Here is a 72089-nt window from a genome sequence, read left to right as displayed (position 1 = left end):
AGTCGAGTCAAAGACCACCCGACCGACCCCTGAAGTCGAGTCAAAGACAAGTTGCTTCCGAGCAGCTGAGAGACAATAAGCCTACACCCAGTAAAAAAAAGAGAGAAAGACGTCGACTGCCCGATCAGACAGAGCGAAGAAACTCAGCTACGACTCAATTTAAAGACTACAGCCGACTGCCAGCAGCCGACCGTAGTCTCGGGGACTACACCCAGTGGGTGCACTTAGCGTGCCCCCACTCGTTCAAAAAAAAACACCCAGTGGGTGTACAAACTCAAAGATCTTCGGAAAAGAGATTCTTTAAAGAACATACCAAAATAGACCAAGTGTTGAAGTCGACTGACCTGGACATTGCTCTGTAGAGCCGAGCTTGCATCGTAAGCCGCCTGGCAAGCCTCCCGAGCCACTTTTACCTGATCCATCATGACTCCAGCCTAGCGTACAGCCTCCTTCGCAGCAGCCGCTTGGTCCTCAGGGACGGGGTACGCAGCAAAAAGCGAAGACGGATCTGCAGTCGACGCTGAAGGCTGCGCACTCGTCAAAGGAACAGCGAAAGTCACGGAAGCCCGAGTGGGTTCGCCATCATCCCGAACTGCAGCCTCAGGCGTGGGAGTGGATTGCGGAGCCTTGCCAGCCAACACCTTCTTCTTCCTCTTCACCCTCAGTGGTGTGTTGTCGTCGTCGTCCGGGAGGTCGATAACATGAGGAGGAGCTGCAAGGAAAACATTCAATCGACCAACACTTCAGTCGACTCGTAAGCAGGACGGCAGTGATCGTACCAGGGTTGGAGGTGGCAGCGTCCTCCATCTCTTGGTCGTCATTCCTGGCGGAGACCTCAGAAGTTGCACCACTGCAAATCTCGAAAGTTAGTCAGTTGACCCAGTGAATCGACCAAGGATCCGTCCACAGTCGACAAAGGAAAGCAAGTGTTGTTGTTACCCCGAAATGGTGGGAACAACTATCTTCATTTTGGGCAAGGCCTTGGGCGGCTTAGATGGCGCCGTTCGTGGGTGCTTGGGAGCCTTCCCGGTCGGCGGAGGAGAAGAAGTCCGAGGGCGTTTCGACGACTGCCCAACAGGAGCGGCCGCCTTGCCACGTTCCTGCGCTAGATCGTGGGCGAGCTTGGACCGTCCCTCCGGGCGGGAGGGTTCAGCCTCCTCCTCCTCCTCACTGGAGAAGATGTCGTCGCCCTCCTCTCCCTCACCGTCGGACTCCCACTCGACCTGGTCGTCCCCGCTCTCGCCTCCGCTCCCCTCACCTTCCTCGGTCGGCCCTTGTGCCCCGTTGGGCGTCGAGTACATCTCAGTGGTAGCCTGGAGGACAACAGACAGGACGAAAGTCAGTCGACTTACGCAAAGAAGACTAATACAGAAGGCCAGATATCCGACACAAAGACATACCTGATCCACTTCATACGATTTGTCGAGTGGAATCACCCTTCTGGCTCCTCGGGGGTTGTCTTTGTTCCCCGTGATGCTTGACAGCCACCCCTCCAGCATCTCATCGGTGACCTCCTCCTGGTGGATCCGAGTGGTGTCGTCAAGGCCAGAATACAGCCACATCGGATGGTCTCGCGCCTGGAGCGGTTGGATGCGCCTCTGGAGAAAGACCTCTAACAGGTCCATCCCAGTCACCCCCTCACGGACAAGTTCAACCACTCGACCCGCCAACACCTTGACTTGGGCACTTTCCTCCGGCGTGACCTTCAGAGAGATAGGCTTCTCGGCTCGGTCGAGTGAAAAAGGAGGAAGACCGGTCGACTGCCCGGGGGTCGCCTGGTCCTGGCAGTAGAACCAGGTCGACTGCCAGCCGCGGACCGACTCCGGGAAGGTGATAGAGGGGAAACAGCTCTTCCCCCTCGTCTGGATCGCCAGACCCCCGCATAACTGGATGACTTGCGTCATCTCATCACTTGACTTGGCCTTCTTCACCGATTGGGAGCGGCAAGTAAAGATATGCTTGAAAAGCCCCCAATGCGGGCGGCAACCCAGGAAGGCCTCGCACATGGAAATGAACGCGGCAAGGTAGACTATGGAATTGGGGGTAAAGTGGTGGAGCTGCGCTCCGAAGAAATTCAAAAAGCTCCGGAAGAATGGATGGGGGGGGGGCAGAGAAAACCCTCGGTCGATGTGGGTGGCGAGGAGCACGCACTCACCGTCGCGGGGTTGCGGCTCAATCTCCCTCCCCGGGAGACGCGTGGCCTCGTGGGGAATGGCTCCTCCCTCGACCATGTCATCGAGATCTTCCTGCCGGAGCACCGATGGCATCCAATCGCCCTGAATCCAACCCTTGGGCAGGGTGGTCCGGGAGGAAGATCCGCCTCGCGAAGACTTCTTCCCTTTCCCCGCCGCCGCCGCCTTCTTCGCGCGCTCCAAAGCAGTGGTCTTGCCCTTCACCATTGTCGCCGGCGGGGTCTCGCACGGGCTAACGGCGCTAGGGTACGGCTGAGGGTCGCAGGAGAGCTGGCGAGGGAGAAAGAAAGAAGGAAGCAAAAGAGAGCGCATGGCTTGGAAACCCCGAGCCGGCAACTTATAAGGGGCCGCTCCCGAGTGGCTGACCGGTAGGCCCAGGCCATCCAGTCAAATCCCGCAACAGGCGCGCGCGCAGTACGTGGCGAAAAAGGCAACGCGAGGATCGAGGAGTTTCCGCTTTTCCACTTCCGATTACTGCGGCTGCTCCTGTCCCGCGCGCTTCCCAAAATCCAAATCCCGCGACATCCGCGGACCGCAGAACAACTTGCTAAAAAACAGAAGACCCCGATCGCGCCGGCACTCGGTATGACGCAAACAAAGAAATTCACTCGACGGGAGGCCTGGAATGGATCAAGGCGACTGAAAAAGGTTGGCAACGTCATCCGTGACGATTGTCCCGAAACGAGGCGCTCACATAGCCCGAAGAACCAGTCGGAAAGATCTCCAACTCTTTCCCCACTCTAGCCTCGATCCATTCGGGGGCTAATGATGAAGACATGTACCTAGGGTAGGGACACGGACCTGACCGAAGAGTCCTACTCTAGGACACCCCTGGGAGAAATCACCTTTCAATCGACTTGAAGGCATCCCACTCGACAGGTTCAAGACACTCGACCAAGAAGCTACCACTCAACCATGAAGCTATTCACTCGACTGCCAGGAGATCTACAGTCACTCCCTAGGCAAACGGTCAGCTATTAAGTAGTCTTCATGGTCATTACAGCACTTTATTAGAGGCGTTACCAGTAACGCCCCATCTTAAATGTACTTTAAAACCCTGCATTACTGAGGGCAGGAGGGGGTTGGCGAACTCTATATAAGCCGCCCCCCTCCTCAGTAGGAAGGGTTCGCACCCCTGTAATCTATACACGCATAATCCAGTCGACCGCCTCTGGGCTCCGAGACGTAGGGCTATTACTTCCTCCGAGAAGGGCCTGAACTCGTAAACCTCGCGTGTAACAACTTCCCAATAGCTAGGATCTCGCCTCTCCACACTCACCCCCCTACATCACTGTCAGAGTTAGAACCACGATAGATGGACCGCGCCACGGAGGCCTTACCCTCATCGGCGATCAAGCCGAACATCGACCTTACTCTGCACAAGAGCCATGTTGACAAACTACTGGATCTCTCTCCGGCCACGGACTCCGAACCACCTGCGCCCTTCCCAGCGAATCCGATTGGGCGCCGATCATGGAGTTTACCTCCGTGGATATTTTTCAGCACGCGCCCCTTGGCGACATACTGAACTCATTAAGGTCTCTCTCCTTGTCAGGAGAATCCTGGCCGAACTATGTCCGGCAGGATTGGGATGCGGATGGCGTCAAAATTCACCGCCCACCCACCACACACTTAGTAGCCACTGTCGATGACCTAACCGACATGCTCGACTTCGACTCCGAGGACATCGACGGTATGGACAACGATGCAAGAGACGAACAAGAACCACTGCCCACAGGGCACTGGACGCCCACTTCATCACATGAGTATACATGGTGGACACACCAAAAGAAAATGACCACGAGGAACAGAAGGACGCAATGAAGGGTTGTCCCCTCGAGAAGCAGTCAAAGCAGCGGCGTAAGCACCGCTCCAAATCCCGCCTCGGCAGAAACAACGATCATACAGACCCAGTGTTAGAGCAGGGTGAACCATCACCGGACCACGGCAACACGGAGAATCAAACCGAACAACCCGATTCTGTCAGAGATAACAGTCCGGATGACATCACACCGGACAGACACCCAGAGCAACAGAATGCCCGTCAAAGGCTCGTTGCCACCGCGAGGAGTATAAAAAAGCAGAAGCAAAGGCTCAAGGCTGCGCAGGACACACTTAAAATCAGATGGAGTAAAGTACTCAATACAGCAGCGAAGTACGGCGGTAATTGCCCCACCAAGAGCTACCCGAAGCGGAAGTTCCTACCTGAATTCGATGAGGAGGCCTTAGATCCCCTGAAGCCAAAAATTAAAATGGCCACCTGGCCGGATAGACGACCTCACGGCCAACATAGAGCGGCAGACAACGCCGCACATAAGCCAATACGCGATCCACGCAAGGGCTCGCATCAAAATGATGGCGCAACCAGATCCATCTATGGACCACTCAAGCGCGCTCCAGCATACGATGCAACACAACAAACATCCGAACAACACGGTAAACCCAGATACAGGGGTGCCACACACCCCCTATGTTTCACCGATGAGGTGCTGGACCATGAATTTCCAGAGGGATTCAAACCCGTAAACATAGAGGCATACGACGGAACAATAGTCCCTGGGGTCTGGATTGAGGACTATATCCTCCATATCCATATGGCTCGAGGAGATGATCTCCACGCCATCAAGTACTTACCCCTCAAGCTCAAAGGGCTAGCTCAGCACTGGCTTAAAAGCCTCCCCGAAAACTCTATTGGAAGCTGGGAAGAGCTCGAAGATGCTTTTCGGGCAAATTTTCAAGGGACTTATGTCCGACCTCCGGATGCGGATGATTTGAGTCATATAACTCAACAGCTCGGAGAGTCAGCCCGAAAGCTTTGGAACAGGTTTCTTACTAAAAAGAACCAAATAGTCGACTGTCCGGACGCAGAAGCCTTGGCAGCTTTTAAGCATAGCGTCCGCGACGAATGGCTTGCCAGACACCTCGGCCAAGAAAAGCCGAGAACAATGGAAGCATTAACAAGCCTCATGACCCGCTTTTGCGCGGGTGAGGACAACTGGCTAGCCAGATGCAGCACCAACGACCCAAGTACATCCGAAGTTAGAGATGAAAACGGGAAATCACGACGCAGCAAAAATAATAAGCGCCGGAATAAAGAAGACAGCCCGAAGAGCATGGCAGTAAATGCCGGATTCAGAAGCTCTCGGCCAGGTCAGCAAAAGCCGCTCCCTAAAGGCGCCAGAGATGAACTGTCCAGCCTGAACAAAATTCTAGACCAAATATGTCAGATCCATAGCACCCCTAGTAAACCCGCTAATCATACCCACAGAGAATGTTGGGTCTTTAAGTAGTCCGGCAAGCTGAACACCGTACACAAGGGGGAGGATACACCAAGCGAAGACGAGGATGAGCCTCTCAAGCAAGACACTGGGGAACAAAAGAAATTTCCACAAAAAGTCAAAACAGTAAACGTGTTACACGTGATCAAGGGGAGAAATAAAGCGGCACTCCCAGAGAAATATGCCCAAGGGCCTATCACCGCGGAGTCCTGCCACTGGTCGGCTCAACTGATAACTTTCGACCATCAGGATTACTCAGCAAATATCCGGCATGCAGGATGGTCTGCCTTGGTATTAGACCCAATAATTGATGGATACCATTTCACACGAGTCCTGATGGACAGCGGCAGCAGTCTAAACCTGATATATCAGGACACAATCCGCAAAATGGGGATAGACCCAACAAAAATTTGCCACAACAATGCTACCTTTAAAGGAGTAACGCCAGGCCCAGGGGCTCACTGCACGGGCTCCCTGCTACTAGAAGTCATATTCGGCTTCCCCGATAACTTCCATAGCGAAAATTTATCCTTCCACATTGCTCCATTCCAAAGTGGCTATCAAGCACTACTTGGACGTGAAGCTTTCGCTCGCTTTAACGCAATACCGCACGACGCTTCCCTCACGCTCAAGATGCCCGGTCCACGTGGCATCATTACAGTAAATGGAAATATGGAGCGATCCCTGCGCACCGAAGAGAATGCGGCTGCCTGGGCAGCTGCACACTAAAATGGCCTCACCAACTAAAGTATTCGATAGGCCGTCAAGACCACAGACACAGTTAGACGAGTCCGGCGCAGCTGTATGTAATTCGTACAGGTTTGATGGCCACACCCCTATCACAAATACAAGGGGCTCAACGCACGCAGACAAGTGGCAATTTTTACTCATCTTGAATTATACATGGTTTTTTCAAAAACCTACCTTTTTTGCACGACAACTTTTCACCTAAGTTCCTCTCTTTTACAGATGACCACCGTGCTACACCCGTCCAGGATACGGCACAACGGAGACACAGGTGCAGACGTGCAGCAGGGACCCATTCCAAGGATTCTTTTTAGATTAAGACCCTGCGCCAACCTTTTTTACTGTCTCTTGTTGATACACATCCCTCGGATTCTCAGTACAATTGAGAAGGATGCTGGCGTCTTGGCATGTGGCCACGTCAGAATAATGCACGTACCTGAACACCAGGGGCTTCTTACAAAGGGCACTGATTAGGCCCGGTTCATACCATAAAGACCGAATACCTTAGGGAGTGTTCGGCGTCGCGAGTTTGGCCCTATATGCATCAGCTCCAAATCATGTCTTTGGTAAAATGTTGGGTTTGCCCAGCTCCTATGTTTTGGTACCTTACGTTCCGCTCTATCGTCTAAGGTAGCACTAGGAGAACTACTGCGATTGTGCCCCGGGTCATCCGGACGAGCACCTCAGTAGAGAAAGCCAAAAACTGACTGTCATGATATAGCATGAGACTGGTCAACCACTCGATGACCTACCGGAATGTTAGAATTCCTCTGCCTTAACGAAGGGCCGTATCCCGGCCAGGCATGTATGCACCCCGAATTCGGGAGAGTGCGGAGCCACCAGCGGCTATATAGTAGCCCCACCGTCAAACTCCTATGGCTAAGTGAAAGTGTTAAAGCATTATAGTCCGGTTGCCTCGTTCGCTGCGCTATCACCTCCTTAGTAGGACCAAGACGTTGGGTTAAATGTGAACACGCGTCTTCTACGAACACCTCCGCATTATATGCGTGGGGGCTGAAGCCGACGACTGCAATCTTTCAGGTTATACACATGTATACATAAACGGCTGCACAGGAGGCATCATACTACTTTCAGGCAAAAGTATAAACACAACCTTAATAAATTTCATAAAAACATTGTGTTTACAATGGGAATACATGTCACTCAAACATAATATTCTTCGAGCACTGGGCCTCTATCAAACGAGCACCCTCGAGAACCTCTTCGAAATAGTGCTCGGCAGCCACTCGGCCTATGGCCGAACCCTGCGCCGCAACAGTGGTAGCATCCATCTCCGCCCAGTATGCTTTAACACGGGCAAGGGCCATCTGTGAGCCTTCTATGCACGCCGACCTCTTCATCGCATTGATGCGCGGCACCGCACCAAGGAACTGCTGCACTAAGCTGAAATAGCTATTCGGCTTCGGCTTTTCCGGCCACAGCTGATCCACGACAGACCTCATGGCGAGTCCGGACAACCTATTGAGTTCAGCCCATTTGGCTAGCTGATCAGTCAATGGAAGCAGACGCTCTGGAACGTTAAATTGCGACCAGAACAGCTTGTCCACTTCACGATCTGTTTGATCTCGGAAGTATTTGGCTGCATCGACAGCGCTCGCTGCCAAGTCCATATATGCATCTGCCGAACTCCACAGCTGATCCAGAGGGGCATACCGCGGATCTCTGAACTTCCTCCGCAGCATAAAGGGCTTCCCAACCGCAATATCCCCGGATTCACGCAGCTCCTCGTTCTTCGCTCTCATAGCAGAACGGGTGTCTTTGTTCGCCATCGTGGCCTTTTCAAGGTCCGTTGCCTTCGCTCGGTTTTCTTTTTCAAGGAACTGGCAACGGTCGGCAGTGCCTTTTAACTTTATGGCCATCTGGGCCATCTTCTCTTTGCTCTCGCAATGCGTGGCCTTCTCGGCTTTCAACTCTTCGGCCGCCTTCAAAGCAGCCGCATTACTAATCCTTGCTTGTTCTTTGGCTCGGGCAAGTTCCGCCCACAGGGTTTCCACGGTGGCAGCTCCATCTGCAGTCACAATATATTAAAGATACTGGCATTATGCTGCTCTTACAATGTGGCATTCACCGAAAAATACCACTTACCCTGTGCCTCGTCAAGCCTCTTGTTAACAAGCTCGATGTCGGCATCTGCCGCATCCAGTTGCCACTTCAGTTCGGCAAACTCATGAGTCCGGCTAGCCACCAGAGCTCCCACTACCTGCACATTAAAGCGGTATGGGTATTGCCTGGGACAATGATCCTTTATTTGCCGCCGTTCTCAGCGACAACCAGAGTCTCAGGGGCTACTATCTACACAGGGCACACCTAAAAATGTGCGGTACCATCACAAATGTACATCATTTTACGTACCTCAAAGCCCGTCAGTAGACTGATAAAGGCATCATGCAACCCGCTTTCGGCGGATGAAATCCTTTCCATCACCGTACCCATCAATGTACGGTGTTCTTCTGAGATGGCCGCTCGCTCCAACAGCTCTCTCAGTACGTCCGACCGCATACCAGACGGTGCCGGACTCTTCTGTTTGCTCTCTTCGAGAGCCGGACGCTAGGGACTTCGGGTGACTATAGGATTATCTTCTGGCCTCACCGGATCTGGAGAGGCCCTCCGTAACGACACTTCAAGGTCGCCCGCTTCTTGCCTGGAGGAGTCTGGGGGAGGCGTTTCGCTCTCCATCATCTCCGGAAGAAGATCCCCCGAAGACGAGCTCTGCTGAGAAGGGCTAAGATCCGAACTGCAAGATAAATACTTCGGTTATTTTCCTTAGAGGTAAGGTAATATATCTTCACTATTAAAATACTTTTTAATTACTTACAGCTCGTTAGAGGGCTGATCCCCGCGCGGACTTTGTGCGGCAAGAGCACCCTCCAAGGCAGGACCCTTTGGTGGAGATTTCTTCTCCCGCTTGGAAACCTTGGTTTCCGGATCTTCAGAGGCAGTCCTCTTCCTTCCCCGGGGTGAGAGAATGTCAGACTCCTCCCCTCGGTTATCCTCCCTCATGGAGGCGCTCGTTCCCTTGGTCGGAATAGGTAGCGGTGGAGGCCCGCTTTCGCCCTCATTATTCCCCCCCTTTGTCTTCCTTTGAGGGCTCCGGGCAAGGTGCTAGCTCGAGCATCTTCTCCAGTACTGGATTTTCCAAACCCTCAGGAAGGGGGGCCGAACGCCGAATCATCTTCGCCTTTGTTATCCAGTCCTGGTCAAAAAGCAATTTCTCAGAATAACGTCATGATAAATGAAAGACCGTGTGTTCGGCTAGAGGATAACTTACTTGGTCGGCGGTGCGGTTGCTGCTCAGGCCCACGTCCTCGGTAGTATCCGGACACTCTATCTAGGGTCCGAAGAATGATCTATACATCTCCTCATGCGTCAGGCCGAGGAAATTCTGAATAGCGCGCGGTCCTTCTGGGTTGAACTCCCACATGCGAAGAGGCCGGCGTTTGCATGGCTGGATTCGTCGAACCAGCATGACTTGCATTACCATAATCAAACTGAAATCTCCTTCGAAGAGATTTTGAATGCGGCCTTGCAATACAGGCACGTCCTTGGCGGGACCCCAGCTCAGCCCTCTGCTAATCCATGACATCAGTTGTGGTGGAGGGCCTGAGCGGAAAGCAGGGGCAGCCGCCCACTTGGCACTTCTGGGAGATGTGATGTAAAACCACTCCCGTTGCCATAATCCGGACAACTCTGGAATAGAACCCTTTGGCCATGGAGCTCTGGCGATCCTGCTTATTAATGCGCCTCCTCGGGTTCAGGAGTAGGGTCGACCTGCCCTCGGGCAGGCAGCCGATGCGAAACCTCGGCGGTCAGGTATCTGCCCTCCCTCAACTTCTTGATATCTTCTTCTGTAACGTAGGAGGGCATCCACCGGCCTTGAAGGCTAGATCCGGACATGATTGAAGGTCCGGAGCACCTGACCTGGGCTTTGGGAGTTAGAACTCGAGGCGGGGGAAGGATTCGATTGAGCACGGGAGGGAAAGAGTAAAAGCCTTGTCCCTTTATAAAGAGGGTGAATATCAAGCATCCTCTCCGTAGCCGTTTGGGACTTGCCTATAATCTAGGAGTCCTAGATACGGTTGGGTTACCCATGACCATATTAATGAGAATCCCGTAATTAGGGGAACACGATCTCTGCTTTGACAAGACGTCTTGAAAACTTCTTCGCGTTATGTGTGGAGCTGGTTGAAGAAAAACGGTTCGAATAATTACCGGGCCATGGCATAATGTCATGTTGCCAAAACGTGTTAGCAGATTAGATTTGTGGAAATGTTATTCTATCTACGGTGGTATGTGGAAACTTATTTTGCAGGGTTGGACACTATCCTTGTATTCAAATTCTTCTGTGATGTATTTGGAGGAAGAACCCGCCTTGCAATGCCGAAGACAATACTGCGCGCCGGACTCATCGTCATTGAAGCCTAGTTCAAGGGCTAGTGAGGGAGTCCTGGATTAGGGGGTCTCTAGACAACCGGACTATATCCTTTGGCCGGACTGTTGGACTATGAAGATACAAGATTCAGGACTTCGTCTCGTGTCCGGATGGGACTCTACTTGGCGTGGAAGGCAACCTAGGCAGTACGGATATGGATATCTCCTCCTTTGTAACCGACCTTGTGTAACCCTAACCCTCTCTGGTGTCTATATAAACCGGAGGGTTTTAGTCCGTAGGACATAACAAAAAACATACAATCATACCATAGGCTAGCTTCTAGGGTTTAGCCTCTCTAATCTCGTGGTAGATCTACTCTTGTACTACCCATATCATCAATATTAATCAAGCAGGACATAGGGTTTTACCTCCATCAAGAGGGCCCGAACCTGGGTAAAACTTCGTGTCCCCTGCCTCTTCTTACCATCCGCCTAGACGCACAGTTCGGGACTCCCTACCCGAGATCTGCCGGTTTTGACACCGACAGGCATCTTCATATCACAAGAGAAATACCTCAAAGATTGTCTGAAGAAGTTTGGAATGCAAGTCTGCAAAGGGTACACGACGCCAATGCCAACCAAAGGCAAATTGGGCCCCGACGACAATGGTAAAGAGTTCGATCAAAAGGTATACCGCTCCATGATTGGTTCTTTACTCTACTTATGTGCATCTAGGCCTGATATAATGCTTAGCGTTTGCATGTGCGCCCGATTCCAAGCGGCACCAAAGGAATCACATCACTTAGCTGTGAAGCCAATTCTTCGATATCTGGCTTACACCCCAACACTAGGATTATGGTATCCAAAGGGCTCGGAGTTTGATCTAGTTGGATTCTCATATGCTGATTATGCTGGTGACAAGGTCAATCTCTAGTACATATCAGGCACATGTCACTTTCTTGGATGATCTCTTATTTGTTGGTCCTCAAAGAAGTAGAATTGTGTATCACTCTCCACTGCTGAATCCGAATAGATTGCTGCTGGATGTTGCTGCGCTCAGCTTTTATGGATGAAGCAAACTCTCAAGGACTATGGCATCCACCTGAAGCATGTGCCACTCTACTGCGACAATGAAAGCATCATCAAGATTGCCAACAATCTAGTTGAGCACTCGAAGACAAAGCACACTCAAATCCGTCATCACTTTCTCAGAGATCATGTCATGAAGGAAGACATTGATATCATTCACGTCAACACTGAAGAGCAATTGGCAGATATCTTCACAAAGCCCTTGGATGAGAAAAGGTTTTGCAAGCTGCGGTGTGAGCTAAATATCTTAGAATCCTCGAATGCCCTGTGAAAGGACACACATCCTAGCACTTATGCATGTTGATGACTTAGATGTGCAACACACGAAGTAACATGTATCTTCAATTAATGAAGACTTACCTTCTAAGTGTGAATACATTAACATGGAATTTGACTTCATGCGCCATGATAATTGTGCGTCGTGTCTGGGTCTAATACTTCCTATACGCTGGGTAACGCCACCACCAAACTTTCTCAAAGATTTTCATTTGGCGTCATGATTGCATTATCTTCATATTTGGTTTGTCTTCAACATTGATTTGTCCTCAAGGTTTATCTTCGCAATGTTGATTTGGTCTTTTCTGAAATATATATATGTATACATACATACATGTGTGTGTGTGTTCTGTCCTCTACAATATTCACTTATACTATGTCTTCAAACTTGCCGTTTTCTAAACTAAGTGAATGTGATCGGACCCTAACCCCTTCTATGCTTCTTCCTCAAATTCTGTCTATCTAAGTCATATGCATTCTGTTGACACGTGTCGAATGTCTTCACTGCATCCTTGTTAGCTGAAGATACAGAGACACACATTTAAAACTGCTTTCAGTGCTATATCCTTTTTGCCTGAATACCGGAGATGCCGGAACAACCACGCGACAAACCTGGCGTGTGTGGGAACATGGAACAACTCTCAACGAGTTGCATGCATGCCACGTGTCCATAAGATGTGAACCGCCAGGGGCACGTGCGTAATTGCGTTGAGCAGCCCTTCACCTTATAAATACACACCCACGTGGTCATTATCTCCTCTTCCAACTCGCCATCTCGCTCAAATCCTAGCGCCACTGCTAGCTCGCGTCGACACCGGAGACGAAGCGCTTAGCTGCCGTGACCTCTTCGATGCCGTCCTCACACCGGTCGCGGACCTCGTCTTCTCCGCCGCCGCCGTAGGTGTCTTCCGCCACCAAGTTAGGGCACGGGAGATTGGACTTCTCGGCATCCATTCTGCCCCATCTAGCCGTTCTTCAGTGGTAAATAAACTCGCTTTTTACCGCTTTTTCGATCTGTCAAATCCGTCCACTTCACCCAAAAGTGGTTTATGCACTTCCAAATCTGGATCTTTCTATTTCTAAATCTCATATCTTGCAAAGTATATTCACTTATGCTTCATAACTAGTTAGATTCCTCACTTGTACTTATTCATGGATTCATACAAATTTGGAACCTACTCACTTCAAATAAGTGAATGTCTTCGCACTATGAGGTCAATGTCTTCAAACTAATTTATCTTCAAAATCTTCTGAGAATGCATATGACCTCTTCCCCTTCGCTCGCATCTCTAATGCTGTCACAGGTACATGTCCATGGGAGAATCCCTTGGTTCTCATAGTCTGCATTCATTTACAGAATACTAACAGCATCACATTGACTCTCCTGAAGCCAGTTCTTATTTGACAAGTCGTCGGAAGCCTTTCATTGTTTTGAAGCCTCTCTATCTGAATATTATGGCTACTGAGAAATCTGCAAGGAAAGGTGGCAGGAAACACTGTGGCAATACTGCTCTGGACCTACCACAGATCTGTACGAACTTTACAAGTCAGATCCTGGGGAGAGGTACAATCAGCACAAAACCAGAATCCAGTGGATCCGAAGATATTGGGCTGAGCAATGGTTCAAGTATAACTTCGTCACTTCTGAGTATGCTGAAAAGAATGCTATCAAGCGCCCGTGGGCGATATTCTTTACAGGAATTTGCCACCCGAGATGAAGCCTGAAGCTATTGCTCAAGGCTTCTATCCATGCATGGTCCGAGGACCTCAGCCAGAAAATGCTGACCCATCATCTCTTCGATGGTGTCGTGACGATGATTTCTTCAAGCGCAACTTTCAATTTGCAAAGGAGTCTGCTACCATGAACAAGAAGGCATTCAGACTCAACTTCAACCCTGGTCTGTCTGCTCCAAGGCCGGATGGCACACGTGACGCCAATCCCAATGTCATCAGCCCCTTCAATGGCTTCGATGGGCTCCTCTCCCATATTGTTGCTCAGAGGGCCACAGTAGATCAGTCTGCTGATGATGCAGACTCTGAGGATGCTCCTGCACTACCGAAGCCAAAGAAAAAGTCAAAAGCTTCAAAGCCCTCTACTGCACCAAAAGCTTCGATTGTGAAGCCATTGAAAACTGTCCCTCCTGAACCCAGTGTGTAGTCTGAAGATTTATCTCGTGTCTCCAAGAAGAACTAGAAGCCCAAGAAGATTTCTGGGCATGACCTTACTCCTACTGCCATTCTGCGCAATGAGGACAATACCATCGATCTGTCAAGTGATGAAGATCTTGGAGATTAAGCTTTAGAAATGTTGATCAAGAGCAAGCAAGAGGTTGAGATCTTCCACGATCTATCTCTATTTGATGTTGTTATACTAAAAAACTTCATTGATGAATGGTTTGAGGACCAAAGCATCAACATTGATGATCTGCAACTGCTTGTGGACATCAGCGTCACATTTCACGAAGCCATTCCCAACGAACTTGCCTTAGCGCAGAAAATAGTTGAGCTAAAGAACAAGATAGACTATGAGAAGGCACAGTTCAAGAAGCACATGGCCAAGCTCAGTGTTGCTGATGTGCAAATATTCAAGCAAATGATGAATGACCTCAAGGCCGAGTTCAATAAGAAGCGTGAAGAATCCAAAGGCTCACCCGAGCACATGAAGTACTATGCGCAAAAATGTGTGCATGCGCACGATGAGGCTGAGAAGAGAAAGGCACTTGGGCGTCCTGGCATCAACCCCAAGATGGCTGCCAAGAAGAGAAAGAAGTCTGCTGAAGCTGAACCAAAATCTTAAAGGTAGGACCAACCAAGCATTGTCTTCCCTGCCAGCATGACTGGCTCGAAGCCAAAGATCCCATCAGCAGCTTCTGAGCAAAAGTAGACAATGCAAGCTGAAGCTGAAGCCAGAAAGAGGATGCACAAAGACACCTCTGATGATGCTCCCTCCAAGAAGAAGTTGAAGACAAAGGCTTCAATGTCTTCAAGAAAAGAGCGTGCTGCTGCCCCAGAGCCCCTCAACATTGAACCTATCTCTGTTGCTCCTCCTTCCAACCGTGAGCGCCACCTTGTGATTCATGAGCCTGCTTCCACATAGGCTCCAGAAAGTGAAGAGATTCCAGATGTTGACCCAGACGCAGTTGAAGACATTGGTCGTGAAGACAATGTTAATGATGATGAAGTCCTTCTTAGCTTGAACCCAATACGATCATCGCCTGCTCCCACGAGCAGTGAACTCATAAGCATTGGTCGTCCCTTGACGCCAGTTGCTCAAGATGACTCATGGGTTGAGCAACATCCAGACACCCCCCCTGCAAGATGAAATCCCCCGTACTCCACCAGCTCAAGTCACCACTCCGGTGCTTGATGATGACTACATGGAACAGACCACTTCCTCTCCAAAGGCGTCGCCAACATTTCGTAGGCTTCGCAAAGGCCTCGGGTCTCCATGTCAAGCATTCCAGAAGAGGATGTGCACCAAACCAGCTCAGTAGCATGACAAGTGTTCCCTGAAGCCATCCCTTCTATGTCTACCTCTGAGTCTGAAGCCAAAGCTGCTAAAGACATTCTGGCTGCATCAGCCATTGAAGAAAAATAAGAAGAGAAAGAAGCTACTCCCCCCGCCAATGACCCATTCCTACACGAAGAGAATGTGATTGTGCCAGACCCTCCTGTTGTTGAAGAGATGGAGGTTGAAAACAATGAGGCTTCCACCACCAACAACACTGAATCCAATGACACAGTCATGGCTGAAGATAATGTGGAGCCCAAAGCCAATGTGCAGGCTGAAGACACCATTGTGCAGCCAATCACTTCAGATAATGCCATTCCTCCACCAAGGCCTCATGCAATGGAACGCGCATTCAATTGTAGTGGCGATCTTGTCACAGTCAGATGGCATATCATGGTTCCACCTACTGCTCCTATACCTCAGTATGATTACCATGTGGAGCAAAGGCCTCAAACCCAGAAGCCAAAGCCCAGACTTCCAAGGCTTCCCGGTGCTGCTACTACACCAGGCTCCTTTGATGTGCAAAGCTTCAGGGTGCACAACACCTTCTTCAATAGTGCCAAGAACCCCTACAAGAACCCCAAGATCTCCTATGACGGGTTTTGGAGCCATCAACAACGAAGCTACTACTCCTGCATCTTATACAACCAGGACCGGATTTTTCCTCATAAGCGTCTGGATTGTGATGCTATGGCTAGGCTGCAATTCCTTGAAGAGGCCCTTGACTATTTCAGGGATGTTGGGCTGCTACCATTCGTGACTAACAAGGAGCACTGGAATGAAGAGCTTCTGCTATAGTTTTATGCCACATTGCATATTTGAGACTACAACAGGGATCCGAAGACTTGGATCCTTGAGTGGATGACAGGTGACGTTCATCATGAAGCCAAAGCTTAGGACATCATTGAGCTTACTTCCCTGCTCACTCCAGGTGAGTTGTTTGTACCTGGTTGTCAGCTTCATAAGAATGAATTGCAAAGCATATTCTAGAAGCCAGATCCCAACATGAGCCAGATGCTAAGCATGATGAAGCCATTGCCCCATGACACTGAATACCCCAAGGAGTTCTTTGTTAAGGACCTTGAGTACTTGCCCCACACAGTCTATCACATTTTGAGGCGTACTCTCTGGCCAATCAAAGGCAACTCCTCTGAAGCTAAACTCGAAGGTGCCATGAAGACATTGGTTTTTATATTATCAATGGCATCTGATTCAATACTCAGGATTTCTTCATCCGATAGCTTGCAGCCTCTGGGATTGATCTCTTTGGACTGAAGTTTCATGCTCCATGGGTTATGCTCCTTATCAAGCTTCATTCAACAATCAACTATCAGGCGTCTGCGTGCAACCATGTCGTTTGCCTAATGTTGATATGTCTATTGAAGCCATCTACCCTGAGCCAGCAAAGAAGCTACTCCATCTTCAAAATGAAGAATTCCAAAGCTTCACGCAGCCAGGCATTCATGTGCCCAATTCTCCTACACCTGCTTATCCTTTGGCTGGCAACTTGCGTCTGCCGCATCGCGCCAGTACTGAAGCGACTGCTAGCACCATTGCTCAAAGGCCTCAGAAGCGTCCCCGTGTCCTCAACGATCGTGAGCTTCTGGTATCTTTGCATCGAAAGCAGGATAGGCATCAAGACTGGCTGAAGCGCCAAATGCAGAGTCTCTTGGTTGATATAAATCGCATTCGCAACTTGGCAACCAAGAACTCATTCATTGCGCATGAAGCCTGTCGGCGGTCCTGGAAGAGCCTCACGCTTCTCTGTTCTGAAGATGATCTTCGCGAAGATGGCTTCACAGAGCAATTCAAGTTTGACTCCAGGCCTCTGATTCGTCCATTTTGCATCATGCTTTTATATCGATATTTATTGCATTATGGGCTGTTATTACATATTATGTCACAATACTTATGCATATTCTCTCTTATTTACAAGGTTTACATGAAGAGGGGGAATGCCGGTAGCTGGAATTCTGGGCTGGAAAAGGAGCAAATATTAGAGACCTATTCTGGACATCTCCAAAAGTCCTGAAACTCCACGGGAATTATTTTCAGAATATATAAAAAAATATTGGGCGAAAGAAGTACCAGAGGGGGGCCACCCACCATCCACAAGGGTGGGGGCGCGCCCCCTGCCTCGTGGGCCCCCTAGTGGCCCTCTGATTCCCATCTTTGGCTATATGGAGTCTTTCGTCTAGGAAAAAATCATAAGCAAGCTCATGGGATGAAACTCTGCCGCCACGAGGCGGAACCTTGGCGGAACCAATCTAGGGCTCCGGCGGAGCTGTTCTGCCAGGGAAACTTCCCTACGGGAGGGGGAAATCATCACCATCGTCATCACCAATGATCCTCTCATCGGGAGGGGGTCAATATCCATCAACATCTTCACCAGCACCATCTCATCTCAAACCCTAGTTCATCTCTTGTATCTAATCTCTGTATCCAAACCTCAGATTGGTACCTGTGGGTTGCTAGTAGTGTTGATTACTCCTTGTAGTTGATGCTAGTTGGTTTACTTGGTGGAAGGTCATATGTTCATATCCATTATGCATATTAATATCCCTCTAATTATGAACATGAATATGCTTTGTGAGTAGTTACGTTTGTTCCTGAGTACATGGGAGAAGTCTTTCTATAAGTAGTCTTGTGAATTTGGTATTCGTTTGATATTTTGATGAGATGTATGTTGTCATCCCTCTAGTGGTGTCATGTGAACGTCGACTACATGACACTTCACCATTGTTTGGGCCTATAGGGAGGTATTGGGAAGTAATAAGTAGATGATGGGTTGCTAGAGTGACAGACTAGTTTATGCGTTGCTTCGTAAGGGGCTGACTTGGATCCATATGTTTCATGCTATGGTTAGGTTTACCTTAATACTTCTGTTGTAGTTGCAGATGCTTGCAATAGGGGTTAATCATAAGTGGGATGCTTATCCAAGTAAGGACAGTACCCAAGAACTGGTCCACCCACATATCAAATTATCAAAGTACCGAATGTGAATCATATGAACGTGATGAAAACTAGCTTGACGATAATTCCCATGTGTCCTCGGGAGCGCTTTCCTTTATATAAGAGTTCGTCCAGGCTTGTACTTTGTTACAAAAAGGATAGGGCCATCTTGCTGCACCTTATTTACTTTCATTACTTGTTACCCGTTACAAATTACCATATCACAAAACTATCTGTTACCGATAATTTCAGTGCTTGCAGAAAATACCTTGCTGAAAACCGCTTATCATTTCCTTCTGCTCCTCGTTGGGTTCGACACTCTTACTTATCGAAAAGGCTACGATAGATCCCCTACACTTGTGGGTCATCAAGACTCTTTTCTGGCGCCGTTGCCGGGGAGTGAAGGGCCTTTGGTAGGTGGAATTTGGTAAGGAAAAATTTATATAGTGTGCTGAAATTTACTGTCACTTGTTACTATGGAACATAATCCTTTGAGGGGCTTGTTCAGGGTATCTTCACCCCAACCAGTAGAGCAAAGAGTTGCTCCTCAACCTACTGAACCTACTAAAAAATTTTACTTTGAAATTCCTTCGGGTATGATAGAGAAACTGCTAGCTAATCCTTTCACAGGTGATGGAACATTACATCCGATTTGCACCTAATCTATGTGGATGAAGTTTGTGGATTATTTAAGCTTGCTGGTATGCCCGAGGATGTTATCAAGAAGAAGGTCTTCCGTTTATCTTTGAAGGGAGATGCATTGACATGGCTTAGGCTATGTGATGATATTGGATCATGGAACTACCAATGATTGAAAATGGAATTTCATCAGAAGTTTTATCCTATGCGTCTGGTTCATCGTGATCGTAATTATATATATAATTTTTGTCCTCATGAAGGAGAAAGCATCGCTCAAGCTTGGGGGAGGCTTAAGTCAATGTTATATTCATGCCCCAATCATGAGCTCTCAAAAGACATGATTATTCAAAAAAATTATGCTCGGCTTTCTCTCAGTAATCGCACCATGCTCGATACTTCTTGTACTTGATCTTTTATGATGAAGACTATTGAATTCAAATGGGATTTATTGGAAAGAATTAAACACAACTCTGAAGATTGGGACCTCGACGAAGGTAAGGAGTGAGGTATAACACCTAAGTTTGATTGTGTTAAATCTTTTATGGATGCTGATGCTTTCCGTGAATTTAGCACTAAATATGGACTTGACTCTGAGATAGTAGCTTCTTTCTGTGAATCCTTTGCTACTCATGTTGATCTCCCTAAGGAGAAGTGGTTTAAATATAATCCTTGCATTGAAGTAAAAGTAGTTGCACCTATTAAAGTTGAAGAAAAGACTATCACTTATAATGATCATGTTGTTCCTACTGCTTATATTGAGAAACCACCTTTCCCTGTTAGAATAAAGGATCATGCTAAAGCTTCAACTGTGGTCAATAAAAGTAATATTAAGAAACCAAAACCCCCCGAGCAAATTAAAGTTGAACCTAGTGTTGCTATGGTTAAAGATCTCTTGGCCGATAAAATTGATGGGCATGTTATTTACTTCTAGAATGAGTCTGCTAGAATTGCTAGACTTGATACTAAAAATAAACATAGACCTGTTGTAGGCATGCCTGTTATTTCTGTTAAAATAGGAGATCATTGTTATCATGGCTTATGTGATATGGGTGCTAGTGCAAGTGCAATACCTCATTCCTTATACCAAGAAATTATGCATGATATTGCACCTGCTGAGATAAAAGAGATTGATGTTACTATTAAGCTTGCCAATAGATATATTATTTCACCAGTTGGGATTGTTAGAGATGTTGAAGTCTTGTGTGGGAAAGTTAAATACCTTGCTAATTTTCTTGTTCTTGGTTCCCCACAAGATGACTTTTGTCCCATTATATTTGGTAGACCCTCCTTGAATACTGTTAATGCTAAGATAGACTGCAATAAAGATATTGTTTCTATGGGTTTAGGGGACATGTCTCATGAGTTTAATTTTGCTAAATTTCGTAGACAACCCCATGATAAAGAATTGCCTAGTAAAGATGAAATTATTGGTATTGCTTCTATTGTCGTGCCTCCTAGTGATACTTTAGAACAATATTTGCTAATCCATGAAAAATGATATGTTTATGAATGAAAGAAGGGAAATAGATGAAGTATTCTTTAAACAGGGACCTATTTTGAAGCACAACTTGCCTGTTGAAATTCTAGGGGGTCCTCCTCCACCCAAGGGTGATCCCGTGTTTGAGCTTAAACCCTTACCTGATACTCTTAAATATGCTTATCTTGATGAGAAGGAAATATATCCTGTTATTATTAGTGCTAACCTTTCAGAGCATGAAGAAAAGAAATTATTGAAAACTCTGAAGAAGCGTCATGCTGCTATTGGATATACACTTGATGATCTTAAGGGTATTAGTCCCACTTTATGCCAGCACAAAATAAAATTGGAGAAGGATGCTAAACCGGTTGTTGATCACCAACGACGGTTAAATCCTAAGATGAAAGAAGTGGTAAGAAAAGAAATACTAAAGCTTCTGGAGGCAGGTATAATTTATCCCGTTGCTGATAGTCAGTGGGTAAGTCTTGTCCATTGTGTCCCCAAGAAGGGAGGTATTACTGTTGTTCCTAATGATAAAGATGAATTGATCCCACAAAGAATTGTCACAGGTTATAGAATGGTAATTGATTTCCGCAAATTAAATAAAGCTACTAAAAAGGATCATTACCCTTTACCTTTTATTGATCAAATTCTAGAAAGATTATCCAAACATACACATTTTTGCTTTCTAGATGGTTATTCTGGTTTCTCTCAAATACCTGTGTCAAAAGAGAACCAATAAAAGACAACTTTTACTTGCCCTTTCGGTACCTTTGCTTATAGACGTATGCCTTTTGGTTTATGTAATGCACCTGCTACCTTTCAAAGATGTATGACTGCTATATTCTCTGACTTTTGTGAAAAGATTGTTGAGGTATTCATGGATTATTTCTCTGTTTATGGGACTTCTTTTGATGATTGCTTAAGCAACCTTGATCAAGCTTTGCAGAGATGTGAAGAAACTAATCTTGTCTTGAATTGGGAGAAGTGCCACTTTATGGTTAATGAAGGTATTGTCTTGGGGCATACAATTTTTGAAAGAGGTATTGAAGTTGATAAAGCTGTTGGGGAATGTAGTAATTTCAAAAAAATTCCTACGCACATGCAAGATCATGGTGATGCACAGCAACGAGAGGGGAGAGTGTTGTCTACGTACCCTCGTAGACCAGAAGCGGAAGCGTTATAACAACACGGTTGATGTAGTCGTACGTCTTCACGGCCCGACCGATCAAGCACCGAAACTACGGCACCTCCGAGTTTTTGCACACGTTCAGCTCGATGACGATCCCCGGACTCCGATCCAACAAAGTGTCGGGGATGAGTTCCGTCAGCACGACGGCGTGGTGACGATCTTGATGTTCTACCGTCGCAGGGCTTCACCTAAGCACCGCTACAATATTATCGAGGATTATGGTGGAGGGGGGCACCGCACACGGCTAAGAGATCAATGATCAATTGTTGTGTCTTTGGGGTGCCCCCTGCCCCCGTATATAAAGGAGTGGAGGAGGGGGCCGGCCAAGGAGGGTGGCGCGCCCAAGGGGGGTGAAAGTGCAACTATCCCTAGGTGGTTTTGGTAATTCATAACAACATATAGCTCATTGAGCTAATGCTATTCCAAGATGATTATTTCAGGAAAGCTCAATGATTGGCATGGCATGGATGTGAAAGTGGAACCCTCAAAATGCTAAGGAAAAAGGATTGGCTCAAGCTCAAAAGCTCAAGACTCTTCATTTTATATTTTAGTGATCCAAGATCACATTGAGTCTTTAGGAAAAGCCAATACTATCAAGGAGGGATGAGGTGTTGCATAATGAGCCTCTTGCTTCATGTGCTTAGTGATATGCTCCAAAAACCCTCAACTACGTTTTCATATCCACATATGACCTAAACCCTAAGCCAAACTCGGTCCTACCGATTCTTCCTATCCGGCGCCACCGAGTTTCACTTGTCATTAGCCACTGCCAAACCCTAGCAATTCGGTTCTACCGATAGGGATCTCGGTCTCACCGAGATGGGATTGCAAACTCTCTGTTTCCCTTTCGTAACTTTTCGGTCTCACCGAAAGAGCGAATCGGTCCCACCGAGATTGCAATGTAAATTCAGTGTTTCCCCTTTGTAACTTTTTGGTCTCACCGAAAGAGCAAATTGGTCCCACCGAGTTTGCCTGACCAACTCTCTAGTTAGCTAATTACCAAATTCGGTCTCACCGAGTTTGTGTAATCGGTCTCACCGAGATTACGTTATGCCCAAACCCTAACCATATCGGTCCTACCGAGTTGCATGTCAGTCCCACCAAAAATCTCTAACGGTCACTAGGTTTACATTTTCGGTCCGACCGAGTTTGTTGATTCGGTCCCACCGAGATTGGAAAACTGTGTAACAGTTGGATTTTGTGTGGAGGCTATATATACCCCTCCACCTCCTCTTCATTCGTGGAGAGAGCCATCAGAACACATACACCATTCCAACTCATATGTTCTGAGAGAGAACCACCTACTCATGTGTTGAGACCAAGATATTCCATTCCTACCATATGAATCTTGATCTCTATCCTTCCCAAGTTGCTTTCCACTCAAATCTTCTTTCCACCAAATCCAAATCCTATGAGAGAGAGTTGAGTTTTGGGGAGACTATCATTTGAAGCACAAGAGCAAGGAGTTCATTACCTACACACCATTTGTTACTTCTTGGAGAGTGGTGTCTCCTAGATTGGCTAGGTGTCACTTGGGAGCCTCCGACAAGATTGTGGAGTTGAACCAAGGAGTTTGTAAGGGCAAGGAGATCGCCTACTTCGTGAAGATCTACCGCTAGTGAGGCAAGTCCTGTGTGGGCGATGGCCATGGTGGGATAGACAAGGTTGCTTCTTCGTGGACCCTTTGTGGGTGGTTGCTTCTTCGTGGACCCTTCGTGGGTGGAGCCCTGTGTGGACTCGCGCAACCATTACCCTTTGTGGGTGGAGCCCTTTGTGGACTCGCGCAACCGTTACCCTTTGTGGGTTGAAGTCTCCATCAACGTGGATGTAGGATAGCACCACCTATCCGAACCACGGGAAAAACATCCGTGTCTCCAATTGCGTTTGAATTCTCCAAACCCTTCCTTTACATTCTTGCAAGTTGCATGCTTTACTTTCCGCTGCCAATATACTCTTTGCATGCTTGCTTGAATTATGTGATGATTGCTTGACTTGTCCTAAAATAGCTAAAATCTGCCAAGAACTAAAATTGGGAAAAGGTTAATTTTTTATTTGGTCAAGTAGTCTAATCACCCCCCCCCTCTAGACATACTTCGATCCTACAAGTGGTATCAGAGCTTTGGTCTCCATTTGCTTTGATCTCCATAGCTTTGGTGGTCATAGCCTTGGTTTCACAACCTAGGAGAGTATGGCGTCTAGCGAGGGAAATTACCACCGTAGAGGTCCCTACTTTGATGGTACTAATTTTGCTAGTTGGAAGCATAAAATGAAAATGCATATTCTTGGACATAACCCCGCCGTTTGGGCAATTGTGTGTGTTGGTTTGCAAGGTGACTTCTTTGATGGGAGAGAACCAAACCGTGAAGCTACCGCGGATGAGTTGAAGATGTTGCAATACAATGCTCAAGCTTGTGATATTCTCTTCAACGGATTGTGCCCCAAAGAATTCAACAAAATCAGCCGTCTTGAGAATGCGAAGGAAATTTGGGACACTTTGATTGATATGCATGAAGGTACCGACTCCGTCAAGGAATCCAAGTTGGATGTGCTTCAAAGCCAACTTGACAAGTTCAAGATGAAGGATGGTGAAGGTGTCGCTGAAATGTACTCTAGGCTTGCTCTCATCACAAATGAGATTGCCGGCTTAGGAAGTGAAGAGATGACCGACAGATTCATCATCAAGAAGATTCTAAGAGCCTTGGATGGAAAATATGATACCGTGTGCACATTAATCCAAATGATGCCCAATTACAAAGATCTCAAGCCAACGGAGGTGATTGGAAGAATTGTTGCTCATGAGATGTCACTTAAGGATAAAGAGGAACTTCACAACAAATCAAGTGGTGCCTATAAAGCCTCATGTGAAGCCCCTACATCATCAAGTGAGAAACAAGACTTTAATGAAGAATTGAGCTTAATGGTGAAGAACTTCAACAAGTTCTACAAGAGTAGAAGCAAAGATAGAAGCTTCAAGTCAAGGTCCTACAATGACAAAAGATCTTCTAGTTGAGAGCAAAACTGCTACAGTTGTGGAAGACCTGGACACTATTCCAATGAGTGTATGGCTCCCTACAAGAGAAGAGAAGATTCTCCAAAAAGAAGAAGCAAAGAATCACCACCAAGAGAGAGGAGGAGTAGAGATGATCATTATGAACGAAGATACTCACGGAGAAGCAAGGATTCAGAAAGGAAGGAAAAATCATCAAGGAGCTACACAAGACGAAGACATCAAGCTCATGTTGGTGAATGGGTATCTGGCTCCGACTCCGACAGCCACTCCGAGAGAAGTTATCACTCCGACTCCGAAGATACTCAAGATGAAGGTGTTGCCGGTCTAGCACTTGTGTCAACCAACTCCTACGACATATTTGACTCACCAAATGAAGGAATTGGAAGATGCTTCATGGCCAAAGGTCCTAAGGTAACACACCCTGAGTATGTTGATTTCAATAGTGATGAAGATGACTTGTTAGGTGATGATTTGCTTGTTGACAACTCTAGTGATGAATACTATGATGAAGCGTCAATTAAACATGCTAATCAAGATAAAACGAATGACAATGATAAGGAGAAGATTGAGGCTCTAACTAAAGAACTAAACACTCTTAAGTTAGCTCATGAAACTATCTTCGAAGATCATCGAGAACTTTTAAGAGCTCATGAGAAATTACGCTTTGAAAAGCTCAATCTTGAGCAAGAGCATGAGTTCTTAAAAGCAATCAATGATGATCTCCACAAGAAAAGCTCTTCTTACATTGCCAAGCGTTTACTCTTATCCACTTACATGCCTCAAGTCAAGTCTAGTAACAAGAACAAGAAAGATTCTTCCTCTAGCAGTAACAATGATCATGCTAAATCCAATGTTGTTGCTTCTAGTAGTTCTCTTGATTCCACTAACGATTCTCTTAGCCAAGTTACACTTGAGCAAGAAAATAGTTTATTGAAGGGAATTATAGAGAAAGGAGTGTACAAAAGCCTTGCCGGGAGTAAGCAATGCGAGGAAATTGTGCGCAAGCAAGGAATGCACCGGAAGAATCAAGGTGTTGGTTTTGAACGAAAGTTCAATGCCAATGGAGTTGAGTGGGAAGAAGATCAATACCCCAAGACAAAGTTTGTTCCTCAACAAGAGAAGTATACTTCTTTCAAGGGGACACAAGCTCAAGATGATCTTCCACCACAAGAGTATAAGCAAAAAGGCAAGGACAAGCTTCAAGAGGAAATTGACGCATTTGAAGAAGCCCCTAAGACCTTAGTCAAGTGGATTCCCAAGACTACTTCAAGTTCCACTTCATCAAGTACGACTAGAACTCCAAGGATTCCCATCAAGATGATGTGGATTCAAAACAAGAAGAACTAGAGAGTTCTTGAGGGTGACTCCGCCAACATACTTCACTCTTATCATTTTGGCAAGAACAAGTGCAATCAACTTCCACATCTTGCACTAGTTCAAGGAGTCACAAACCCTCTTGTTGGTAAGACAAGGGACAAGGTAACCTAAAAGTTTTCATGGACATCATCTTTTGTGTGTATCACTCTATGTCTATGGATATCCTTGTTTGTTCCTTGTGGGACTAACCCATGTAGGTATTGAAAGTGCAATTCACTCAAATGGATAGCTCCAAGTGATCTACATCAACATTGAGCATCCACATCTTCAACATCTACATGAAGTCATCATCGACAAAACCCAAGGTTAGTTCATCCCTCTTAGGGGGGGTATCACATCTAGGGGGAGCTTTACTCTAAGACTTGAGCTAAAGCAACTCTAAAGATGTGAACACAACAATGCTTTATGTAAAAGTGGTAACCCCACTTGAGCTTAAACAATGAGTATGACCTATGATCAAGTGCTCTCACTTGACTCCTAAGTCAATATACTCATATATAGATGACCTTGTCATCGCAAATTGCTTGATAGATGCTAGAATTGGTTGTGCATGCCTTGCCACATATTTCATTTGCCATCTTATTGTGTGAGCATGCTGGTTGCATATTCTGATCATTCAAGGACATCCACTTGTTGTTTTGATTGTTTGGTTTTATTTTCTTTTGCCAAGTGGATGGACAAGAATGCCTAAGTACCTCCTCTAGATATCTATGCTTTTCTCGTCTCAAACTCTATTCATGCTGCATCACAAAATTTTATCAAGTCAGATTCGAACCACTCTGTGTGAGGAGCGCTCGGAGTCCCCGATTCGTCATAGACTTAAACTTCCAAAACCTCTTTATGATTCTCGGTCTGACCGATACCCCACTTTCGGTCCTACCGAGATCATTAAGTTGATCTAAGTTTTCAATCTCGGTGCAACCGATTTGAACATTTCGGACACACCAAGTTTCAGTAACCGCCTGCAGTTATGAATCTCGGTGCCACCGAGTTGTTCCACTCGGTCACACCGACAGGGTCGGGCTATATATAGTCACGGGCAAATTTTGGAAATTTCTCCGAACCCCTTCGCCCGCGCGATAGCCTGCTCTGCCAACGTGGTCTCCAGATCGTCTTCACGCCGCCAGCCGCCTCTAGTCACTGGTCTCCGTCGCCGTCAACGGGAATTCTGCCCCGCCGTTGCCGCCGTAGCGAGTCTCCGCCGAACTAGGGTATGGACTCGATCACAGTGTTATTCCCCGTCCGATTCCTAGCACATTGTGTTCTTCATGTTTCTTGCCACGATTGAAACACTCCTATCCAGTCAATACGCCCGTAGATTAGCTTTGATTCAAAAATTTTAGGGTTAGGTTTCCGCCGAAACCATCTCGGACCCACCGAGTTGAAAAACTCGGTCCCACCGATTTGGCTTATGCCATTGCACAAGTGAGACTCGGTCTGACCGAGAATTACTTATCGGTGTGACCGATTTTGGAACTCTGTGAAACCCTAGCAGTCTCGGTGCCACCGAACTGTGACTCGGTCCTACCGAGTTCACTAGTTTAGGTTCCAAAACTGCTTCGGTATCACCGAGTTTGAAAATCGGTAGATCCGAGATGATTTCAGTGGGAAACTAAAACTAAGTTTTTGGATCATTCTTTTGCAAAAATCTCTGCATTTTGTGATGCTCATCTTTTCTACCTCATCTATAAACTGTTCAGGGTCAGCAGTCAGAGCTTGCAGCATGTCTGATCAAAGTGACAGCCAGAACATGTCAGAGCAGCAGGTGCACATGAGTGAGGGCACTAGTCCCTCCAGCTCTTCAGATGAGGGCAGCAGGAGCACCCCTAGCAACTTGCCAAAAGCTGCCACCAGACAGAGGAAGAAGAGAACTTCTGATTCTGAAGATGAAGATTATGTGGCAGAGGAAGAGGCCACATCAAAGAGAGTTGAGCCAGCTCAAGGCACAAAGCCAGGGCTGAAAATCAAAAGGCCAGCAGGCAGGCAGCCCATGTCAAAGGCAAGAGCTTCAACTGAGAAGCTTGCACCTAAAGAGCCAGTTGCTGCTGAGGGAAAGAAAAGAAAGGAAAGGGTCAAGAAGACCGTAGCCAGAGTGCTAGGAAAGGCTTCCATCATGGAAGAGGAAGAGGAAGAAGAGGTAGCTGCACCAGCACCCAAGGCACCCAAGCTGATGGGTGATGCCATAAGATCAGGGGCTACTGCATCTAAGCCCAAAGCTGCCTCCAAGCCAAAACCAAAGAGGAATACAAGGAGCATTCCTACAGCTAAGAAGAACAAGGCCCTAGTGCCTGAGACTGTTGCTGAAGAAGAGGATGAAGAGCAAGTTCTGAGAAAGCTCAAGCCCAAGATCCCAGACCACAACGATGCGCATCCTATGGCTGAGGACATGAAGCTCAGGAGAGATTCAGAGCTGAGGAAGTGGAGAGAAGCAGATCCGTATGCTTCAAGGAGGAGGACTGCTGTTGACTACAGGTTCCACACTAAGGAACAGCAGGACTTCTATGAGACAGTGCTGCTTGATAAGAAGCCAATAGTCTGTGATATGAGATGGGTTGACTGGCAGTACATCAAGGACAATGAGGAGCACTATCCTAGAGTGCAAGACAGCTTCATAGCTTGTGGAGTAGCTGACTTTGTTGGGCAGAAGCTCACAAAGTGGAATGAGGAGCTTATAATGCAGTTCTACTCCACAGCACATTTTTATTCAGATGGGAGGATCACATGGATGTCTGAGGGTACAAGGTACCAATCCACAGTTGCTGAGTGGGCACAGTTCATTAATGCCCCAGAGGAGCATGATGATGACTTGGACATATATGCCAAGAAGAAGATGGACCATAACTCTATGTCCAATATGTACAAGGAAATTCCCAATGAAGCTCTTGACACCTTCAAATTTGGGTCTGTGCATTACCTTCTGTCAGGGCTGCCAACTATCAATTGGATCTTGAGGCACACCTTATTGCCCAAATCTGGAGATCACAAGATGATCAGAGGCCATGCTATCAACTTGCTACATGTATTTGATGTGCCTCAGAAGTTCAAGGTGATGAGCCTCATAGTGGAAACTATCAAAAGGACTGCAGCAGATCAGAAGAGGAGTTGTGGATATGCCCCTCAGATCCAGGAGCTCATTAACTCCAAGATGGGCACGGGCATATATTTATTGGACAAGGAACACCTGCCCATCCGTCCAGATTTTGAGGACAATCAAGTTGTCATGACTGAGAACGAGCCATCATCTGCCCAAGCATACGCAAAGAAGGAGAAGGCAAGGAAGGAGAAAGCTGCCAAGATGCCAACTCAAGAGGAGGCATCTGAGTATTTCTTGAAGACCAAACAAGAGCAGCTTGGTTACCTGATTGCATCCACCCTGCGGATTGAGCAAGGACTAGCCACCCTAACTCAAAACCAGGCAAGCCTAGAGAGAATCATGGAACAAAAGTTCTATGACTTCGATGTCAAGGTAACGGAGATTCAGACTGTAGTGGAGCAGGTCCAAGATGATATGCAGGAGAGGAGAGGCAGGACTACCACTCATGCCTTTGCCAGAGTGCCACGAGGTCCGAGGTCGTCTGCCGTGCCATTTGCTGACACAAGAGCCACCACCTCAGCACCAGCTACAGCCTCAGTTCCACCAGCTCCAGCATCTACATCAGCTCCAACTCCAGCGTCTACTTCAGCGTCTACAGAAGCCTTCGTCCTTGGAGTGATCCGGACTCCACAACCACCAGAAGATCAAGCCTGAGCGTCTATCTAGTACTATGCATTTTCTAGGAACTTTTTGGTAACTTGTTGCCAAAGGGGGAGAAAAATGTATAGATCATAGGCTTCGAGAGAGAGAGTGTTGCTTTTCTCTCTTGCTTTATTTGGTGGTTTTTCAAACTTGTTTTCTTTTGCGTGCTTGAGATACTACGTCATTATTTGTGAGACATTGATGATCATGTGTTTGATCATAAGCTACACTTAATGCTTGCTTAATGCTATTATCTTATCTATCTTATGTGATCTTTCACTATTCTTGGTGATGAGTGCATGTATTTCATTCTTATCATTTTAAGCGCTCCACCAAGATGTATGTGACATGGAAGAGTAACCCATGACTCTAACTCCTTGTGCATTTGCAGTCCAAAGCAAATTTTAAATATGCACAAATTTAGGGGGAGCTCTTACTTATCACATACTTCTCAAAGCGACGATATATTTCATGCTTATTATCATTTGTTGAAGCTTTGATCTATATGTTGTCATCAATTACCAAAAAGGGGGAGATTGAAAGTGCAACTATCCCTAGGTGGTTTTGGTAATTCATAACAACATATAGCTCATTGAGCTAATGCTATTCCAAGATGATTATTTCAGGAAAGCTCAATGATTGGCATGGCATGGATGTGAAAGTGGAACCCTCAAAATGCTAAGGAAAAAGGATTGGCTCAAGCTTAAAAGCTCAAGACTCTTCATTTTATATTTTAGTGATCCAAGATCACATTGAGTCTTTAGGAAAAAGCCAATACTATCAAGGAGGGATGAGGTGTTGCATAATGAGCCTCTTGCTTCATGTGCTTAGTGATATGCTCCAAAAACCCTCAACTACTTTCCCATATCCACATATGACCTAAACCCTAAGCCAAACTCGGTCCTACCGATTCTTCCTATCCGGCGCCACCGAGTTTCACTTGTCATTAGCCACTTCCAAACCCTAGCAATTCGGTTCTACCGATAGGGATCTCGGTCTCACTGAGATGGGATTGCAAACTCTCTGTTTCCCTTTCGTAACTTTTCGGTCTCACCGAAAGAACGAATCGGTCCCACCGAGATTGCAATGTAAATTCAGTGTTTCCCCTTTGTAACTTTTCAGTCTCACCGAAAGAGCAAATCGGTCCCACCGAGTTTGCCTGACCAACTCTCTGGTTAGCTAATTACCAAATTCGGTCTCACCGAGTTTGTGTAATCGGTCTCACCGAGATTATGTTATGCCCAAACCCTAACCATATCGGTCCTACCGAGTTGCATGTCAGTCCCACCAAAAATCTCTAACGGTCACTAGATTTACATTTTCGGTTCGACCGAGTTTGTTGATTCGGTCCCACCGAGATTGGAAAACTGTGTAACGGTTGGATTTTGTGTGGAGGCTATATATACCCCTCCACCTCCTCTTCATTCGTGGAGAGAGCCATCAGAACGCATACACCATTCCAACTCATATGTTCTGAGAGAGAACCACCTACTCATGTGTTGAGACCAAGATATTCCATTCCTACCATATGAATCTTGATCTCTAGCCTTCCCAAGTTGCTTTCCACTCAAATCTTCTTTCCACCAAATCCAAATCCTATGAGAGAGAGTTGAGTGTTGGGGAGACTATCATTTGAAGCACAAGAGCAAGGAGTTCATTACCTACACACCATTTGTTACTTCTTGGAGAGTGGTGTCTCCTAGATTGGCTAGGTGTCACTTGGGAGCCTCCGACAAGATTGTGGAGTTGAACCAAGGAGTTTGTAAGGGCAAGGAGATCGCCTACTTCGTGAAGATCTACCGCTAGTGAGGCAAGTCCTGTGTGGGCGATGGCCATGGTGGGATAGACAAGGTTGCTTCTTCGTGGACCCTTTGTGGGTGGTTGCTTCTTCGTGGACCCTTCGTGGGTAGAGCCCTGTGTGGACTCGCGCAACCATTACCCTTTGTGGGTGGAGCCCTGTGTGGACTCGCGCAACCGTTACCCTTTGTGGGTTGAAGTCTCCATCAACGTGGATGTAGGATAGCACCACCTATCCGAACCACGGGAAAAACATCCGTGTCTCCAATTGCGTTTGAATTCTCCAAACCCTTCCCTTTACATTCTTGCAAGTTGCATGCTTTACTTTCCGCTGCCAATATACTCTTTGCATGCTTCCTTGAATTATGTGATGATTGCTTGACTTGTCCTAAAATAGCTAAAATCTGCCAAGAACTAAAATTGGGAAAAGGTTAAGTTTTTATTTGGTCAAGTAGTCTAATCACCCCCCCTCTAGACATACTTCGATCCTACAGGGGGGAGTCCAACTCCCACCGGGAGTAGGACTCCCCTTTTTCCTATTAGGAGTAGGAGAGGGAAGGAAGAGGAAGGAAAGGGGGGCCAGCCCCCCTCCCAATTCGGATTGGGCTTGGGGGGGCGCCCCCTCCCTTGCTCCTTTCCCCTCCTTTCCACTAAGGCCCAATAAGGCCCATATACCTCCCGGGGGGTTTCGATAACCTCCCGGTGATCTGGTATTGTCCCAATCTTACCCGGAACCTTTCCGGTGTCCAAATATAGTCATGCAATATATCGATCTTTATGTCTCAACCATTTCGAGACTCCTCGTCAAGTCCGTGATCACATCCGGGACTCCAAACAACCTTCGGTACATCAAAATATATAAACTCATAATGAAACTGTCATCGTAACGTTAAGCGTGTGGACCCTACGGGTTCGAGAACAATGTAGACATGACCGAGACACGTCTCCGGTCAATAACCAATAGCGGAACCTGGATGCTCATATTGGCTCCTACATATTCTATGAAGATCTTTATCGGTCAGACCGCATAACAACATACGTTGTTCCTTTTGTCATCGGTATGTTACTTGCCCGAGATTCGATCGTCGGTATCTCAATACCTAGTTCAATCTCGTTACCGGCAAGTCTCTTTACTCGTTCCGTAATACATCATCTTGCAACTAACTTATTAGTTGCATTGCTTGCAAGGCTTAAGTGATGTGTATTACGAGAGGGCCCAGAGATACCTGAGGGAGTCCTGGATTAGGGGGGTGTTCGGGTAGCCGGACTATACCTTCAGCCGGACTCCTGGACTATGAAGATACAAGATTGAAGACTTCGTCCCGTGTCCGGATGGGACTTTCCTTGGCGTGGAAGGCAAGCTTGGCGATGCAGATATTCAAGATCTCCTACCATTGTAACCGATTCTGTGTAACCCTAACCCTATCCGGTGTCTATATAAACCAGAGGGTTGTAGTCCGTAGGCAATCAACTCCATACACAACAATCATACCATAGGCTAGCTTCTAGGGTTTAGCCTCCTTGATCTCGTGGTAGATCTACTCTTGTACTACCCATATCATCAATATTAATCAAGCAGGACGTAGGGTTTTACCTCCATCAAGAGGGCCCGAACCTGGGTAAAACATCATGTTCCCTGCCTCCTGTTACCATCCGGCCTAGACGCACAGTTCGGGACCCACTACCCGAGATCCGCCGGTTTTGACACCGACATTGGTGCTTTCATTGAGAGTTCCTCTGTGTCGTCGCCTTTAGGCCCGATGGCTCCTTTGATCATCAACAACGATGCAGTCCAGGGTGAGACTTTGCCCCCCGGACAGATCTTCGTCTTCGGCGGCTTCGCTCTGCAGGCCAATTCACTCGGCCACCTGGAGCAGATCGAAAGCTATGCCCCTGGCCATCAGGTCAGGTTTGGAAGCCTAAACTACACGGCTGACATCCACGGGGACTTGATCTTCGATGGATTCGAGCCACAGCCAAGCGCGCCGCACTGTCTCGATGGGCATGATATAGCTCTGCCGCCGAACAGCGCCTTGGAGGCCGCATACGCATCGGTTTCGACCATTGATTCGGAGCCTACTGCGCCGATCGAGGATCAGCGGTTGGACGCTGCCTCAGGGGCTGCGATCTCAGAGGCGATTGAGCCGAACGCTAGCCCCGCACTCTGCACTACCCGTGACTCCGAGGATCCGGACTCCGAACCCCCCGCGCCCCTGCTAATCGAATCCGATTGGGTGCCGATAATGGAGTTCACCGCCGCAGACATCTTTTAGCATTCGCCTTTTGGCGACATCCTGAATTCTCTTAAGTCTCTCTCTTTATCAGGAGAGCTCTGGCCGGACTACGGTCAGCGAGGGTGGAATACGGACGATGAGGAAATTCAAAGCCCACCCACCACCCACTTTGTAGCCACTGTCGACGATCTAACCGACATGCTTGACTTCAGCTCTGAAGACATCGACGGCATGGACGACGATGTAGGAGACAAACAGGAACCAACACCTGTAGGGCGCTGGAAGGCCACCTCGTCATATGACATATATATGGTGGACACTCCAAAAGATGGAGATGGCGATGGAACAGTGGTGGATGACGCCCCCAAGAAACAGCCAAAGCGCCGGCGTCAGCGGCGCCGCTCTAAATCCCGCCAAAACAAAACGGTGATTCCGGCACGGGAGATAATACTACCCCAGATAGCGCCGAAGAACACCCACCTCAGCAAGATTCAGCACAGGAAGATGGAGAAGCCAGCCCTCATGAGAGAGCGGCAGACCGAGAGGTCGAGGATGATAACTATACGCCTCCCTACGAAGACGAGGCAAGCCTCGATGACGACGAATTCGTCATACCATCAGACCCCGCCGAACAAGAGCGTTTTAAACGCGGGCGTTTAGCCACGGCAAGCAGCCTCAAGAAAAAGCAGCATCAGCTTAGAGCTGCCCAAGATTTGCTAGCTGATAGATGGACTGAAGTCCTTGCGGCCGAAGAGTATAAAATCGAATGCCCCTCCAAGAGTTACCCGAAGCGCAGGCCGCTACCCCGATCAGAGGAGGAAGCACATACATCACCAGCGCATGACATGGCAGACCGGCCACCTCGCGGCCGCAACAGAGAGGCCTCTCGGCCCTCCACCCAAGCCATGCCCCGACGCCGCTCAACTAAGGCACGGGAAAATGCGCCCGACCTGCGAGACATACTGGAGGATAAGGCAAGACAAACAAGATCGATCTACGGATCGCGCAGGCGCCCTACGGCATGTGGCAATGATCTTCACTCCGGATACAACAAATCTGGCCGGGCCGAACACAACAGACATAGCTCTTCCGAGCTGCGTCGTGATATAGCCCAGTACAGAGGCGCCAGACACCCGCTATGCTTCACAAATGAAGTGATGGATCATAAAATCCTAGAGGGTTTCAAACCCATAAACATTGAATCATACGATGGCACAACAGACCCGGCGGTATGGATCGAGGATTATCTCCTTCACATCCACATGGCACGCGGCGATGATCTACACGCCATCAAATACCTCCCGCTCAAACTTAAAGGACCGGCCTGGCATTGGCTTAACAGCTTGCCAGCAGACTCAATCGGTTCTTGGGAGGACCTGGAAGCCGCATTCCTCGACAACTTCCAGGGCACTTACGTGCGACCGCCGGATGCCGATGACTTAAGCCACATAATTCAGCAGCCAGAAGAATCGGCCAGACAATTCTAGACACGATTCCTAACAAAGAAAAACCAGATAGTCGATTGTCCGGACGCAGAGGCCCTAGCAGCCTTCAAGCATAACATCCGCAACGAGTGGCTTGCCCGGCACCTGGGACAGGAAAAGCCGAAATCCATGGCAGCCCTCACGACACTCATGACCCGCTTTTGCGCGGGAGAAGACAGCTGGCTAGCTCGCAGTAACAACTTATCAAAGAACCCTGGTAATTCGGATACCAAGGACAAAAGTGGCAGGACACGTCAGAATAAGCAAAAACGCCGCGTTAACAGCGACAACAATGAAGACACGGCAGTCAATGCCGGATTCAAAGGCTATAAATCCGGTCAGCGGAAAAAGCCATTCAAAAGGAATACTCAGGGCCCGTCCAGTTTGGACCGAATACTCGATCGCTTGTGCCAGATACATGGCACCCCCGAAAGGCCAGCCAATCACACTAACAGGGATTGTTGGGTGTTCAAGCAGGCAGGCAAGTTAAGGGCCGAAAACAAAGACAAGGGGCTGCACAGCAACGACGAGGAGCCCAAGCCGCCGAACAACAATGGACAGAAGGGCTTTCCCCCATAAGTGCGGACGGTGAGCATGATATACGCAACCCACATTCACAAGCGGGAGCGGAAGCGTGCGCTACGGGACGTATTCGCGATGGAGCCAGTCGCCCCAAAGTTCAACCCATGGTCCTCCTGCCCGATCACTTTTGATCGAAGGGACCATCCCACTAGCATCCGTCATGGCGGGTTCGCCGCATTGGTTCTCGACCCAATCATCGATGGATTTCATCTCACAAGAGTCCTCATGGACGGCGGCAGTAGCCTGAACCTGCTTTATCAGGATACAGTGCGGAAAATGGGCATAGATCCCTCAAGGATTAAGCCCACAAGAACGACCTTTAAAGGCGTTATACCAGGTGTAGAAGCCAACTGTACAGGCTCAGTAACACTTGACGTGGTCTTCGGATCCCCGGACAATTTCCGAAGTGAAGAGTTAATCTTCGATATAGTCCCGTTTCGCAGTGGCTATCATGCCCTGCTCGGACGAACCGCATTCGCAAAATTCAATGCAGTGCCGCACTACGCATATCTCAAGCTCAAGATGTCAGGCCCTCGAGGAGTAATTACGGTCAACGGAAACACCGAACGCTCCCTCCGTACGGAGGAGCATACGGCGGCTCTCGTAGCGGAGGTACAAAGTAGCCTTCTCAGGCAATTCTCCAGTCCGGCCATTAAAAATCCAGACACTGCCAAGCGCGCCCGGAGTAACCCACAGCAGGACCGCCTGGCACACTCTGAGCAAGCGTAGCAATGCGGCCCCAACCCCAGCCTTCGCGACATAGCAAAACCAGTACCACGTGTACATAACTACGCCCTTGAAATACCATGGGCACAGGGGAAGGGGCACAATAACGGCACGCCCAAAATACGTCTTAAAACGTACTAGGGGCTGCCGGATTCTTTTTTTAATTTTTTCTTACTTCCAGGACTCCATACTTCGGATGACCTGTTCGGCAATTCGACTGCCGCACAAACGATGCAAGATCCAGGGAGGCAGACAAGCCATGCCGCATTATGGAACTCCCAGGTGGTCTCTATTACGAGTGGTATACCTGTTTTAGGTACAATTCCGCGGCCTGCCCCTGGTCAGGACATACTGAATAGTCTAATATCTTTTGCTTACCGCACTATTTGTATCGTTCGGCTTTGATAAATAGCCTCTCTATAAACAATGCATAGCTTTCTTCTATTTTCTGCATTACTCTCTTTTATATATGTTCATTAATGACATGTTGCACCCGTACACCGTGGTATGGCAAGTACGCCAGGGGCTTCAGTACCCTTTAATATGGTGTGAGAAGTCCGTACACTTTCACAAGTGCGGCACCCCGAACTTATAGCACTATATGCATCGGCTCCCAATCATGATTTGGGTCAATAGTTGGGTTTGCCCGGCTCCTATGTTTTGGTGCCTTACGTTCCGCTATATCGGCTAAGGTAGCACTAGGAGAACCACTGCGATTGTGCCCCGGTTGAGCTGGGTTAAGCACCTCAGTGGAGAAAGCTAAAACTGACTGTCATGATGAGGCGAGAGACCGGTCGCTGTTCGAGAGGTTTTTCGACTCCCTAAAGACTTATGCCGCTTCGAGCGAGGAGCCGGATTTGTCCGGCCAAGGCGTGGATAGCGCCCCGAACTCGGTCTTCCGAACTAGGGGCTTCGCCGAAATTTAAAATTATAAAGTTCTATGGCTAAGTGAGAGTGTTCAAGCATTATAGTCCGATTGCCTGGTTCGTTGTGCTGAGCGCCTCCCTCGAAGGACCCAACTATGGGAAAAAGAGCGCTCAGGTTTATCCCGAACACCCCAGCACGAGTGGCATGGGGGCAGAAGCCGACGACTGGCCATCTCTCCAATTTTTGATAAACGGCCGCACAGAAAATAATATTTTAATTCAACAAGCATTGCTTAAGCGCCCATGAACAAGTTTTCAGTGCACAGGATAAAAATGAGCGAGTTTATTCAAAAATTACATCCTTGGTACATTCATCCGCCACAAGGCGGGCACCCGCAAGAACATCCTTGTAATAGTTCTCGGGCTTGCGATGCTCCTTCCCCGGCGGCGGCCCGTCCTTCACAAGCTTCTCATCGCCCAGCTTACCCCAGTGCACCTTTGCACGGGCAAGGGCCCGACGGGCACCTTCGATGCAGACGGAGCACTTGATGACCTCAAGCCTTGGACAGGCCTCCACCAGCCGCTGCACCAGCCCAAAGTAGCTCCCAGGCAGGGCCTCTCCAGGCCACAGCCGAACTATGAAGCCCTTCATGGCCTGTTCGGCCGCCTTGTGGAGCTCGACCAGCTGTTTCAGCTGGTCGCTCAAGGGCACAAGGTGTCCGGCCTCAGCATACTGAGACCAGAACACCTTCTCCGTCCAGCTGCCCTCTTCAGCTCGGTAGAATGCAGCGGCGTCGGATACGCTGCGGGGAAGATCTGTGAATGCCCCTGGAGAACTCCGGATTCGGGTAAGTAACAAGTAGTTTACTTTTATATTTCTGCTTTGCATAAAGAATGCCTTACCCGCTGCTATCTTCTTCATCTCCTCCAACTCTTGGAGGGCCTTTTGGGCTTCAGCCTTGGCAGACTTGGCAGTCTCAAGGGCCGCCGCGAGCTCGGATGCTTGGGTCTTTGACTCAAGCTCCAAACTCTCATGTTTTTTCATGAGAGCCTGAAGCTCTTGCTGCACCTCGCCGACCTGAGCCCCAATTTCTCTCGCTCGGTGTGCTCCGCGACCATTTTCTTTTCGGCCTCGGACAGCGCCTGCTTGAGGGTCGCCACCTCAGTCGTGGCCCCTATAATAATCAGTGCAATCCTGTTATTTTTTGCAATCACGCCTCTCTATAGGCACTTTTTCTGTAAGGTATTTCTTACCTTCTTCTTCCTCGAGCCGCCGCTTGGCAAGGCCGAGCTCTTGCTCGGTCCGCTCGAGGTCCTGCTTCAGGACACCCACCTCTGCAGTCAGTGCGGCGGTGGATAGCAGCGAAGCCTACATACGCATATTGACTCTTTTTGTTAGACTCCTGTGAAATTTAATAGATCCTCTATTCGGCTTTTCTTTCCGAACGCCAAACAGAGCATTAGGGGCTACTGTCTATGCGGTAATATTTTTACATATTTTTACTTACCTCGAAGCCTGTTAGAAGGCTAGCACAAGCTTCAGTCAGTCCGCTCTTGGCGGACTGAACCTTCTGGATCACCGCACTCATAATAGTACGGTGCCCCTCGTCGATGGAGGCGCCGTCAAGCACCTCCAGCAGATTGTCCGGCACCTCCGGTTGGACGGAGGCCGCCGGCTCAGAAGGCTTGCTCCTCTTGGAAGGAGTTCGCCTACCATGGTCCGGAACCGTTGAAGATTCCGGCGTGGTGTCCGGCACAAAGCCGGACTTGGAGCCCTGGGGGGGCCTTATCCCCTTCACTCCTGGAGTCCGGGAGGTTGCCTTGCGGCTCCTCCGGGACCACCTCCTCCTGCCCCGGAGCTTGTCACGATGCCACTTCGGCGTCATCTGTAGTGCGGGGGGAGACAGCGGGCGGAACTGAGTTCACGTCCGATGAGTCCAGGGAGCCGCCCGACGATTCGTCGAATTCGGGCCGGGGCGGACTGCATAATTACATTCGACATTAGGGAAAGCTGTGCAACAAAGGAACATCATGAGTTATTCTGATATCCGAACTTATGATTTCGCCGGACGCTTGGCCCTGTTTGGCCACTCCTCTTTGCCCTCTTCGGCGTTGGGGACGTAGTCCAGCGGAGGGGTCTTCCTTTTCCTAGACCCCTCGCCCCCCCGTTGGGGCGGCCTTCCTCTTCTCTCCTCCCTCCGCTGGGGGGGAGAGTTTTCTTCTTCCTCCTCCTCGTTTTCACGGGAGGAGGGCGTCTCGGACTCGTCAGATGACGAGTCCGACACCACCACGTTGCGGGCACTCTTTCGAGTCCCCGTGGTCTTCTTCTTCTTGGCCTTCTTCTCCGGCACCACATAAGGCGCCGGAACCAGCAGCTTCACTAGTGGAGCTGGGGCTGGGCCTTCAGGCAGCGGAGCCGGACAGTTGATCGGTCCGGATATCGCTCGCCAAGCCTGTCAAAGGTAAGGGAGTTTAGATCCCGCATAGAGTCAAACTATGAAAAAAGCTTAACATCCTGTAAAAGGTGAAAATAGCTTACCTCGCTAGCGTGACACCGCGAGCTGTATCCGCGGTCCTCCGAAGCGGATGTGGGAGCCTCGGCACCTTTGGTTAGCACCTTCCAGACGTCTTCATACGTCGTGTCGAAGAGCCTGTTAAGGGTTTGGTGCTGCGCTGGGTCGAACTCCCACAGATTAAAGTCCCGTTGTTGACACGGGAGGATCCGGCGGACGAGCATAACCTGGATTACATTAACAAGCCGGATTGGCTTGTTCACCAGGGACTGGATGCATGTTTGCAATCCGGCCACCTCTTTTTCGTCACCCCACGACAGGCCCGTCTCTTTCCAGGACATAAGCCGCGTGGGGGGTCCGGATCAGAACTCGGGGGCTGCGATCCAGTTCGGACCGCGTGGCTCGGTGATGTAAAACCACACGGATTGCCACCCGTTCAGGGTCTCCACAAAAGAGCCCTCGAACCATAGGACGTTGGCCATCTTGCCTGCCATGGCGCCTCCGCACTCCGCCTGGCTGCCTCGCACCACCTTGGGCTTGACATTGAAGGTCTTGAGCCAGAGGCCGAAATGAGGGCGGACGCGGAGGAAAGCCTCGCACACGACGATAAACGCCGAGATGTTGAGGATGAAGTTCGGGGCCAGATCGTGGAAATCCAGGCCGTAATAGAACATGAGCCCCCGGACAAATGGGTGAAGTGGAAAACCCAGTCCGTGGAGGAAGTGGGGGAGAAATACTACCCTCTCATGGGGCCTTGGGGTGGGGAGAAGCTGCCCCTCCTCGGGAAGTCGGTGCGTGATGTCTTTGGACAAGTATCCGGCCTTCCTTAGCTTTTTGACATGGCCCTCCGTGACGGAGGAGACCATCCACTTGCCTCCCACTCTGTACATTGCTGGAGAAGGTTGAGGTGGGAAGTGCGGGCTTGGGCGCTGGAGCTCGAGTGCGCAGGAGATGGATAGGCAAAGGAGGAAGAAGGCGTAGGTAAAAAGGTGGATCCTTATCCCCTTATATGGGCGGATGCGGTTGGGCGTCCCCACCTGCCTGGTAAAACTCGCTTGCCTCCCAAGCGCCATGATAAGTGGCGTGATTGGATTACCCACGTCCGTATTGATGAGAATCCGGTAAAGGGGGTACACGATCTCTGCTTTGACAAGACGTGCCAAGGAAACCGCCTCGCAAAACATGCTGAGGTGGAAAAGTAAAAACGATTCGAGTAAAGGACTTGGCTATAGTGTGATGACGCACTGCGGAATACGTTAGTAGATTTGATTTGTGTTAATATTATTCTCTTTATGGCAATATGTGGAAGCTTATTTTGCAGAGCCGGACACTACTCTTGGTGTTTACAATCTTCTATGAAGAACTTGGAGGAGGAACCCGCCTTGCAATGCCGAAGACAATTTGCGCGCCGGACTCGTCGTCATTGAAGCCTGGTTCAGGGGCTACTGAGGGAGTCCTGGATTAGGGGGTGTTCGGGTAGCCGGACTATACCTTCAGCTGGACTCCCGGACTATGAAGATACAAGATTGAAGACTTCGTCCCGTGTCCGGATGGGACTTTCCTTGGCATGGAAGGCAAGCTTGGCGATGCGGATATTCAAGATCTCCTACCATTGTAACCAACTCTGTGTAACCCTAACCCTATCCGGTGTCTATATAAACCGGAGGGTTGTAGTCCGTAGGCAAATAACTCCATACACAACAATCATACCATAGGCTAGCTCCTGCGGTTTAGCCTCCTTGATCTCATGGTAGATCTACTCTTGTACTACCCATATCATCAATATTAATCAAGCAGTACGTAGGGTTTTACCTCCATCAAGAGGGCCCGAACCTGGGTAAAACATCGTGTTCCCTGCCTCCTGTTACCATCCGGCCTAGACGCACAGTTCGGGACCCACTACCGGAGATCCGCCGGTTTTGACACCGACAATACCTCTCCGACAATCGGAGCGACAAATCCTAATCTCGAAATACGTTAACCCAACATGTACCTTTGGAGACACTTGTAGAGCACCTTTATAATCACCCAGTTACGTTGTGACGTTTGGTAGCACACAAAGTGTTCCTCCGGTAAACGGGGGTTGCATAATCTCATAGTCATAGGAACATGTATAAGTCATGAAGAAAGCAATAGCAACATACTAAACGATCGGGTGCTAAGCTAATGGAATGGGTCATGTCAATCACATCATTCTCCTAATGATGTGATCCCGTTAATCAAATGACAACTCATGTCTATGGTTAGGAAACATAACTATCTTCGATTAACGAGCTAGTCAAGTAGAGGCATACTAGTGACACTTTGTTTGTCTATGTATTCACACAAGTATTACGTTTCCGGTTAATACAATTCTAGCATGAATAATAAACATTTATCATGATATAAGGAAATAAATAATAAATTTATTATTGCCTCTAGGGCATATTTCCTTCAGTCAACCACTTGCATTAGAGTCAATAATCTAGATTACATAGTAATGATTCTAACACCCATGGAGCCTTGGTGTTGATCATGTTTTGCTCGTGGAAGAGGCTTAGTCAATGGGTCTGCTACATTCAGATCCGTATGTATCTTGAAAATCTCTATGTCTCCCACCTAGACTAGATCCCGAATGGAATTGAAGCATCTCTTGATGTGCTTGGTTCTCTTGTGAAATCTGGATTCCTTTGCCAAGGCAATTGCACCAGTATTGTCACAAAAGATTTTCATTGGACCCGATGCACTAGGTATGACACCTAGATCGGATATGAACTCCTTCATCCAGACTCCTTCGTTTGCTGCTTCCAAAGCAGCTATGTACTCCGCTTCACATGTAGATCCCGCCACGACGCTTTGTTTAGAACTGCACCAACTGACAGCTCCACCGTTTAATGTAAATATGTATCCGGTTTGCGATTTAGAATCGTCCGGATCAGTGCCAAAGCTTGCATCAACGTAACCATTTATGATGAGCTCTTTGTCACCTCCATATACGAGAAACATATCCTTAGTCCTTTTCAGGTATTTCAGGATGTTCTTGACCGCTGTCCAGTGATCCACTCCTGGATTACTTTGGTACCTCCCTGCTAGACTTATAGCAAGGCACACATCAGGTCTGGTACACAGCATTGCATAAATGATAGAGCCTATGGCTGAAGCATAGGGAACATCTTTCATTTTATCTCTATCTTCTGCAGTGGTCGGGCATTGAGTCTTACTCAACTTCACACCTTGTAACAAAGGCAAGAATCCTTTCTTTGCTTGATCCATTTTGAACTTCTTCAAAACTTTGTCAAGGTATGTGCTTTGTGAAAGTCCAATTAAGCGTCTTGATCTATCTCTATAGATCTTAATGCCCAATATGTAAGCAGCTTCACCAAGGTCTTTCATTGAAAAACTCTTACAAGTATCCCTTTATGCTATCCAGAAATTCTATATCATTTTCGATTAGCAATATGTCATCCACATATAATATCATAAATGCTACAGAGCTCCCACTCACTTTCTTGTAAATACAGGCTTCTCCAAAAGTCTGTGCAAAACCAAATGCTTTGATCACACTATCAAAGCGTTTATTCCAACTCCGAGATGCTTGCACCAGTCCATAAATGGATCACTGGAGCTTGCACACTTTGTTAGCTCCTTTTGGATCGACAAAACCTTCCGGCTGCATCATATACAACTCTTCTTCCAGAAATCCATTCAAGAATGCAGTTTTGACATCCATCTACCAAATTTCATAATCATAAAATGCGGCAATTGCTAACATGATTCGGACAGACTTAAGCATCGCTACGGGTGAGAAGGTCTCATCATAGTCAATTCCTTGAACTTGTCGAAAACCTTTTGCGACAAGTCGAGCTTTGTAGACAGTAACATTACCGTCAGCGTCAGTCTTCTTCTTGAAGATCCATTTATTTTCAATTGCTTGCCGATCATTGGGCAAGTCAACCAAAGTCCACACTTTGTTCTCATACATGGATCCCATCTCAGATTTCATGGCTTCAAGCCATTTTGCGGAATCTAGGCTCACCATTGCTTCTTCATAGTTCGTAGGTTCATCATGATCTAGTAGCATGACTACCGGAACAGGATTACCGTACCACTCTGGTGCGGATCTTACTCTGGTTGATCTACGAGGTTCAGTAGTAGCTTGTTCTGAAGTTTCATGATCATCATCATTAGCTTCCTCACTAATTGGTGTAGGTGTCACAAAAACCGGTTTCTGTGATGTACTACTTTCCAATAAGGGAGCAGGTACAGTTACCTCATCAAGTTCTACTTTCCTCCTACTCACTTCTTTCGAGAGAAACTCCTTCTCTAGAAAGGATCCATTTTTAGCAACAAATGTCTTGCCTTCGGATTTGTGATAGAAGGTGTACCCAACAGTCTCCTTCGGGTATCCTATGAAGACACATTTCTCCAATTTGGGTTCGAGCTTATCAGGTTGAAGCTTTTTCACATAAGCATCGCAGCCCCAAACTTTCAGAAACGACAACTTTGGTTTCTTGCCAAACCATAGTTCATAAGGCGTCGTCTCAACGGATTTTGATGGTGCCCTATTTAACGTCAATGCGGCCGTCTCTAAAGCATAACCCCAAAACGATAGCGATAAATCTGTAAGAGACATCATAGATCGCACCATATCAAGTAAAGTACGATTACGATGCTCGGACACACCATTATGCTGTGGTGTTCCGGGTGGCGTGAGTTGCGAAACTATTCCACAATTTTTCAAATGTACACCAAACTCGTAACTCAAATATTCTCCTCCACGATCAGATCATAGAAACTTTATTTTCTTGTTACGATGATTTTCAACTTCACTCTGAAAGTCTTTGAACTTTTCAAATGTTTCAGACTTATGTTTCATTAAGTAGATATACCCATATCTACTTAAATCATCTGTGAAGGTGAGAAAATAATGATATCCGCCACGAGCTTCAACATTCATTGGACCACATACATCTGTATGTATGATTTCCAACAAATCTGTTGCTCTCTCCATAGTACCGGAGAACGGCGTTTTAGTCATCTTGCCCATGAGGCACGGTTCGCCAGAACCAAGTGATTCATAATCAAGTGGTTCCAAAAGTCCATCAGTATGGAGTTTCTTCATGCGCTTTACACCGATATGACCTAAACGGCAGTGCCACAAATAAGTTGCACTATCATTATCAACTCTGCATCTTTTGGCTTCAACATTATGAATATGTGTATCACTACTATCGAGATTCATCAAGAATAGACCACTCTTCAAGGGTGCATGACCATAGAAGATATTACTCATATAAATAGAACAACCATTATTCTCTGATTTAAATGAATAACCGTCTCGCATCAAACAAGATGCAGATATAATGTTCATGCTCAACGCTGGCACCAAATAACAATTATTTAGGTCTAATACTAATCTCGATGGTAGATGTAGAGGTAGCGTGTCGACCGTGATCACGTCGACTTTGGAACCATTTCCCACGCGCATCGTCACCTCGTCCTTCGCCAGTGTTCGCTTAATCCGTAGTCCCTGTTTCGAGTTGCAAATATTAGCAACAGAACCAGTATCAAATACCCAGGTGCTACTGCAAGCTCTAGTAAGGTACACATCAATAACATGTATATCACATATACCTTTGTTCACCTTGCCATCCTTCTTATCTGCCAAATACTTGGGGCAATTCCGCTTCCAGTGACCAGTCTGCTTGCAGTAGAAGCACTCAATTTCAGGCTTAGGTCCAGACTTGGGTTTCTTCTCCTGAGCAGCAACTTGCTTGCTGTTCTTCTTGAAGTTCCCCTTCTTCTTCCCCTTGCCCTTTTTCTTGAAACTAGTGGTCTTGTTGACCATCAACACTTGATGCTCCTTCTTGATTCCTACCTCCGCAGCTTTTAGCATTGCAAAGAGCTCGGGAATTGTCTTATCCATCCCTTGCATATTATAGTTCATCACGAAGCTCTTGTAGCTAGGTGGAAGTGATTGGCGAATTCTGTCAATGACGCAATCATCCGGAAGATTAACTCCCAGTTGAATCAAGTGATTATTATACCCAGACATTTTGAGTATATGCTCACTGACAGAACTATTCTCCTCCATCTTGCAGCTATAGAACTTATTGGAGACTTCATATCTCTCAATCCGGGCATTTGCTTGAAATATTAGCTTCAACTCCTGGAACATCTCATATGCTCCATGACGTTCAAAACATCGTTGAAGACCCGGTTCTAAGCCGTAAAGCATGGCACATTGAACTATCGAGTAGTCATCAGCTTTGCTCTGCCAGACGTTCTTAACATCGTCAGTTGCATCAACAGCAGGCCTGGCACCCAGCGGTGCTTCCAGGACGTAATTCTTCTGTGCAGCAATGAGGATAATCCTCAAGTTACGGACCCAGTCCGTATAATTGCTACCATCATCTTTCAACTTTGCATTCTCAAGGAACGCAATAAAATTCAACGGAACAACAGCACGGGCCATCTATCTACAATCAAACATAAACAAGCAAGATACTATCAGGTACTAAGTTCATGATAAATTTAAGTTCAATTAATCATATTACTTAAGAACTCCCACTTAGAAAGACATCCCTCTAATCTTCTAAGTGATCACGTGATCCAAATCAACTAAACCATAACCGATCATCACGTGAAATGGAGTAGTTTCAATGGTGAACATCACTATGTTGATCATATCTACTATATGATTCACGCTCGACCTTTCAGTCTCAGTGTTCCGAGGCCATATCTGCATATGCTAGGCTCGTCAAGTTTAACCTGAGTATTCTGCGTGTGCAAAACTGGCTTGCACCCATTGTAGATGGACGTAGAGCTTATCACACCCCATCATCACGTGGTGTTTGGGCACGACGAACTTTGGCAATGGTGCATACTCAGGGAGAACACTTTTATCTTGAAATTTAGTGAGAGATCATCTTATAATGCTACCGTCAATCAAAGCAAGATAAGATGCATAAAACATAAACATCACATGCAATCAATATAAGTGATATGATATGGCCATCATCATCTTGTGCTTGTGATCTCCATCTCCGAAGCATCGTCATGATCACCATCGTCACCGGCGTGGCACCTTGATCTCCATCGTAGCATCGTTGTCATCTCGCCAATCTTATGCTTCTACGACTATCGCTACCGCTTAGTGATAAAGTAAAGCATTACAGGGTGATTGCATTGCATACAATAAAGCGACAACCATATGGCTCCTGCCAGTTGCCGATAACTTGGTTACAAAACATGATCATCTCATACAATAAAATTTAGCATCATGCCTTGACCATATCACATCACAACATGCCCTACAAAAACAAGTTAGACGTCCTCTACTTTGTTTGTTGCAAGTTTTACGCGGCTGCTACGGGCTTAGCAAGAACCAATCTTACCTACGCATCAAAAACCACAACGATAGTTTGTCAAGTTGGTGTTGTTTTAACCTTCGCAAGGACCGGGCGTAGCCACACTCGGTTCAACTAAAGTTGGAGAAACTGACACCCGCCAGCCACCTGTGTGCAAAGCACGTCGGTAGAACCAGTCTCGTGTAAGCGTACGCGTAATGTCGGTCCGGGTCGCTTCATCCAACAATACCGCCGAACCAAAGTATGACATGCTGGTAAGCAGTATGACTTATATCGCCCACAACTCACTTGTGTTCTACTCGTGCATATAACATCAACAAATAAAACCTAGGCTCTGATACCACTGTTGGGGAACGTAGTAATTTCAAAAAAAATCCTATGCACATGCAAGATCATGGTGATGCACAGCAACGAGAGGGGAGAGTGTTGTCTACGTACCCTCGTAGACCGGAAGCGGAAGTGTTATAACAACGCAGTTGATGTAGTCGTATGTCTTCACGGCCCGACCGATCAAGCACCGAAACTACGGCACCTCCGAGTTTTTGCACATGTTCAGCTCGATGATGATCCCCGGACTCCGATCCAGCAAAGTGTTGAGGATGAGTTCCGTCAGCACGACGGCGTGGTGACGATCTTGATGTTCTACCATCGCAGGGCTTCGCCTAAGCATCGCTACAATATTATCGAGGATTATGGTGGAGGGGGGCACCGCACACGGCTAAGAGATCAATGATCAATTGTTGTGTCTCCGAGGTGCCCCCCTGCCCCCGTATATAAAGGAGTGGAGGAGGGGGGCGGCCAAGGAGGGTGGCGCGCCCAAGGGGGGAGTCCAACTCCCACCGGGAGTAGGACTCCCCTTTTTCCTATTAGGAGTAGGAGAGGGAAGGAAGAGGAAGGAGGGAGGAAGGAAAGGAGGGGCCGGCCCCCCTCCCAATTCGGATTGGGCTTGGGGGGCGCGCCCCCTCCCTTGCTCCTTTCCCCTCCTTTCCACTAAGGCCCAATAAGGCCCATATACCTCCCGGGGGGTTCCGATAACCTCCCGGTGATCCGGTATTGTCCCAATCTTACCCGGAACCTTTCCGGTGTCCAAATATAGTCGTCCAATATATCGATCTTTATGTCTCGACCATTTCGAGACTCCTCGTCAAGTCCGTGATCACATCCGGGACACTGAAAAACCTTCGGTACATCAAAATATATAAACTCATAATGAAACTATCATCGTAACGTTAAGCGTGCAGACCCTACGGGTTCGAGAACAATGTAGACATGACCGTGACACATCTCCGGTCAATAACCAATAGCGGAACCTGGATGCTCATATTGGCTCCTACATATTCTACGAAGATCTTTATCGGTCGGACCGCATAACAACATACGTTGCTCCTTTTGTCATCGGTATGTTACTTGCCTGAGATTCGATCATCGGTATCTCAATACCTAGTTCAATCTCGTTACCGGCAAGTCTCTTTACTTGTTCCTAATACATCATCTTGCAACTAACTTATTAGTTGCATTGCTTGCAAGGCTTAAGTGATGTGTATTACCGAGAGGGCCTAGAGATACCTCTCCGACAATCGGAGCAACAAATCCTAATCTCGAAATACGCCAACCCAACATGTACCTTTGGAGACACCTGTAGAGCACCTTTATAATCACCCAGTTACGTTGTGACGTTTGGTAGCACACAAAGTGTTCCTCCGGTAAATAGGAGTTGCATAATCTCATAGTCATAGGAACATGTATAAGTCATGAAGAAAGCAATAGCAACATACTAAACGATCGGGTGCTAAGCTAATGGAATGGGTCATGTCAATCACATCATTCTCCTAATGATGTGATCCCATTAATCAAATGACAACTCATGTCTATGTTTAGGAAACATAACCATCTCCGATTAACGAGCTAGTCAAGTAGAGGCATACTAGTGACACTTTGTTTGTCTATGTATTCACACAAGTATTACGTTTCCAGTTAATACAATTCTAGCATGAATAATAAACATTTATCATGATATAAGGAAATAAATAATAACTTTATTATTGCTTCTAGGGCATATTTCCTTCAAAAGCTAAGATTGATTCTATTGAAAAGATGTCGTGTCCCAAGGACATTAAAGGTATAAGAAGTTTCATTGGTCATGCCGGTTTTTATAGGAGGTTCATTAAGGACTTTTATAAAATTACCGGCCTCTGACTAATCTTTTACAAAAAGATGTCCCTTTTGTCTTTGATGATGATTGTGTAGAAGCATTTGAAATACTTAAGAAAGCTCTTGTTTCTGCACCTATTGTTCAGCCTCCTGATTGGAATTTACCATTTGAAATTATGTGTGATGCTAGTGATTATGCTGTACGGGCTGTTCTAGGAGAAAGAGTTGATAAGAAATTAATTGTTATCCAATATGCTAGTAAAACTCTAGACAGTGCTCAAATAAATTATGCTACTACTGAAGAAAAAAAATAGCAGTTGTATTTGCATATGATAAGTTCAGACCTTATATTGTTGATTCTAAAGTAACTGTTCACATTGATCATGCTGCTATTAAATATCTTATGGAAAATAAAGATGCTAAACCTAGACTTATTAGATGGGTTCTCTTACTACAAGAATTTGATTTGCATATTATTGATAGAAAAGGAGCTGAGAACCCCGTTGCAGACAACTTGTCTAGGTTAGAAAATGTTCTTGATGACCCACTACCTATTGATGATAGCTTTCGTGATGAACAATTAGCTATCATAAATGCTTCTCGTAATGCTCCATGGTATGTTGATTATGCTATCTACATTGTTGCTAAATTTATACCACCTAGTTTCACATACCAGCAAAATAAAAAGTTCTTCTATGATATAAGACATTACTTCTGGGATGACCCACACCTTTATAAAGGAGTAGATGGTGTTATTAGACATTGTGTACCTGAGCATGAACAGGAACAGATCCTACGCAAGTGTCACTCCGAGGCTTATGGAGGACACCATGCTGGATATAGAACTACACATAAGGTATTGCAATCCGTTTTTTATTGGCCTACTCTCTTCAAGGATGCCCGTAAGTTTGTTTTGTCTTGTGATGAATGTCAAAGAATTGGTAATATTAGTAGACGTCAAGAAATGCCTATGAATTACTCACTTGTTATTGAACCATTTGATGTTTGGGGCTTTGATTATATGGGACCTTTTCCTTCCTCTAATGGGTACACACATATTTTAGTTGTTATTGATTACGTTACTAAGTGGGTAGAAGCTATTCCAACTAGTAGTGCTGATCACAACACCTCTATTAAGATGCTTAAAGAAGTTATTTTTCCAAGATTTGGAGTCCCTAGATACTTAATGACTGATGGTGGTTCACATTTTATTCATGGTGCCTTTCGTAAAATGCTTGCTAAGTATGATGTTAATCATAGAATTACATCTCCATATCATCCATAGTCTAGTGGTCAAGTAGAACTGAGTAATAGAGAGCTCAAATTAATTTTGCAAAAGACTGTTAATAGATCTAAAAAGAATTGGTCCAAGAAACTTGATGATGCATTATGGGCTCATAGAACCGCATATAAAAATCCTATGGGTATGTCTCCAAATAAAATGGTTTATGGTAAAGCATGTCACTTACCTCTTGAACTAGAACATAAGGCATATTGGGCCATTAAAGAGCTCAACTATGACTTCAAACTTTCTAGTGAGAAGAGGCTTTTTGACATCAGCTCACTTGATGAATGGAGAACCCAGGCTTATGAGAATGCCAAACTGTTTAAAGAAAAAGTTAAAAGATGGCATGATAAAAGGATACAAAAGCATGAGTTCAATGTAGGTGATTATGTATTGCTATATAACTCTCGTTTAAGATTTTTTGCAGGCAAACTCCTCTCTAAATGGGAAGGTCCTTACGTCATCGAGGAGGTCTACCGTTCCGGTGCCATAAAAATCAACAACTTCGAAGGCACAAATCCGAGGGTGGTGAACGGTCAAAGAATCAAACATTATATCTCAAGTAATCCCATAAATGTTAAAACTAATGTTATTGAAACCGTAACCCCGGAGGAATACATAAGGTACACTTTCTAGAATGTTTCAGACTCCGAAAAGGAATAGGTACATGGTATGGTAAGTAAACTGACTCCAAAACAGTTCTAATGGCAATTTTTCTCCGTTTTGGAATATTTAGGAAAATAGGAAAATAAGAAGTAGTCCGGGAAGGACACGAGGCTTCCACGAGGTTGGAGGGCGCGCCCTACCCCCCTGGGCGCGCCCCTTGCCTCGTGGTCACCTCGTGTGCCCTCCGTACTCCGTTTTCTTGCACGTTACTTCTTTTGGTCGGTAAAAATTCACTATTTAATCTCCCAAAGGTTTTGACCACCGTACCAAGCAAATATCTCCTGTTTTTTGTTTTGAGCTGTTTTCTACCAGGGTTGTCAAGGCCAGGTATCATGTCGTCTCCCTCCTCCTCCAACAATGAGGGCAACGATGCTTGGCTAATGAAGATAGAGCTGAAGAGAGAAGAACCCGGAGAGATCAACAAGGATGATGGGATCAAGAAGGCCATGGGGGATCAAGTTCCGGCAGTAGAAGAAGAAGACATCCTTCAACCTCACCACAATCTCTTTACCCCAACAGAGATTGAAGATTTCAAGATGATTGAGTTAGCTCGCATTCAAAACAAGTATCTCAGAAGTGAAAATATTTTGTTGAAGGAGCATATCATCGCACTCAAGGGCATTATCCGCAGAGGATCTCGTATGCTCGATGTGCGACTATCCATCATCGCCAACACCTTCTTCACCAACAAAGAAGAACTGAGCATCAGGTATGGGCACTCCCCTTGACAACTGCCAAGCTTGGGGGAATGCCCCGGTATCGTATCACCATTACTTTTATCTTTACCGTTTTTCTTAGTTCGATCCTTTTGGTAATATCTTGATCTAGTATAATAAAGTTTTAGTATGATCTAGTTGTGATTTTTGCTTTATGATCCTTCTATGTAATCGAGTCTGTGAGCTATATGTAATAAAGATTAGTGTTGAGTCGAGGGCTTGATTATTTTGCTATGATCTTGAGGGAATAGAATAAAAGAGAAATAATAAATATAAATAAAGAGATCATATGGATCTTATGGAGAGTAATGACTTCACATATAAAGAGTATGATGAATAAAAATTGTTGAGAGTTGACAAACATAGTTTTGGTCATCGTTGCAATTAATAGGAAGTAATAAAGAAAGAGAGGTTTTCACATATAAATATACTATCTTGGACATCTTTTATGATTGTGAGCACTCATTAAAATATGACATGCTAAAGAGTTGAGGTTGGACAAGGAAGACAACGTAATGGGTTATGTTTTCTTACATATGAAATAAATTATATTGTCATGGATCAACCAACATGTTGAGCTTGCCTTTCCCTCTCTTGCTAGCCAATTTCTTTGCACCATGTAGAGATACTACTTGTGCTTCCAAATATCCTTAAACCTAGTTTTGCCATAAGAGTCCACCATATCTACCTATGGATTGAGTAAGATCCTTCAAGTAAGTTTTCATCATCGCAAGCAATAAAAATTGCTCTCTAAATATGTATGATTTATTAGTGTGGAGAAAATAAGCTTTATACGATCTTGTGATGTGGAAGAAATAAAAGCGACAGACTGCATAATAAAGGTCCATATCACAAGTGGCAATATAAAGTGACATTCTTTCGCATTAAGATTTTGTGCATCCAACCATAAAAGCACATGGCAATCTCTGCTTCCCTCTGCGAAGGGCCTATCTTTTATTCTTGTCTTATACTTCATGCAAAGAGTCACGGTGATCTTCACCTTTCCATTTTACATTTTATCCTTTGGCAAGCACAATGTGTTGGAAAGATCCCGATATATATAGCTAATTGGATGTGAGTTTTCATGAACTATTATTTTTGACATTACTCTTGAGGTAAAAGGTTGGGAGGCAAAACTATAAGCCCCTATCTTTCTGTGTGTCCGATTAAAACTTCATAACCATAAATATCACGTGAGTGTTAGCAATTGTGAAAGACTAAATGATGGTTGAGTATGTGGACTTGTTGAGAAGGTCTTATATTGACTCTTTCCTATGTTATGATAAATTGCAATTGCTTCAATGACTGAGACTATAGTTTGTTGGTTTTCAACGAAGTTTCTGATTCATACTCGAGTATGTGATTGAATTGTTACTTTAGCATAAGAGATCATATGACAATATATATATATATATGTTTTGTTCTAATAATGATCATGATGCCCTCATGTTTGTATTTTATTTTATCGACACCTCTATCTCTAAACATGTGGACATATTTTTCGATTTCGGCTTTCGCTAGAGGACAAGCGAGGTCTAAGCTTGGGGGAGTTGATACGTCCATTTTACATCATGCTTTTATATCGATATTTATTGCATTATGGGCTGTTATTACATATTATGTCACAATACTTATGCCTATTCTCTCTTATTTTACAAGGTTTACATGAAGAGGGGGAATGCCGGCAGTTGGAATTCTGGGCTGGAAAAGGAGCAAATATTAGAGACCTATTATGCACATCTCCAAAAGTCCTGAAACTCCACGGGAATTATTTTCATAATATATAAAAAATATTGGGTGAAAGAAGTACCAGAGGGGGGCCACCCACCATCCACGAGGGTGGGGGCGCGCCCTACCCCCTGGGCGCGCCCCCTGCCTTGTGGGCCCCCTGGTGGCCCTCTGATGCCCATCTTTGGCTATATGGAGTCTTTAGTCCAAGAAAAAAAATCATAAGCAAGCTCACGGGACGAAACTCCACCGCCAAGTGGCAGAACCTTGGCGGAACCAATCTAGGGCTCCGGCGGAGCTGTTCTGCCGAGGAAACTTCCCTCCGGGAGGGGGAAATCATCACCATCGTCATCACCAACGATCCTCTCATCGGGAGGGGGTCAATCTCCATTAACACCTTCACCAGCACCATCTCATCTCAAACCCTAGTTCATCTCTTGTATCCAATCTCTGTATTCAAACCTCAGATTGGTACCTGTGGGTTGCTAGTAATGTTGATTACTCCTTGTAGTTGATGCTAGTTGGTTTACTTGGTGGAAGATCATATGTTCAGATCCATTATGCATATTAATACCCCTCTGATTATGAACATGAATATGCTTTGTGAGTAGTTACGTTTGTTCCTAAGGACATGGGAGAAGTCTTGCTATAAGTAGTCATGTGAATTTGGTATTCGTTCGATATTTTGATGAGATGTATGTTATCATCCCTCTAGTGGTGTCATGTGAACGTCGACTACATGACATTTCACCACTGTTTGGGACTAGAGGGAGGCATTGGGAAGTAATAAGTAGATGATGGGTTGCTAGAGTGACAGAAGCTTAAACCCTAGTTTATGTGTTGCTTCGTAAGGGGCTGATTTGGATACATATGTTTCATGCTATGGTTAGGTTTACCTTAATACTTCTGTTGTAGTTGCGGATGCTTGCAATAGGGGTTAATCATAAGTGGGATGCTTGTCCAAGTAAGGACAGTACCCAAGCACCGGTCCACCCACATATCAAATTATCAAAGTACCGAACACGGATCATATGAACGTGATGAAAACTAGCTTGACGATAATTCCCATGTATCCTCGGGAGCGATTTCCTCTATATAAGACTGTTTCCAAGCTTGTCCTTTGCTACAAAAAGGGTTGGGCCATCTTGCTGCACCTTATTTACTTGCATTACTTGTTACCCGTTACAAATTACCTTATCACAAAACTATCTGTTACCGATAATTTCAGTGCTTGCAGAAAATACCTTGCTGAAAACCGCTTATCATTTCCTTCTGCTCCTCGTTGGGTTCGACACTCTTACTTATCAAAAAGGCTACGATAGATCCCCTACACTTGTGGGTCATCAAGACACCTATCGAAACCTTTTTGGTCCTTACTGACAAAAGGGGGAGAAGCATTGATATGTCTCCAATGTATCTATAACTTTTTATTGTTCCATGTTGTTTTATTATCAATCTTGGATGTTTTATAACATTTTGTAGTAATTTTTGGTACTAACCTATTGACATAGTGCCAAGTGCCAGTTCCTGTTTTTTCCGTGTTCTTTACATCGCAGAAAATCAATATCAGACGGAGTACAAATGCCACGAAACTTTATGGAGATTTTTTATGGACCAGAAGGAACATGTTGGGCCCTGGTTGCACCTGGGGGGAGTCCCGAGAAGGGGACAACCCACTAGGGCACACCAGGAGGCCTAGACGCGCTCTGGTGGGTTGTGCCCACCTCGGGTGCCCCCGGATCGCCTCTTTGCTCTATAAATACCCCAATATTTCCAGAACCCTAGAAGCGTCGACGAAATATTCATCTAGCCGCCGCAGAGTCCAGAACCACCAGATCTAATCTAGACACCATCTCGGATGTGGTTCACCACCTCCATTGGTGCCTCTCCGATGATGCGTGAGTAGTTCTTTGTAGACCTTCGGTTCCGTAGTTAGTAGCTAGATGGCTTCATCCCTCTCTCTTGATTCTCAATACAATGGTCCCTTGGAGATCCACATGATGTAACTCTTTTTGCGTTGTGTTTGTTGGGATCTGATGAACTTTGAGTTTATGATCAGTCATATCTTTTTATATCCATGAAAGTTATTTGAGTTTCTTTGATCTATTATATGCATGATATCTTATAGCCTCATATTTCTTCTCTGATATTTGGGTTTTGTTTGGCCAACTTGATCTATTTATCTTGCAATGGGAAGAGGTGCCCGGTAGTGGGTTCGATCTTTCGGTGCTTGATCCAAGTGACAGAAAGGGGAACAACACGTATGTATCGTTGCTACTAAGGATAAAAAGATGGGATCTATATCTACGCAATAGATAAACGGATCTTGTCTACATCATGTCATCATTCTTATTGCATTACTCAGTTTTCCATGAACTTAATACAATAGATGCATGCTGGATAGTGGTCGATGTGTGGAGTAATAGTAGTAGATGCAGGCAGGAGTCGGTCTACTAATCTTGGACATGATGCCTATGTAATGATCATTGCCTAGATATCGTCATAATTATTTGAGATTCTATCAATTTCCCAACAGTAATTTGTTTACCCACCGTTTGCTATCTTTCTCGAGAGAAGCCACTAGTGAAACCTACGGCCCTCGGGTCTTCTTTCTCATATATTTGCTTGTGATCTACTTTTACTTTGCATTTTTATTCATATCTATTAAACCAAAAATACCAAAATAGTTTGCTGCACTTTATTTTATTTACGATCTATTATTTCAATCTACTACAAATTTCTGGCATCGTTACCCGAAAGGGATTGACAACCCCTTTAACACGTCGGGTTGCGAGGTGTTGTCATTTGTGTGCAGGTGTTGTTTACGTTGTGTTGCTTGGTTCTCCTACTGGTTCGATAACCTTGGTTTCATCACTGAGGAAAATACCTACCTTCGCTGTGCTACATCATCCCTTCCTCTTTGGGGAAATACCAACGTAGTCCTAGCAGAAAGGAGATTTCTGGCGCTATAGTCAGGGAGCAATCAAAAGGAATTTCTGGAGCTGTCGCCGGGGAGGATCTTCAACATAACCAGGTTCCTAATCACAAATCTCATCTCCTCGCAATTTACATTATTTTCCATTGCCTCTCGTTTTCCTTTCCCCCACTTCACAAAAATTTGCCGTTTATTCGGCTCTCTTTTTTCCGTTCATCATTTTCTTGCCAGATCTGTTTTTGCGTGCACCCTTGTTTGCCGTTATGGATAGTTCTTCCTCTATTGCTTGCACTCCCGGGGACGAGCTCCTCAAATTTAAACAAAGGGGAGGAGAAAATTTAAAAGATGCTTGGTATAGAATTTTCAATGCTCATAATAGATCTATCCTTAAGCAATCTACCGTTGTGCTTCTGTGTTGTTTTTATGTTGGCATCACCACTTGGTATAGATTCGTCCTTGATACGATTACCGGTGGAAATTTCTTAATGATTCCTCCTTTTGATGCTCTTAATGCTACGGGAAATTTATTGGGCTCACCACCTCTTATGGTTAATGAAACAATTTTGACTCTTGAGCATGTCATGGAAAGACTAGATGCTATCGAAAAGAAAATGCTCACCAAAGATCATATGGAAATTATACATAAAAAGATGCATAATTTTGCTACTAATCTTGGGTCAAAAGTGGGTGATATTTTTAAGTTCTTAAAAGAGAGGGGTACCATAATCCCTGAAAGAATGGAAGAAAGTTTGTCTCAGATCGATAAATTGGAAGAAATATTTAGTAATCTAAGCACGGCTTTCACTACCACTAAAATTATTGAGGAAACTCCCATAAAGAGTAGGAGATCTAGGAACAAGGGTGCATCTTCTAGTAATAATGATAAGGGAGACCTTAAGATGATTAGCATCCATCCGGACTTTGTTGTAGTGATAAGAGATCCTTTTGTAAGAATGAAATATTTAAATTTACTCCAAGGAGTATTGATATTGAAGGTATTTACTCTAAATCTTTGAAGGATTCTAAGTGTTTGATTGAAGAGTTGGACAAAGATGACAAAACTTAGATCCTTGCTTTATGCCTAGCTAGGGGCGTAAAACTATAACGCTTGTTGTGAGGCAACCCAATAAATAATTTTTTTTTCTTTTTTCTTCCTGTTTTTGTGTGTTAACACGATTATGCTACTGTTATGATTGTGTTCTTTATATTTTAATTAGTCTTTGTGCCAAGTCAAGCCTTTAGGATTTTCTTGGGTGATAGTTGTTTGATCTTGCTGAAAAAACAGAAACTTTTACGCTCACGAAATTAATTTTCATATTTTACCAGAGGGCGATAAAATAGCCATTCTACTTTCAGTAGATCATCATATAAATTGCTCAATCCGTCCTAAATTTTCAGAATTTTTGGAGTTACAGAAGTATTCGAAATAGTCAGATTGCTGCAGACTGTTCTGTTTTGACAGATTCTGTTTTCTTTGTGTTGTGTGCTTATGTTGATGACTCTATGGTTTTGTTTGATGAGTTTTTGCCATAGAAAAGTTGGAATAAAGTAGATATAATACAAAAACAATATGAATTGCTTTGATACAGCACTTATAGTAGTGATTTATTATTCTTATACTAATGGATCTCACGAAGGTTTTGTTGAGTTTTGTGTGATTGAAGTTTTCAAGTTTTGGGTTATCTTATGATGGATGAAAGAAGGATAGAAGAGCCTAAGCTTGGGGATGCCCTGGCATCCCAAGCTATTATCCAAGAATGAGCAACCAACTAAGCTTGGGGGTGCCCCTGAGTGGCATCCCCTCTTTCTTCTAACGACCATCGGTATTTTACTTGAAACTATATTTTTATTCGTCACATGATATCTGTTTTGCTTGGAGCGTCTTGTATGATATGAGTCTTTGCTTGTTTTATTATGTGTTTTAAGTCATCAATCCTTGCTGGACACAGCTATTTGAGAGAGCCAAAATTATGTCATGACTTGTTAGATTGCTCTCTATGCTTCACTTAAATCTTTTATGAGCTAGGACTTGCTCTAGTGCTTCACTTATATCTTTTTGAGCACGGTGTGCTTAGTATTTTTGAAGAAATTCTCTCTTGCTTCACTTAAATTATTTTGAGAGAAATAATTTTTTTATGGTTATGATCTTCACTTATATTTGTTTGAGCTTATGAAAAGCAACACATGAAAATTAGTCCCAAAGAGATAGATATCCAAGAAAGATAAAGAAAAAATGTCATGAAGATCATTAGACAAAATAAACTTGATTCTTAGTAATAGTTTTGAGACATGATGATGTGATATGTTGTCAGTGTCAAAACCGGCGGATCTCAGGTAGGGGGTCCCGAACTGTGCGTCTAAGGCGGATGGTAACAGGAGGCAGGGAACACGATGTTTTACCCAGGTTCGGGCCCTCTTGATGGAGGTAAAACCCTACGTCCTGCTTGATTTATTCTTGATGATATGGGTATTACAAGAGTTGATCTACCACGAGATCGAAGAGGCTAAACCCTAGAAGCTAGCCTATGGTATGATTGTATGTTGTCCTACGGACTAAAACCCTCTGGTTTATATAGACACCAGAGAGGGTTAGGGTTACACAAGGTCGGTTACAAAGGAGGAGATATCCATATCCGTACTGCCTAGCTTGGCTTCCACGCCAAGTAAAGTCCCATCCGGACACGAGACGAAGTCTTCAATCTTGTATCTTCATAGTCTAAAGTCCGGCCCAAGGATATAGTCCGGCTGTCCGGAGACCCCCTAATCCAGGACTCCCTTAGTAGCCCCTGAACCAGGCTTCGATGACGATGAGTCCGGCGTGCAGTATTGTCTTCGGCATTGCAAGGCGGGTTCCTCCTCCGAATACACCACGGAAGAATTTGAATACAAGGATAGTGTCCGACCTAGCAAAATAAGTTCCACATTCCACCGTAGAGAGAATAATATTTCCACAAATCTAATATGCTGACTTGCCTTGGCAACATGACGTTATGCCATGGCCGAGTGATTATTCGAACCGTTTCCTTTAACTAGCCCCGCACATAACGCGAGGCAGTTTTTTGACACGTCTTGTCAAAGCAGAGATCGTGCTCCTCTTATTACGGGATTCTCATCAATACGGGCGTGTGTAACCCAACCGCGCCATCGATTACGACGCTTGGGGGACAAGCGAGTTTTACCAGGCTAGTGGGGGCGCATAGTTTCGTCCGCCCATATAAAGGGATAAGGATTCACCTTTTCATCCACGCCTTCTTCCTCCTTTGCTCATCCATTTTCGCACACTCGAGCTCCAGCGCCCAAGTCCGCATTTCTCACCTAGAACTTCTCCAACCATGTCCGGAGCGGGAGGCAGGTGGATGGTCTCCTCCATCATGGAGGGACACATCAAGAAGCTGAGGAGAGCCAGATACCTGCCCGACGACATCGCGCACCGGCTCCCAGATGAGGGGCAGCTCATCCCCACCCCAGGCCCCATGAGAGGGTAGTGTTCCTTACCCATTTCCTCCGCGGACTGGGATTCCCTCTCCACCGATTCGTCCGGGGGCTCATGTTCTACTACGGCCTGGATTTCCATGATCTGGCCCCGAACTTCATCCTCAACATCTCGGCGTTTATCGTCATGTGCGAGGCCTTCCTCCGCATCAAGCCCCACTTCGGCTTATGGCTGATGACCTTCAATGTCAAGCCGAAGGTAGTGAGCGGCTGCCAGGCGGAGTGCGGAGACGCCATGGTGGGCAAGATGCCCAACATCACATGGCTCGAGGGCTCCTTCGTGGAGACCATAAAGGGGTGGCAATCGGGGTGGTTCTACATCACCGAGCTGCATGACCCTAAATGGGCAGCGGCCCTCGAGTTTCGATCTGGCTTCCCCACGCGGCTCACCTCCTGGCAAGAGAAGGGCTTGTCCTGGGGTAGTTCAGGAGAGTTGACCGGACTCCAAACATGTATTCAAAACATGGTGAACAAGAAGCTCAAACTTGTCAACGTAGTCCAGGTCATGCTCATTCGCTGGATCCTCCCGTGCCAACAACGGGCTTTCAACTTGTGGGAGTTCGACCCGGCGGAGCACCGAACTCTAAACAGGCTCTTCGATACAACTCACGAAGATGCCTGGATGGTGTTATTCAAGAGTGCCGAGGTTCCCCCTCCCACTACCGAGGACCGCGGATTCTGCGCGAAGCTCCAAGCCAGCACGGTAAGCTGTTTTACCTCTCACAGGATAATTGTTTTTCATAGTTTGACTCTATGCGGGATCTAAGCTCCCATACCTTTGACAGGACTAGCAGGAGACGGCCGGACAGATCGATTGTCCGGCTCCTTTGCCCGAAGGCCCAGCAGACGCTCTCCTGGCGAAGATGCTGACTCCGGCTCCTTACACGGTGCCGGAGAAGACCAAGAAGGCCAAGGAAACCCGAAAGAGTTCCCAACGCCAGGTGTCATCGGACTCACCGTCCGATGACTCTGCGGCACACTCCTCCCCTGAAGACGAGGAGGAAGAAGAAGATGCTCCCCCTTCAGTTGGGGGAGATAAGAAAAGGAAGGCCGCCCCAACTGGGGAGGCCGGAGGGTCCAAGAAGGGAAGGACTCTCCTTCCAGACAGTTCCACCACCGCCAACGAAGGCGAAGACGAGTGGTACCCAGGGCCAAGCCCCTGGGGAGGTCGTAAATATTCGGATACCAGAGTAACTCATAATATCCTTTTGCGCACTGCTTCCCCTAACACCGAATATGATTATGCAGGCCGCCACGAGCCCGTATCGATGTATCATCGGACGGCTCCCTGGGCTCGTCGGATATGGATCGCGATCCACTTCCGACCACCACCTCCCCTTGCCCTGCAGACGACACCGAGGTATTGTCTCAAGAGGCACCGGGTCGAGGGGAGACAGTCCCGGAGGCGCCTCAAGGCAAACTTTCGGACTCCGGGAGCAGAGGGGACAAGGCCCCTGAGGGCTCCGAGTTTGGCCCACAGCCGAACACCGCTCCGAATCCTCCAATGGTTCCGGACTCGGGCAGGTGGCCTCCTTCTAAGAGGGGCAAGACGCCTGTGCCGGTGACCTCTGTCCATCCAGAGGCGCCGGACAATCTGCTGGAAGCGCTTCGCAGCGCTTCCATCGACGAGGAGCACCGTACTATTATGAGTGCGGTGGTCCAGAAGGTTCAGTCCGCCAAGAGCGGATTGGCTGAAGCCTGTGCCAGCCTTCTAACAGGCTTTGAGGTAAGTGTTTAAAATATAGGAAAAATATTACCGCATAGACAGTAGCCCCTGATGCTCTGTTCGGTGTTCACAAAGGAAAGCATATTTAAGTATGTCAATATGCGTATGCAGGCTTCGCTACTGGCCTCATCCACACTGACTGCGGAGGTCGCCACACTGAAGCAGGACCTCGAGGGGTCCAAGAAAGAGCTCGGCCTTGCCAAGAGGCAGCTCGAGGAGAACAAGGGTAAGTAATACCCTGTCTATAGATATGTGTGTATAAAAGAAGACGTGATTGCAAAATGACAGGATCATCGTATGTTTCCAGGGGCCGCGACCGAAGTGGCGACCCTAAAGCAAGCGATGTCCAAGGCCGAAGATAAAGCGTCCAAGGAGTGCACCGAGCAGGAAAGGCAAAAGGCTCGGGCGGGCGAGGTGCAGCAAGAGCTCCAGGCTCTCGTGACGAAGCACGAGGCGTTGGAGCTTGACTCGAAGACGCGAGAGTCTGAGCTTGCCGCGGCCCTTGAGAGCGCAAAGAGTGCCAAGGCCGAAGCCCAAAAGGCCCTCCAGGAGATTGACGTGATGAAGAAAATAGCGGCGGGTAAGGCATTCTATATGCAAAGCAAGCATGTGAGAGTAAATTACCTATTACTTACCCGAATCCGGAGATCTCTAGGAGCATTTGCAGATTTGCCCCGCAGCGTGTCGGATGCCGCACAGTTTTACCAGGCCGAGGAGGGAAGTTCAATGGAGAAGCTATTCTGGTCTCAGTATACTGGGACTGAACACCCGGTGCCTATGAGCGACCAGCTAAAGCAGCTGGTCGAGCTACACAAGGCGGCCGAACAGGCCATGAAGGGCTTTATAGTCCGGCTGTGGCCTGGCGACGCCCTTCCGAACAGCTACTTCAGCCTGGTGAGGCGGCTTGTAGATGCCTGCCCACGGCTGGAAGTCGTCAAGCGGTCCATCTGCATCAAAGGTGCACGCCGGGCTTTCGCCCGTGTGAAGGTGTAGTGGGCCAAGCTAGACGTCCTGAAGCTGATAAAGGAAGGACCGCCGCAGGGCAAGGAGCATCGCACCCCCAAAATTTATTATGAGAGTGTCCTGAAGGGTGCCCGTCTTGTAGCAGACGAATGTTCGAAGGATGTAATATTTGAGTAGACTTGCTCGTGTGATTCTGTATGATGAAAACTTGTGTCATATGCGCTATGCAATGCTTGTTTGAATTTAAAATATTACCTTCTGTTTGGTTGTTTATCCAATCTGAGAGATGGCTAGTCCTCGGCTTCTGCCCCCATGCCACGAGTGATGGGGTGTTTGGGATAAACCTGAGCACTCTTGTTCCCATTTTTGGGTCCTTCGAGGGAGGTGCTCAGCACGGCGAACAAGGCAACCAGACTAATAATGCTTTATCACTCACACTTAGCCATAGAATTCTATAATTTTAAATTTCGGCGAAGCCCCTGGTATTCGGAAGGCCGAATTCGGGGCGCGATACACGCCTTTAAGCCGGACAGGACCAGCTCCTCGCTCTAAGCGGCATAACTCTTTAGGGACTCGAAACCTCGCCGAACAGCGACCAGTCTCTCGCCTTATCATGACAGTCAGTTTTAGCTTTCTCTACTGAGGTGCTTAGCCCAGCAGAACCAGGGCACAATCGCAGTAGTTCTCCTAGTGCTACCTTAGCCGATAGAGCGGAACGTAAGGTACCAAAACATAGGAGCCGGGCAAACCCAACATTTGACCAAAGACATGATTCGGAGCTGATGCATATAATGCTATAAATTCGGGGTGCCGCACTTGTGAAAGTGTTCGGACTTCTCACACCATATTGTGGGGTACTTAAGCCCCTGGTGTATTGGTCGTACCAAAGTGTACGATTGCAAGGCGTCATTAATGAACACACATATATATAAAGAGAATGCAATGATAGTCTTAATGCTATGCATTGTTTATTCAAAAAGGTGCGTTTAAAGCAGAATGATACTGATAGTGCGAAGCAAAAAGTAGGACTATGTCCCTTCCAAGGGCAAGCTGAGGAATAGTATTAAATAAAATATTTCACTCGTTATCGTAATCCACCTGGGAGTTCCGTGGTGTGACGTAGCTTTCTGCCTCCTTGGTTGCTGCATCATGTGTTCGGCAATCATGCTGCCGGACAGGGTTTCCAGAGATTAAAGTCCTGAAATAGAAAAATAACAAAGCAGGAAGCCCCTAGTGCGGTTTAAGCCGCGTATTGGGGCGTGCCGTAGTTGTGCCCCCTCTATGCCCGTGCCCATGGCATTTTTAATGTGTAATTATGTACATGTGGCATGAATTTCGCCGTTTGGCTTGGGCCGGGGTGGGGGCCGCATTGCTACGTGAGCTCAGATCATGCTGGGCGATCTAGTTGCCGATTACTCCGAGCGCGCTTGAAGGTGTCTAGGTCTTGAAACGCCGAACTGGTGGATTGCCTTGAGAGGCTGCTTTGCGCTTCTGCTGCGAGGGCCGCAGTGTGCTCCTCCGTGCAGAGAGAGCGCTCTGTGTTTCCATTAACTGTGATCACCCCCCGAGGTCCTGGCATCTTGAGCTTGAGGTATGCATAATGCGGTACCGCATTGAGTCTTGCAAATGCGGTTCGCCCGAGCAGTGCATGATAGCCACTGCGGAACGGGACTATATCGAAGATTAATTCTTCGCTTCGGAAGTTATCCGGGGATCCGAAGACCACTTCCATTGTGATTGAGCCTGTGTAATGGGCCTCTACACCTGGAATGACGCCTTTAAAGGTCGTTTTTGTGGGTTTGATCCTTGAGGGGTCTATACCCATTTTACGCAATGTGTCCTGATAAAGCAGGTTCAGGCTGCTGCCTCCATCCATAAGGACTCGAGTGAGGTGAAATCCGTCGATGATTGGGTCTAGGACCAGTGCGGCGAATCCGCCATGACGGATACTAGTGGGGTGGTCCCTGCGATCAAAGGTGATCGGGCAGGAGGACCATGGGTTGAACTTTGGGGCGACTGGTTCCAACGCATATACGTCCCTGAGCGCACGCTTCCGCTCCCTCTTGGGGATGTGGGTTGCGTATATCATGTTCATCGTCCGCACCTGTGGGGGGAACCTCTTCTGTCCTCCGGTGTTCGGCTGCCGGGGCTCTTCCTCGTCATCGCTATGTGGCCCCTTATCTTTGTTTTCGGCAATTAACTTGACGGCCTACTTGAATACCCAACAATCCCTATTGGTGTGGTTGGCTGGTTTGTCGGGGATGTCGTGTATTTGGCACGAGTGATCGAGTATGCGGTCCAAACAGGACGGGCCCAGAGTGCTTCTTTCAAATGGCTTTTTCCGCTGACCGGGTTTAGAGCCTTTGAATCCGGCATTGACTACCGTATCCTCGGTATTGTCACTGTTAATGCGGCGCTTATGTTTGTTTTGACGTGACCTGCCATTGCCGTCCTTGGTATCTGAAGTACCATGGTTCTTTGATATGTTATTACTGCGAGCCAGCCAGCTGTCTTCTCCCGCACAAAAGCGGGTCATGAGTGTCGTGAGGGCTGCCATAGATTTCGGCTTTTCCTGACCAAGGTGCCGGGCTAGCCACTCGTCGCGGATGTTGTGTTTGAAAGCTGTTAGGGCCTCTGCATCCGGACAGTCGACGATTTGATTTTTCTTTGTTAGGAACCAAGTCTAGAATTGCGTGGCCGATTCTTTTGGCTGCTGAATTATGTGGCTCAAGTCATCGACATCTGGTGGTCGCACATAAGTGCCCTGAAAGTTGTCAAGGAATGCGGCCTCCAGATCTTCCCAACAGCTAATGGACTCTGCTGGCAAGCTGTTAAGCCAATGCCGCGCTGGTCCTTTGAGCTTTAGTGGGAGGTATTTGATGGCGTGTAAGTCATCACCGCGGGCCATGTGGATGTGGAGGAGGAAATCCTCGATCCATACCGCATGATCTGTTGTGTCGTCATATGATTCAATATTTACGGGTTTGAAGCCCTCTGGGATTTGATGATCCATTACGTAGCTCGAATGGGTCTTGCCCGCTGTGTTCGGCCCGGCCGGATTTACTTTTACTGTATCTGACGTGATGTTTATTGTCTTGCATAGTGGCGCGCCCTCGTGATCCATAGATCGATCTTGCATGCTTTGCTTTGTCCTCCAATACGTCTCGCAGGTCTAGCATATTTCCCCATGCCTTTTTATTTGAATGATGTCGGGGTGCGGGCTGAGTTTTTGGCTGGAATGCCTCTCTATCGTGGCCATGAGGTGGCCGATCAGCCACGTCATACGCTTCTTCCTCTAGTCGGGGTAGCAACCTGCATTTTGGGGAACTCTTGGAGGGGCGTTCGAGTTTATATTCCTCGGCCGCGAGGACTTCAGTCCATCTGTCAGCTAGCAGATGTTGATCAGCTTGAAGCTGCTACTGCTTTTTCTTAAGGCTATTTGTCGTGGCCATAAGCCGGCGCTTGAAGCGCTCTTGTTCGACGGGATCCTCTGGCACGGCGAATTCGTCATCGCCGAGGCTTGCCTCGTCTTTGGAAGGGGGCATGTAATTACCATCCTCCGCCTCTCCATCTGCCGCTCTCTCAGGAGGGTGGCTCCTCCATCCTCCTGCTCTAAATCTTGCTGGAGGGGATTGTTGTTGTCTTCGGCACCATCCGGAGTGTTATTATCTCATGTGCCGGTATCACCACTTTTGCTTTGGCAGGACTTAGAGTGGCGCCGCTGACGTCGGTGCTTGGGTTGCATCTTGGAGGGGTCATCCTCCGATGTCTCGTCGCCATTGCCTTCTTTGGGTGTGTCCACCATGTATATATCATATGATGAGGTGGCTGTCCAGTGCCCTGTGGGCAGTGGTTCCTCTTCGTCTCCCGCATCGTCGTCCATACCGTCGATGTCTTCGGAGTCAAAGTCGAGCATGTCGGTTAAGTCATCGACAGTGGCTACTAAGTGGGTGGTGGGTGGGCCGCGAATTTCTTCGCCGTCCGTATATCAGTCCTGCCAGACATAGTTCGGCCAGGATCCTCCTGACAAGGAGAGAGACCTTAATGAGTTCAGTATGTCGCCGAAGGGCGAGTGCTAAAAATTATCCGCGGAGGTAAACTCCATGATCGGCGCCCAATCGGATTCTCTAGGAACGGGCATAGGCGGTTCGGAGTCCGTGGCCGGAGAAGGATCTGGCAGTCTGACAACACGGCTCTCGTGAAGGGTAAGGTCGATGTTCGGCTCGATCGCCGCTGAGGGTAAGGCCTCCATGGTGGGGTCCATCCACCCGTCCATGGACGGCGCAACTGGCTCCGAATTGAGGGTCGGAGCGGCTGCTGGTGCGATCTCTTGAACACTATCTGATGGTAGAGCTAAATCGTACTCATCGTGACCGCGTGGCGCACAAGGCAGAGGCTCGAATCCGTCAAAGATCAAGTCTCCGCGGATATCGGCCATGTAGTTTAAGCTTCCAAACCTGACCTGGTGGCCAGGGGCGTAACTTTCGATCTGCTCCAGATGGCCAAGCGAGTTGGCCAGCAGTGCGAAGCCGCCGAACACAAAGATCTGTCCGGGGAGAAAAGTCTCACCCTGGACTGCATCGCTATCGATGATTGTAGGAGCCATCAAGCCTAACGGCGACGACACAGAGGAACTCTCTATGAAAGCACCAATGTCGATGTCAAAACCGGCGGATCTCGGGTAGGGGGTCCCAAGCTGTGCGTCTAAGGCGGATGGTAACAGGAGGCAGGGAACACGATGTTTTACCCAGGTTCGGGCCCTCTTGATGGAGGTAAAACCCTACGTCCTGCTTGATTTATTCTCGATGATATGGGTATTACAAGAGTTGATCTACCACGAGATCGGAGAGGCTAAACCCTAGAAGCTAGCCTATGGTATGACTGTATGTTGTCCTACAGACTAAAACCCTCCGGTTTATATAGACACCGGAGAGGGTTAGGGTTACACAAGGTCGGTTACAAAGGAGGAGATATCCATATCCATACTGCCTAGCTTGCCTTCCACGCCAAGTAGAGTCCCATCCGGACATGAGACGAAGTCTTCAATCTTGTATCTTCATAGTCTAACAGTCCGGCCCAAGGATATAGTCCGGCTGTCCTGAGACCCCCTAATCCATGACTCCCTCATATGTGAATCATCTTGATGAGTAATTATGCTTTAGTAAGATTATTGGTGTTAAGGTTTGTGATTCCCTATGCATGTACGAAAGTCAATAGTCATGCAATGAAATTATATCCTACTTATGGTGCATTATTTAGTGTTATTTATGCTTAATGCTTGCTTATGAGATTATTCGTTTCTTAGTTGGCCGCTTCCCAATCTTTTGCTAGCCTTCATTTTGCACTAAGTATGATCACTACCTGTGCATCCAAAAACCCTTAACCCAGCTTTGCCACATGAGTCCACTATATCTACCTATTTGCGGTATTCTTTTGCTGTTCTAAGCAAATTTGCATGTGCCATCTCTAATTTTCAAAATAAACTTCTCTTTTGTGTGTCTGTTTCGCTCGGGGAGCGGTCAGGGATGGCTAATATTTTCCATGCTAGATGTGTTATTCTCAAGATGAGTGTTCATTCACTTGTCATTGCACGAGAGTAAGGCAAAGGTATTAGGGATGCCCAGTCCCAAAATGCAAAAAAATGAATTTACTTTATGTTGTCAAATAATAAATTCCTTGGAAAGTGTTGGTATGGAGGGCAACTGTGGATACGGCTAGCCATGGAAAGTGAAAGTTATGGTGGAAAAAGGATAAACTTTACTTTCTGTCTGGGAACCACCTATGATATATCTATGCATGGAAAGTATTGGGAACTCTAAGTCATTTTCGTTGGTGGGATGGATACACCTCCCAAAATGTTTTTAACTCTAATTTTTTGCTTCTGGCACCTCTACAAATCCCTACTTCCCTTTGCGAAGGGCCTTTCTTTTACTTTATGCAATTTTTATTTTAAAATTTGAGTCTCCATATTCTCTTATAAAAACACCAACTAGGAGGCAATATGATTGTATTTAAGTATTGGGCGTAGCTAATATTCGAGTGTGTTTCATGAATGGATCAATGTTTGAGCATGATGGGCTAGGGATAACTTATTTTAGCATTGATATTTTGAAAGACATGGTTGCTTGTTGATATGCTTGAGTATCTAAATTATTATGTCAAAACTAGACTATTTATTTGAATCACATAAAAAATCCAAATGCCCATGCTATAAATAAAAGAATATGATATGACATGTTAAACAGCACTCCACATCAAAAATTCTGCTTTTATCACTTTCCTACTCGAGGACGAGTAGGAGTTAAGCTTGGGGATGGTATTACGTCTCCAACATATCTATAATTTTTTATTGTTCCATGCTGTTTTATTATCAATCTTGGATGTTTTATAACCATTTTATAGTCATTTTTTATATCATTTTTGGTACTAACGTATTGACATAGTGCCAAGTGCCAGTTCTTGTTTTTTCCGTGTTTTTTACATCGCAGACAATCAATATCAGACGGAGTCCAAATGCCACGAAACTTTACGGAGATTTTTTATGGACCAGAAGGAACATGTTGGGACCTGGTTGCACCTGGGGGGAGTCCCAGGGAGGGGACAACCGACCAGGGCGCGCCAGGAGGCCCAGGCGCGCTCTGGTGGGTTGTGCCCACCTCGGGTGCCCCGGACCGCCTCTTTGCTCTATAAATACCCCAATATTTCTAGAACCCTAGAAGCATTGATGAAATATTCATCCAGCCGTCGTAGAGTCTAGAACCACCAGATCCAATCTAGACACCATCTCGGATGGGGTTCACCACCTTCATTATATTGGTGCCTCTCCGATGATGCGTGAGTAGTTCTTTGTAGACCTTCGGGTCCGTAGTTAGTAGCCAGATGGCTTCATCTCTCTCTCTCTCTCTTGATTCTCAATACAATGGTCTCTTGGACATCCATATGATGTAACTCTTTTTGCGGTGTGTTTGTTGGGATCTGATGAACTCTGAGTTTATGATTAGTCATATCTTTTTATATCCATGAAAGTTATTTGAGTTTCTTTGATCTCTTATATGCATGATCTCTTATAGTCTCGTATTTCTTCTCCGATATTTGGGTTTTGTTTGGCCAACTTGATATATTTATCTTGCAATGGGAAGAGGTGCCCGGTAGTGGGTTCAATCTTACGGTGCTTGATCCCAATGACAAAGGGAAACAACACGTATGTATCGTTGCTACTAAGGATAAAAAGATGGGATCTATATCTACGCAATAGATAAACGGATCTTGTCTACATCATGTCATTGTTCTTATTGCATTACTCCATTTTTTCATAAACTTAATACACTAGATGCATGCTGGATAGCGATCGATGTGTGGAGTAATAGTAGTAGATGCAGGCAAGAGTCGGTCTACTAATGTTGGACGTGATGCCTATGTAATGATCATTGCATGTATATCATCATAATTATTTGAGGTTCTATCAATTGCCCAATAGTAATTTGTTTACCCACCGTTTGCTATCTTTCTCGAGAGAAGCCACTGGTGAAACCTACGGCCCCCGGGTCTTCTTTCTCATATATTTGCTTGCGATCTACTTTTCCTTTGCATTTTTATTCAGATCTATTAAACCAAAAATACAAAAATACTTTGCTGCAGTTTATTTTATTTACAATCTATTATTTCAATCTACTACAAATTTCTGGCATCGTTACCAGAAAGGGATTGACAACCCCTTTAACACGTCGGGTTGCGAGGTGTTGTTATTTGTGTGCAGGTGTTGTTTATGTTGTGTTGCTTGGTTCTCCTATTGGTTCTATAACATTGGTTTCATCACTAAGGGAAATACCTACCTTTGTTGTGCTACATCATCCCTTCCTCTTTGGGGAAATACCGACATAGTCCTAGCAGACAGGAGTTTTCTGGCGCTATAGTCAGGGAGCAATCAAGCATATGAGGTTGATAGTCTACAAGCGGGTCCATATGGGGTGGTTGCATTATTTTTTCTATGTACTTACAACTCTCATTTTAAAACTATTTGGCTCTTGAGTTGTAACTCTTAAACTTGATGGTCGTCTGCTACTCTTGCTGCTACATTGTGATGCAATGATAAATTCCGCATGAAGTCATTATGCAGACGCCCATTTCTCATTATGCAATTAATTATCTTCGCTATTCTTATATATGCAAGATGAATTGTCTTCGTAAGTTGAAGAGGATCTCCACAAAGTAAAACCTACCACGTGCATTTGCATTCAAAAGCAAACTACTTATATACACATCTTCAGGGGAGCCTTTTGAAACTTATGAAGACAATGACTTTGATCTTTAACTTTCACATACTTTTATACCCGTTGAAAACTTCAACCAGTTTGTCATCAATCACCAGAAAGGGGGAGATTGTAAGTGCATCTAGTGCCACCCCTAGTTGGTTTTGGAGTATTGACGACAAACTTGGTTGAGGGACTAATGTGTTTGTGAGAATTGCAGGATAACACAGGTAGTAGCCCCTCACTGATTCGGTTTACCTAGCAGAGATGACCCCTAAAAATGTGTGAAGACATTGAAGACAATGGTGGTTCGTGAAGACATTCACAATGAAGATTATGACATGTGAAGACATTCACTTGAAGACTATGGAGTGTGAAGACATAGTTGTTTCGTAGTTTCCTTTTCTTCTTTATTGAGTCATAGGAACCACCGTATTGTTAAGTGGGATCCAAGTGAACAAATTCAGAGGGACTGATGTGATGCTCAACCAAAATCCTATGTCTTCGAGCGAAGGCAGTGAGAGTAAATCTTATCCAGAGCTGGATGAGTCAACTTTACTTGTAGCCCAAGTCAAGTTGTCACGTGTGTTTGAAATCCGACCATTGGACACGTGTCGGTTCCTTAGTGACCCAGGGTCATTTCGGACATATCAGGTTGGGTTGCCTCCTGGCTATAAATAGCCCACCCCCTACACCATAAATTGGTGGTTGCTCAGAGTTACTGCACGACTTTTGTCATTTGAGAGCAACCCACCTCCGAAG

Source organism: Triticum urartu, chromosome 4A, assembly GCF_056163025.1.
Source record: "Triticum urartu cultivar PI428250 chromosome 4A, HENAU_Tu73, whole genome shotgun sequence".
Taxonomy (NCBI): Eukaryota; Viridiplantae; Streptophyta; class Magnoliopsida; order Poales; family Poaceae; genus Triticum; species Triticum urartu.
Note: the sequence above shows the minus strand (reverse complement) of the source record.